Below are 72089 nucleotides of genomic sequence, written 5' to 3' on the forward strand. Positions count from 1 at the left end.
ATATAATTAACTCTAAAGTGACAGAGATGGTTGGGCAAACATACTAGGAATGGAAAGTAGGTACTGTGAGAGACTAGACACTCTTTCTAACGCTCCACCCTTGTGCAGGGTATTTCTAAACTCTTCCTGGTAAATCATAATTGGAGTTTGAAACACGGACCATTATTTACTTACGTGAGAATAGATTTTTATCTTTTGGAAGAGAGCTTGGAAATTTTAAATGGCCGTTTTTCCAGTGAAGAAGAAAACCTTAGGGGTAGACCTGGGAGTAGATGAGAGTCAGAGAAGGAGAACCCAGGCTAAAAAAGATATGAGACTGAGCCACAGTCACCAAAGGAGTTGTTTTTACATAGTAGATTCCTTCCTAAAATCAAAAAGCTTCTAATTTTAAGAAGGCATTTAATCATTTAATGGGGCTGGGGAATAGCTCAGTGGTAGAGCATGTGCTTAGCATGCACAAGGTACTGAGTTCAATCCCCAGTGCCTCAATTAAAAACAAAAAAGTGACTTGATGACATTAAAATTAGTAATAATAATCTTTTTTTAAAAGAAGACATTTGATGGCCTTTTGTATAGCAAAAATTGGCTTGGGCTCGTGTTTCAGAAAGATGTGAAGGCAAATCCCATCTTCACTCCATGCTGAGCTGTGGGAGCTCATTTCCCCTCTGAGTCAATTACTGTCAAGAGTGATAACAATTTCTTCCTTGTTGGATTTTTGTGGACGTTAAATGAAGTGATAGATGTGAAAGCATCTCTAGCACAGTGTCTACGTGGTAACGATTCAAACACTATCTGTGCCCTGACTTTTTTCTCATATTCCCTGATTCTTATTTGTAAAAACAATGGCTCTGAGGTTCTGACAGATGTCCTGACCTTTCTACCACCCTGCTCCTTTTTATGATATGATTCACTCCTGATTTTGGAACATAATTTATTTTAAAAGTAAGATATTTCGAGTACTTGAGACCCAGTTGAAGTCATTCAATCAGAAAAAGGTCATGTTAACATATAAATATTGAAAAGAATGATAATTAGGTAGGGAAAACAGCAAAACACATTAAAAAGGCATGGAACAATTTTTAAATGTTAACATCCCAATTTAGTAATGATTACACGAGATTCAATAGTTTTACTTCAAGCCAGGCTTATGGTGTAAACAAGAAGGAAAGAATTTACCTAGAAGCAATTATAAAAACATACATACACACATACACATACTATGATACGTGCACATGTGCACAAATGAGTGACTCTCTTATTTGGGGATGTGGCCATCATTAATGATCCTCATACTGCTCAGAACCATGTATGCAATAAAATTCTAACCAGTAAAAAAATAATAATACACTGCTGGAAAGAAAACAGGACACCGTAATAGGCTGTATTTCATTTAGCAGTTGGCAAAGCTCAGAGGTTCAGCAATCTGGTCTAGATGTTTATACGAAGCCCTTCTGAGAAAGAAATCGTCAGAAAACAAGTCCAAAGCACAGGCTTTGTGATCCACAGATCAGGCTTTGAATCTGTCATTTATTAGCTATGCAAGTGATTTAACCCCCCTGAGCCTCAGTTTCCTCATCTGTAAAATGGAAATAAAATTAACATGTGTCTTACCAGGTTGCTGAAATAAATAAAGCCACAGGTATAGTGTGTGGCATAAAATAATTAATTATAAATGCTAGTCCTCTGTTCCCATGTCCTTTTGTGAGGTGCTAGAAAATGCTTATTTATTGGGCATGTTGGCTAATCCTTTTAAGCATCTGTTCTTAAGGAGTAATATTCATGTTTAATGTTACATGATTTTTACATAACATTATTTGGTGTGCAAAACACTTCCACAATCATTATTTAAATTGCTCTTCACCAAGACCCTGTGAGTAAATTAGAAGATGCTAATACCAATTGGGCAAATATACAAACTAGGGCACAGGGTGCAGGTTGGAGGACATCCACAACTAGACCCAAAGTCTCCCAGTCCTTAGAATCATGGTGCTCCTTCTGGTTCTAGCCCTGACCGACCAACTGGTACCAAGTCTGTTCTACTGAAAAATAAAAACTGTGAAACTGGACAGACTGTATAAGGGCACTGTTTTCAGACACTGGACAACAGGCAATGTAAGACTGTGGTCCTGGAGAGATGCAGTGAGGCAAATATTTGCTCCAGACATCTGCCCAAGTGCATTTTCTGAATTCCACCCCAGCCAAGGGGAACCCAAAAGACAGCACGGATAAGGAGAGGCAAAGACTAGATTTGGGGCTGCTGATGTAGTTGAGCACGTATTTGAGAGGCTCATGGTAATTGAGAGGCTGAATTTGCACAGGGGTAAACCACGGAAGTATGAGTGAGAGCTCCTTATCATGTTAAGCTGTGCATAAACAGAACAAGAATATAAGCCTAGAAGAGTGGCTGCCGTAGAGCTGAGAGCTGAACAGAAAAAGTCGTGGTTGCATAGGGCAGAGGATGTTAAAGTTTTGTCCCATCCATGGACAGGTATGGACATGGCTGAGTACCTCAGGCATCCAGTTGAAACCCTAAATATGTAGAAGCAAGAAAAAATAAAGAGCAGAAATCAATACAGTTTTTCTAAAATAGAGAAATTAAGCTAAAATTCAGTTCCTTGCAAGTATTAATCAAACTGATGAACAAACCCCTAGCAAGAATGATTTTTTTTAAGTTTTTTTTTAAAAGTCAAGGGGATAGCTTTATGCTCCCTGTTCTTTTCACTACACTATCTGTCTCATTAATGGAGATCTGGAGGCAAGATCTTCTTTAACAACTTGTGACATCCCAAGATATCTTCCCATGGACTAAAAGTGCCAAAATTAGAAAAACAAAAATCCAATAAGACCATGAACTTCTGTGGCGTCACACATCTTAGAGCACTCTTCTGTATCATCCCTTGCAGACCTCATAGCATCCTGTAAAGAAGGAAGAGTGAATTTCTATCTAACAAAGAAGCTCTTGGAGGCTCAGAGATGTCAAAGCTCATGGACAAGTTCAAACATCTAATGAGACACTGAAGTAGAAGGGCCAACATTTTAACTTCAGTCTTATTTTCATACTGGAAAAAAAAAAAAAAAGCCAGAAACGTAGGTGGTACTGAGGACTTTTTCCCGCCATCTATTAGTGATCATACTTGGCCAAGAATGATTCTGTTTCTTTGAAGATAATTTGTTTATTATTAAGGGAAGAAAATTTCCATTATTTTTAGCAGTCAACATGTACCAACAAATAGAGCCCTTTGTCTCAGACAGACTGCAAGTTCTTCTCTTTGTCTTCCTAGTTTCAAAATTAAATAGAAAATAGGAGTAAACTTTAGGGGTTGCTTAACAACGAAAATGAAATGTAAACATATACGAAACTCTAAAGAAAATGAAAACTCAATCTAAATCCCTCTCTTTATTTCAGTGAGCTCATTAGTCAACAGAAATGAATGAAACTATAACAAGGTAATGTGAGTCACCAGCAAAATAACGTATCAATCATTTTTAATTAGCATACTTTTTGTAATCTAAAATAGTTTCTTTCCCATTTCAAAGGAGTCCTTTCAGCTGCTTTTTAATTTTTGTTTTGAATTCAAGTGATAAGGATCCTAATTACAGTTTGTTTTTCAGTTAGTTTTTTTTTTTCTTCCTGTTTTAAGAGTAAGGAAATGAGGAAGGAAGAATCATATTTCTGACCCAAGATAGACCCTCAATAGAAAGGAGGTTAGAACTTTCGGCTCCGGGTTTGAGAGACTCATTCCTGCAAGTCTTTAGTGTGTCTAGAAGATACCAACCCCTTGTCATTTCTAATTCCTCCTTTCTCGAGTTCTATTTCAAAGCACACGCTGGAGCCAGATTGCTTGGGTTGAAATCATTGCCAGCTGTGTGACCTTGAACAAATTTCTTAACCTGCGTGGGCTTTAGTTTCTTCACGGATAAAAGGGGCTGTTGTAAAGACTGAATGAGTGAATGTAAAGTGCTTAGAAGAGTATATGTCGCTAAAAGAATCTGCTATTGGTATTATTATTATTATCACCCAATTTCTTCCCAACCTTCTTCTCCGCATTCCCTGACATCACCTTAATTCATGGAGGCCACTGGTAAAATCATTAAGACCTTTGAAAATTGAGATTCGGCATCTGGCCACACTACTCATCCATGGTGCGATCGTCCGCAATTTACTCTACTTTCTGAACTTCAGTTTAATAACCTTTAAATTGAAGATAGATTTTGTTTCTATCATGGAGGGATGTTCTTCCACTTTGTTCAAGCTATCCTGTCCGCTGACTCCATATACCCTTACTCTATACACTCATTCAGACAGCCTTGACTCAAAAGCTAACTTCCGGTGTATAATTGTCTCAACTTCTCCCTTTTTTGAGAACGCATAGCCCTATCTCAGTATATTTCTCCCCTTTTTATCTTGGCTTCCAGCTGTTTATGAAGATAATATACTTCTTTGCTGCTAGTCTGCAAGCTGCTTGAGGGAACAGCTGAAGTGATATTATCCTCAGTCAAGTCACTATTGCTGATTAAAGCAATTTGGTTCCATAAAACACAGGCTGCATGGAAGAGGCCGTGGGAGTGCCTCGGAAATAAAGCGACCTTCAAGTAATCCTAACAATGAAGAGAGACACTATAGCGCCTTGTGTCAGGGTCACATACCCCACTTCCCAAGCACCTTGTTATGATCGGAACTGTATCTTACGGCAAGAACAACCTTCTTCAAATGTTACACCTAGTCACTGCCTTTCAAGATCCTTTCCCATTTTAGCTTCTTTGTTTTTCACCTCATATGCCCTCCTTCACCTTCAAATCCAGTGGAAGAACTTACCTAATTTCTTTCCTGGACCTTCTCATTCATCCGTTCATCCATCCAATAACCATTTATCACTCACTTGTAATGAAAAAGACAGTGTTCAGGGTGCTAAGAATATAAAACTAATAGCATACCTTTCCAGCCCTGAAAGAGGTACTAAGGCAATTTGGTGTAGAAAGATTTAATCCAATTCAATTAAAATTGACTGAGCACATGTCTGGGTCTGGGGAGTATGAAGATGAGAAAATAGGGGTCTCAAGGAGCTTACAAGCCTAGTGGCAGAAATCAGCCTTTAGAAACATCTTGTAAGTGTGACAGCTGTTGAAATGCAAGTATCAAACAGATACAGAGTCAAATGTGTGCTCTGCCATGTAAGGACTTCATGGTATGGACAAGTTTCTCAGCTGTTCTAATATCCACACTTCTTACTTGTAAAATGGGATGTAAGAGTAGCATGCAGTGTTGTTTTGAGCACAAGTAAGGTCATGTGAATAAAGTACTTACTTCTTATATGGCAACATTTATAGAACCCTCGGTAATACTGTCCTTGTAGAGTCACTGTGAGAAGCAAACGGGATACTGAAAGAAAGCGTCCAGCACACAGTAGGTGTTTAATATGTATTAGATTCTCTCTTTCCTTTTCCAGGAACTCATCTGGTCCGTGTGGGTTGCATCTTACAGCCCCCAGAGGGAACCCTTTAGGAGTTTCTTGACCTCCTGACGGTTTTCTCTCTCCCCAGGTTTCTGCACGCAGCAGTTCAATCCTGCTGCCACCTCCGACTCCCACATTATTGTTAAAAGCTTGACGGACTGATCCTTATCACAAAGGGAGACAAGATCATCATTCCAACTCTGGGCAAGGCAAGTACTGCAAAGCAATCCACTGTGGTTCCCGCCTACTGGACCCCATCCACACATCACTGCCCTAATGGGCAGACTAAGAATCCAGTCAGAGATATAGCACATTGCATCTGTGCCTGCAAAAGAAAAGTTACAGAAGGAAGCGGACACTCACCCATAGAATGGAAATCGGGAGGGGTGAGGCTCTAAATTTCTTTCAAACAAGACAAAGCCTGCCCCTTCGAGTGTACTGCATTCTTTGCTCATCACGTACCATCACTTACTCACAGAACACCTACTGAGGGTGCACTCTGGGCTTAGACCTGTGCTTTGTGATGGCGGATCAGATAGACAAGGTGCCATAGTAGCTCTCCAGGATCTCAGAATCTAGCAGAAAAGACCAACGAAGAAATATTAAAACTCACTTAAGTGTTAAGTGAGAAGACTATACAAGCTGCTGACTGGAGCTCTGTCTGGCCATGTGTGAATGAAAAATATTCCATGCCGTATCAGTAAACAAAGGATGTTGCAGCCATCTAGCCATCACATTGCAGCAGCCCTTGACGGTGCCCCCTGAGGGGACTCAGGATGGGAAAGAAGAGGAGACTGGCCCTAGATGGCTAAGGTGCATGTCAAAGGAATGATTTCAATAAGCCCAGACCTCTGCATCTTCCCACCCATAGGAAAGCACTAAATTCCTTACAATATCTGGTTTCCTTTAATTAACAGTAATCTTTTGATGTTCCAACTACCTGGTCTTTGTTGCAAAAACTCCTATATATCCTGGCTCCTCCCCTATCTTTTCAGAGCAATCCCTTTGAGATTACCTGAGAGGCTGTCTCCCGGACCGGAAGTCCTCAGAAAATCCACCAAATAAAACATAACTCTCAACTTTCAGGTTGTGCTTTTTTTTTTCAGTCGACATATGCAAGGAAAGGTTTCAGAGAAAAGGTGACATTTATCTCTTGCTTTGGTGAGTGAGTAGGAGTTGAACCTATCTTATTTAATAAACATTTATTGAGCAATTGCCATATACTGGCAACGTGCTAAGTTCTGAGCTACAGACACGAACACAACACTATGTGAACCACCAAAGGAGTTCACAGCCTAGTAGCTGATCGTGCAGTGGTTTCCAGAAGGAGAAGACTGGAAGAGTAGTTGAGAAGAGGTTGGGACCTGATTCAAAGAGCTCAATCAGCCATGCTAAGGACTTAGCATAACACTTGGACTTTAGTTCACTTTTGCTTTTTTTTTCTTTTAGAAAACAGACAATCATAAAGGTGTTTTAGAGTGGGAGAAAGATGACTACAGATCGCCATCCCCATTCTCAGGTGAGAGAAGAGTGACCTAGAGCTACTCGGTTAAGTTGCACAGCCGTATGGCAACCAGGGGAGCTGCTCAGCAATGCGGAATCCAAGGCCCAGCTCACAGCTACTGAATTGGGCTCTGCACATGAGCAAGACCCCCAGTGAGCATGCAATCCCCATGCACGATAAAGGCTGAGAAGCATTTGCCTAGGAGTTCAAGCAACATACTCATGGCCGCACAGCCAATCAATAAGCAGACACTGACTTCCTAGCCTTCCATCCCATTGCTCTTTTCAGTCCCATGCCCATTCTTGAGGAAGTCCTATGGCCATTTTGGTGGTGGCATGGGGCAGAACATTCTGGTTTCCAGTCACTCCCTGCTTGAAGAGAGAGATCAGCTCCCTCCGGCAAGGACAAATCTGAAGGGGAATTCTCTCCTGGCCAAGAATGGCAAAAATGTTTAGTGTAGTCGTACTCCACCACATCAGTGGTTGTTAATTTTAAATCATGCACCCTCCCAGCAGATATTTAATACTAAAACATTCTGTCTTTAAAACAAATAATAATCATAAAATTTTAGTTTTGATGGGATTTGAATAATCCTGATAAGCAGATATCTCTTTCAAGAAGAATAACTCCAAGCTCAAGGTGTTACATGAGGCAGGGAGGACAGTGATGGTACCTGTGGGGTGGCGGGCAGCAGTGAGAAGGGAGTGATGGAGGGACCAAGACAGGTGACAGGATGTCACTGATGAGAGACAGGATGTTTTTGGCAAAGGGAGGTGAGGCTTTCTCTGGAGTCTCAGGGTGCTTGAGAAGTGTTGGGGACAGAAGATGTAAAAAAAAAAAAAAAAAAAAGTTTTCCATGAACTATGTTTTACAACCCCTCTAACTATTTAAGAGTAAGTAAAGCTAGAAACTTCTGGTTAAGATAAGCTTCTTTACACATGCTGATACTCCAGCACTGAGCTAGGTGTTTTGTTTTACACAGAGCTTCAAACACCAAACCAAAACAGAACACGTCTAAGGCTCTTATTTAAATTTGGAGCTGGTAAGGATGCCCCTCCCCTCAGGCAACCATGCCTCCCAGGACTTGTGTCTCTGTCTGGTTCTCTCCCTTTAGATCTGGGCTGGCCCTATGACTTGTCCTTGGCAGAAACCTTCTGGAGGAGACACAACATTTCCTCAGGGTCAGACCCTACAGAGCAGTGCTAGTAGTACACAGATGATTTTTTTCTCCACACAAAACACTTCTTCACTGCCACTTTCTTGATCATACTTATGGGAATTCTATTTCACAATCGCTGTTTACATTAAAAAAAAAATCAAACCCTTTGAGAGAAAACAAAGTAGTTGTTATCACTGCCATGCCATTGATTCTCGGATATTTTTAGTAGCTAGTTATTACTAAGGTGGCTACCTTGTGATTTGCCTCTTTGTCCTCCCTCCTATCAGTTTTGCTGACATTTGAGTCTTCGATATTTTCACCAAAGAAAGCAAACGATAGAAAAGAAAGAGTGAAGAAATAACGTTACTATATGTTGTCTAGTTCCTAATATATTCCTTTCAGATCTGTTGTCTAGTGTGTTTCTTATAACATGCCTGAAACCTTATGAGCACCAGTTACTGGGTGGGATTTTTGAAACCCAGACTGCCCCAGCCCCAGAGATGACGTTACGATAGGTCCAGGGTAAAGCCAAACAATTTGTGTTTCTAACAACTTCACAGGTCATGTTAATGCTGCCAGTCCAGGAATCCCACTTTGAGAACCACTGGTATATAGACTTCAGGGGATCTGGGAACAAATTTAATTACATAGCCTTAGGAAAAGTACTTAAACTCTTTGACTCAGTTTCTTTATCAGTAATAGAAGAAAATAAACAATAACTTCCTCTGGCAATGATTGCAATGACTAAGGGAATTAATGCACGTGAAACCTCTTTGTTAACAAACGCTATAAAATATTAGTTTAAACTCCCTCTATTTTAAAGTGGGAAATTCAGGGGGAAAATTCAACTAATTTTTACATGTGAATCACATGTTAATTGAGAAAGGCAGAAAGGGCGCTGAAATTAGATCCCAATTTTCTGACTATAAATTTACCTTTTTTCCCCCATAATCCCTAAATAAACACAGAGAGCAGGAACTTAAGTAGTTCATGTGAGAATACTTGATTCTACTGCTCCATCATTTATTTACTGCTTATACTTCACCAAACGACTGAAGACTGCCACATTTTCAGTCACTAACCTACTCTCCCACGGAGACTCAGGACTGTCATAGTCAACTGCCTTACTCAATTCAACTGCCTATGCTCAACTATTTCACAGACATGAAAATAATTTGAAAAATTCAAATTCTTGATTTCCTTCCCCACTTCCATGCCTAGACATCCTTATCTCAGTAATCCCATTCTCTTTTTTTTTTTAATTGAAGTACAGTCAGTTACAGCGTGTCAATTTCCCACCCTCTTCTTAATTGCCCAAGTCAACAACTTCCTTTCCCTCATCCTCATTTATTCGCTAGTAGGCAAATGCCTGCCGCCATCATAGCTCCCTTAAAATGGTGCGGCAGCCTCCCAAATGGTGTTCGCACTTCCGATTGTTGTCATCTGAGCAGCCAGAGTTACCTTTTAAATAGGTTTGCTGGGTGATCCTCTCTTCTTTAACAATCTTCAAAACCTTCCCACTGGTGTCAGAATACAGACAGTCCATGCTCTTTCCCACTGTCAGCAGGGCTGCCTGCCTCCTCATGAACTCCTTGCCGTACCACTCTGCCCTCCTGCTCATTACATTCTCGTGCCTTTTCCCCCTTCTGTCTTAAAGCATTATATATATATATATTTTTTTTTTTTTACTATTTTTAAATGTAATATTTGGTAAGTACCAAAGAATAGATATGACAAGTGTATAAGGAATAAACACAAAGGAAACCACCACACAATTTAAGAAACAGAATCTTTGCTCTATCTTGACATTTCTCCTCATCCAAACTGCTCATCCTCACATCATTATCTCTCTCAGTAGTAAACTTTTACTAAATTTTTGTTTATAGTTCCATAGCTAAAAAAGTTTTTACCCTAGAAATATCTATATTGTTTGCTTGATTTTAAGCTTTATAAAAATGGTGTCAGATAGTAAGTAATCTTCAGCCGTTTGCTTTTTACCTTACACTTTATGTGCCTAAAGTATATCCATTTTGTTGCAGTCACTATAAATCTCTCATTTCCTCTGCAGATAATATTACATTGTGTGAGTATACTGCAACTTATTAAACAGAAGCTCATTTTCTCGCTGATGGACACTTGGGCTGTTTCTACCTTGTTTTTATGAACAATGCTGCTATAAACTTCTTTTTTGTTGTGCGTTTCTGTGGTGCATGTAGGTAAGGATCTATGCCTAGAATTGGAATTGTATTACGAAGAACGCAAATGCTTTTTACACAATGGTGTAAAATTATTTTCCGAATAGTGTGCACTCCCATAGAAGTATATGACTTTCCTTTAAACCCCGTCTGTTTCAACCTTTGATATGTTAGAATTTTTAACTTTTCCTAATTTAGTGGGTGCAAATTAGTATTTCAGTTTGGTTATAAGTTGTTTCCGGATTAATGACATTGGGCAACTTTAATGGGTGTGTGTGTCTGTGTGTGTGTGTAGTAAACAATATATAGCATGAGATTAAGCCTTAACATTTTAAGAGTACAATACAGTATTGTCAATTATACATAATTGTTATACAGCAGATCTCTAGAACTTTTTCATCTTTCATGAATGAAACCCTATACCTACTGAGCAGTATCTTCCCATTTCCCTCTGCAACCAGCCCCTGGTACCCCCCACTCTGCCATCTGCTTCTATCAACACGACTATTTTAGACACCTCATATGAGTGGAATCACGCAGTGTTTGTCCTTCTGTGACTTATTTTGTTTAGCACAGTGTACTAAGGTTCATCCATGTCATTATATATGTCAGTTTTCCTTCATTTTTAAAGCAAAATAATATTCCTCTGAATGTAAACCCCACATTTTCTTTACCAATTCATCCACTGATGGACACCTTGACTATTACAAATAATACTGCAATGAATCGAGGACTGTTAATACCTTGTCAAAATTCTGATTTCAATTCTTTCCAACAAATACCCAGAAGCAGAATTGCTGGATCATATAGTAGTTTTATTTTTAATTTTGGGAGGAACCTCTGCACAGTTTTCCATAGCAGATATATAAGTTTGCCTTCCTATGAGAAGTGTATAAATGTTCCAATTCCTCCACATCCTCACCAATGTTTTTTGTATGTTTTATTTTTTTTAATTTAATTTTTGATAACTGTCATCCTGACAGGTGTAAGGTGATATATCTCACTGTGGTTCTGATTTTCATTTCACTGGGGATAAGTGACATAGAGCATCTTTTTATATATCTGTTGACCATTTGTATGTTTTCTTTGGTGAAATGTCTATTGAAGATTCTTTAGCTGATTTTTAAACCTGGTTATTAGTTATTTTGCTATTGAGTTGCAGGAATTCCTTATATACGATGGAAATTAACCCCTTATCGGGTATATGATTTGCACATATTTTCTCCCATTCTATACGTTGCCTTTTCACTCTGTTAGTTGAATATCCAGTATTTAAATAGGATGAAAATATTCTCTTCCAATGAACACAGAGTGCTTTCCATTTATTTTTGTCTTCTTTAATTTCCAGCAGTGCTTTGTCATTTTCAGTGTACAATTTTCCACTCATTTATTCCTAAGTATTTTATTACTTTTGATTCTATTGTAAATGGGATTGTTTTCCTAATTTCCTTTTGGTATTGCTCATTTATTAGTGGATAGAATCAAACTGGCTTTCGTATGCTGATTTTGTAGCCTGCCACTCTGCTTTCATCTATTTTTTAATTAATTTATTAGTTCTAATACTTATTTTTCAGAATCTTTAGGGCTTGCTACATATAAAATGATGTCATCTGCAACAAAATAATTTCACTTCTTCCTTCTGATTTGGAAGACTTGTATTTCTTTTTTCTTACCTAGTTGCTCAGGTAAGGACTTGCAGTACTACGTCAAATAGAAGTGACAAGGGTGGGCATCCTTGCCCTGTTCCTGATTTTAGAGGAAAAGCTGTCAGTTTTTCACCTCTGAGTATAATGTTAGCTAAAGGTTTTTCACATATGAATCTTATTATGTTATTATTTCTGTTTTAATCTATATCATTTTCTCCTTTCTACTAAATTTGAACTTAGTTTGTTCTTTTTCTACTTCCTTGAGATGTAAAGTTAGGTTGTTTATTTAATATATTTCTTCTTTTTAAATGTTAGTGTTTACTACTATAAGCTTCTCTTTTGGTTTTGTCTTTGTTGCATCCCGTAAGCTTTGATATGTTGTGTTTTCATTTCACTTGTCTCAAGGTATTTTCTGTTTTCTTTCGATTTCTTCTTTGACCCACTGGTTGATCAATAGTATGTTGTTTAATTTGCACGTATTTGTGAATTCTCCAGTTTTCCTTCTGGTGCTGATTTTTAGTTTTATTCCATTATGGTCAGAAAGTATACTTGGGACGATTTCAGTCTTCAGAAGGCATTGCTAAGACTTGTTTTGTGACCTAACACGTGAACTATACTGGAGACTGCTCTCGCTGTGCTTGGGATGAATGTCTGTTCTGCTGATGCTGGGTGAATATCCCGTACGTGCCTTGTAGGTCAGTTTTGTCTGTGTATTGTTCCAGTCTTCTGCTTCCTTACTGACCTCCTGCCTCAGCGTTTTACCCATTACTGGCAGTGAGGCATTGAAATGTCCTGTTACTAATGTGTTGCTGCACATTGTCCCCTCAGTTCTGTCAATGTTTGCTTCATGTATTTGGGTGCTCTGATGTTAGGTGAATATTTATCTAGAATTGCTCTATCTTCTTGGTGAATTAGCCCTTTTATGCATTATATGGTAATGTCCTTTTTTGTCTCTTGTGCCTACTTTTGAGTTAAAGTCTGTTTTGTCCGGTATCACTATAGCCGCCCCTGCTCTCTTACGACTGCTATTATTATCACTGATGTGGAATATCATTTTGTATCTTTTCACTTTTAGCTTCTGTGTGTCCTTTAATATAAACTGAGTCTCTTGTAGACAGCGAGATAGCATAGAGTTGGATTTTTGAAAAATCCATTCACCCACTCTATGTCTTTCGATTGGGCAGTCCAATTCATTTACATTTAAAGTAATTACTAATAGGGAAGGACTTACTATTGCCCTTTTGTTAATTATTATCTGTCTGCCTTATAGCTTTTTTGTCCCTTTTTTCCCCCTTGTTGTTTCCCTTTGTGTTTTGTTAATTTTTTTTATAGTGACATGATTTTATTCTTTTCTCATTTAATTTACTGTATCTTCTATAGTTATTTTCTTTGTGGTTGCCATTGGGCTAACATAAAACATAACAATTCACTTTAAGTTGATAATAATTTAAATTGAATACAAAAACCTCTGCTTTTTTACTGCTCCTCTCCTCACACTTTGTCATCACAAACTGGCATCACATATTTCACGTTTTTATATTTTGTGTCCATTAACATGTTTTAATAGTTATAGTTAATATTGATACTTTTGGGTTTAACTTCTCGGCCTGAATTAATAGTTACAGTTAATGTTTATACCTTTGGGTTTAACTTCTCGGCCTGAATTGTGCACTGACGTTACAGCATTGCAGTATTCATATTTGTCTATGTATTTACCTCTACTAGCAAGTTTTGTACTTTCAAATACTTTTGTGTTTCAGTCTAGGGCCCTTTCATTTCAACTAGAAGGACTCCCATTAGCATTGCTTGTAAGGTGGGTCTAGTGTTGATGAATTCCTTTAGTTTTTGCTTTTTTTTTTTTTTTTGGAAAATGACTTTGTCTCTTCCTTTTTTTGAAGAAAGTTTTGCCAGGTTTACTATCCTAATTGGCAGTTATTTGTTCTTTCAGCACTTTGAATATGTCATCATTTGCAAGATTTATGCTGAGAAATCTCCTGTCTTATGGAGGCTCCACTTTACATCATGAATAGCTTCTTTGTTTTCGCTCTAAAAATTTATTTTTGTTTTTGACTTTTGACAATTTGATTGTAATGAGTCTTACTTTAGACTTCATTAGTTCATCTTAGTCAAAATCTCCTGGGCCTCCTGAACCTGGATGTCTATTTCCTTCCCCAGACTTGGGAAATTTTCAGCCACTATTTCTTCAAATAAGTCCGCTGCCTCTTCTGTTTCTACGACTCTCGTAATGCCTACTTGGGTCACTGTTTTTTCAGTCTTCTTTCCTTTTTGATCCTCTCTTGGATAATTTCAAATGATCTATCTTTGAATTTGCTGATTCTTCTTTCTGCTTGACCAAGTCCGTCATTGAACACTCTCAGCACATTTTTGAATTCAGCTATTGTTTCCCTCAGCTCCAAAATTCTATTTGGTTATTTTTTTACCTTTTCTGTCCCTTTGTTGATATTGTCATTTCATTTGTGTATCATTTTCTTGAACTCAGTGAGCATATTTTATGATGATTATTTTGAACTTTGTGTCAAGTAATTCATATATTTCTGCCTCTTTATAATTGGTTTCTAAATATTTATTGTTTCCCTTTGATTGGGCTACATTTCCTTGTTTCTCTGTGGGCCTTGCACTTTATGTTGGTATTCTTGAATTTGAAACAATAGTCACTTCACCAATCTTCACAGGATGTCTTCTTAGAGAGAAAAACCTTTACCAGTCAGCCACTGAGATATTCTAGGGGCCTCTCAAACTTTTCTTTGGATATACCTTCTCCAAACCTGTGTCAGATTCCCAGTTAGAGGGACTTGCCAGTTCCCTCTCACTTGCTCCCTCTGGTGTCTGTCTGAAGCACTTCAGGTCCTCTGGAGCTGCCCCAGACCACCTAGTTCTGGTTTTCAACCGCCCCCAGGCTTCTAGAGTTTGCTGGGCCCAGTCACCACTCTGAGTCAGGTAAGACACGAGCCAGACTGCAGGTCCTTTGGAGAAGCAGCAAGCTGCCCAGCACCCTTTTATTCTCATGGGACCCCAAACATCTAGAGTGTGCTGGGTCCTATCAGTGCTCTAAGACAGCTGAGAAAGAAACTGGTTCCACAGCCAATTCCCTGAAAATCTGAAACTTTGGACAAATGCTTCAACATTTTCCCTTCCCAGGATGATGCTTGCAGTGGGGAGTTTTCTTCCATTTGTTTCACTCTGAACTTAGGAGAAGGACTATGGAAAGTGAAGGCCATGAATTTTCCTACCAGTTTGATCCAGCAGGTTTTATGCTTGCTTGGGGCACAGGTGCCTCTTAAATGTTCTCTGGATTTCTCGCAAAAGGAACTAGTCTGGATATTGTCGTTGAATTAATGTCTCTTTTGGAAGTCTGGGGCTTTCTTCTCTGCCATCTTGCTGGGGTCCAGGCTTAAGCCTCTTTTAATATGCCTGTTCAACCTTAACATTTCCACTTGAGCAAAATGCTTGTTTATTTTTCCAATTCATTTCATGTGTTGGAACCCCCATTTCCTCATCCACTGAATGCAGAAAAAGACTTTCTGTTTTCCTCACAAGGATTCTATGTACTGAAATTTATTTTAAAACAATGGTTCCTGCCCCATCCTTGGGCAAGTGCCTAGTTATCAGAGGCAGAATTGAAGGAAGGTAGGAAGCATGAACGTGGTAAGATTCCAATGAGCTACCACTCTCAGCCCAAGTGTCCATCCAACAGGTCAGGTGGAAGCGAGGACTAATGGGACAAGAATTTATCTGTATTTTAAAACTCCTGATGTGATTTTCTTATAGCTAGGAACGTTTAAGCCTCACAGCTCTGTATGGATGAAAACTGCATTTAGGTTGAGGTTACTGGTGATACCACTGAGAATGCAGAATTAACTGCAGTGCTGGCAGAAATCAGAGTAGAAGGGTTACTGAAGATGTGTCCTAAGGACCCTAAGTATTTCTGCACAGGTGACTTCAAAAATTCAAATCAGTGAGAGTTTTTTTTTTTTTTAATGAATTTGTAGGATCAATGAATATGTATTTCCTATGTGTAGATTTTGACCATGAAATAATTAGCATCTAGCACAATTCCTGGCATGTAGTAAGTCCTCCAGAAATGTTAGCTGAATTAATGAGTATGATATTAAAATGTGGGAGCTGTTGGCTGAGATTCGCTAGGTAATAACACTGAAATTTAGCAATCTATCCATTCTTCCAACCAGCAGACATTTCCTGAACACCTTATATGTGCAAGGTATTTTGTTGGCTGCCTGTTGAAGCCAATCTGGAAGGCATGAACCCATCAGTTAATTAAGGAAGATGAGATGTGCGCCAAGTGGAAACAAGTACCATGATGGAGGCTGGACACAGAGCTGTGGGAGTCTACAGGAAAACAAGGTTGCATCTCATGGGTGGGCCAGGGAACACTTCCTATAGGAGGTGGCCTTGAAGGAAGAATTTGAAGATGAGGAAATTAGACAGACATGGAGACTCAGAAGGCATGTCAGGATGAGGGGTGAGAATTAGAGGTAAACAATGCATAGGCAACACATCGGGAAATAAAAAGACAGATTTGACCACAGACGTACCTGACTCGAGATGAACAGAATTAATGCCGTTATAAAGGTCCTTGCAAAGTGAGGGAGGATTTGGATGGAGGGAGTGTGTTAGCGCACTGACACAAGACAGGGGGCTCCTCAGATTGGGAAACCTAAGGAGAGCTTGCTGAAGACACACTTTACAAAGGTATGGCCCGGGGATAAGGCAGTGCCTTGGGGTTCTTAATACCTGGGAGCAATCACCACCCCATCTTCACTCCACGGACCTGAGAGGGCCTGAGAAGAGAAGAGAGTGATTTTCCAGAGTGTGAGAGAGAGAATATGAGAGAGAGGGAGGGAGGGGGAGAGAGAGAGAGAGAATTTGAGGTGTGTTTGTAGGAACCCAGGTGAGGAAATAAATGTCCCAGCCTCAGTCCCTTTCCTCCCCCGCCCAGGCTCCTGCTGGCTCTCTCACTTGACAGAAGCCAAAGGACATGCGTGAATACTGAGGCCACCAACCCTTAGCGGCAGACAAGCGTATGCTGACTAAAATGACCGCAGTGTAAGAATATGCCCCAGTTCTTACCAGCTCATGGGAAGTCTCTGCTTATTTCCTCCAGAATATCTCACAAAAATCCCCTCACAATAGATCCTGTATTTTTGTCTTTTGCTCTTTAAATTACTTTCAGTCATTATTATTGTTATTACCAAAGATGACCGTGCTTAAAGTGAGCATGTGCACTACTGGAGGCCTTGTGTATACCTGAGGTCGACTTCCCAGTTGTGTGAAGCCCCGCAGCACTTCCGAGTGACGTCACAGGGGACGTAATGAGACCCCGCCCCTCAGCATCGTGAGCATGAAGCATTTCAGGTCAAGGGATCATTATATGCAAATGACAACAAAGAGAATGTTCCCTGCACAGATGAGAGAAACCACACATCTCCTGGGAAGCAGCAAGAACACAGACTGAGTCAAGGTTCCGCTCATAGGTCACATGAACTTGAATGCTAACAATAAGGTTGGAGAATGTGGTTTCCACCACGACATTTACGAACTGCTTTTCTTAGGGCATTTACTTTGAATAGGGCCTTAGGCGGCTATGATCTTAGTGGCCCCAACTCCCTTTCCTCAACCTCCTTTCAATGACAGATTTTGTTAACCAGACCACAGAGGGGGGCACCTGACCCAGGCTGAGCCAATCACAGACAGTCCCATGTCACAGCCACAGTGACCTCTGGGCCTGTGCGTGCTTTATGGAAGAGCAGGCCAGGAGGAGTCTCTCTGTTCCACTCCTTGGCTGGCAGGCTGTGAGAATGTCACGTCCCATGTGCAAGAGGACCCGCGGCAGAGAGGACAGAGCCAATGTCCAGACAGGAGAGGAAGAGAGGGAACAGGCCAGGGGACCTGGACCTGCCTCTCCCCCGGAGCTTCCCAACTTAGAGTTCACTGCTCACCTGCCTCTTACCCTCAGAGTCTATGAATCACCCAAGTCTCCTTCTTGTAAATCTGTTTTGCTTCATCCATTTGGAGCTGAGTTTCTGCTATCTCCCATTGAAAGGATCCTGCCAGGCCCTGCCAGTCCTTGGCACGTGCCCTTGCTCCTCTTCTTGCTTGGAATGTCCTCGTCAGAGCCTTCATGGCTCCCTCCCTCTCTTTCCTCAGGTGTATTCAGAGGTGACCTTCTCAGGGAGGCCTCCTTTGGCCATGCTTTCTGAACTATGCTCAGCGCTTCAGCACGCCTCCCTTATCAATATCCTCTCTACCATGTCCTGCGTGGAATGGTCTTGTTCATCTCTGTCTTCAGCTGGAATGCAGGGTGGGATGTTTGACTGCTTTGACCACTGCAGATGCCCAGAGCCTAGAAAAGGCATAGACATCGCTAGGATAGATTAATAAACGTTTGTTGAATAAATGAACAAATAGATATTGAACACCTGCGGTGCGCTAGACACTGTGCTCAGAGCTTGACGTGTGGAATTTTCTGTAACTCCTTCATTCTTTGCATTTCTTGGTAAAGATGGTATCATGGAAGTGGCAAATCACAATGACATCATGAAGTTGTGAAGACCGTGACCTCCTTGAGATCAGGGCCATGTCTGCCTTTTACACCACTCATTCCCCCGCCTAATACCGTGCCTGGACTATATGTAAATATGTGTCAGTATGTCCTTTATCATATGTAAGCATACGTGTATCTGGAATATATGTAAGTCATAAATACAGGAATACGAAATACATATTATATCTTAGATTTAACTGTGCTTCCCTTGAGTCACGGCTTTGTTTAACTTCATGAAGTTGACACACAATGTGGCTGCCAAGGCTTCCCGCTGGGGCTTGGCTACTGCACAGCTTTGAGCAAAACGGGGCACTTGTTCTGAGCCACTGAATTGGACTGACTCCCCCATCTGCCGGTCTTTTTCTTGTTTCTTTTCTCCCCCATTCTTAAATCATATTATCGTGTCCTTGTAAGCCACCTTGAATCCTTCCTGGTACAAGGCGGAGAATAAGTTAATTAATTCACAGATTCATTTAATTCTCAGAGCAACCCAGTGAGGTGGGTATCAGTTCTCTCATTACATGGGAGAGGAAACTGAACCTCCGAGACATTAAGCAGCTTCTCCAAGGTCACACAACTGCTAAGTGTCAGCATCAGGACTCAGCTCCAAAACACTCTTGTCTCCAGAGAAGATGCTCCCCACCTTCCTTAGGGCCTGTCATGTCTCCGGGTGGCCTTGAGCCGAGGACTAGTGGCAAGGATATTGGACAAGGAGACAGGAGCTAGGCATCAGCTCCAGGCTTTTCTGTCTGTAGGCCTGTTGGGTGCTAAACATTTTCTAAATCTCGGGTTCCCCATTATTCATTGCAAATGGTAATGTATCTCCCTTCTGGACTGTCAGGGTTCCATCTGGACATCTTCCCTGGAGAAGGGGCCTGGCCTGAGAGAGAGTGGTCAGGGTTCCAGAACAGGGCTCCCAGCTCAGAACCAGCAAGTCATGTCCACAGGCCAGCACTCTTAACGCCCACTATCATTTGATATACACAACAAATAAAGTTGAATAGTGATCATGAGCCTGTCTGACATATTTCCAACTGTCTTCTGTGCCAGGGGCACAAAAATACAGTGTCTCATAAAGTTGGGAAGCTTTGGGCATAATGGACAGAAAATGGGCTATAGACTTAGACAAGATTTGGGTAAAGCCCCAATCCGTCCGCTGTGCTCTGTGATTTGACCTACTCAGTTAACCTTTCTGACTTTTACCTCTTCTATAAATCAAGATGTACAGAAAAACCAGTCACAATATTTATTATCCACATATTCACATTTTGAATGCATCTGAAAGTGAACCCTTTAAGGACAGCCCCATGCACATCGTTAACAAGCCTTTTTGGTCAAGTGCTCTTTCTTCTCAAATTTCTTTTGCCAAGTTCGTACTATTCTCAAGACCTCTTAGGAGCTGGCTAGGTTCTTGCAGAAACAAAGACTCTTCAAGATGTTTAACTGGAGAAAGGAGCTAGAGATACTCCTCCCCCAAACATTGTGTGGGCTTAAGACCCAGGCTCTCATCCTCCACTTCCCTCACTGATTCACTCAGTCATTCATTCATTCCACAAACTTGCTGACTGTCTGTCACCAACTCTGCCATGAAAATAATAAATAAAGCTTTGCTCCAGAGAGACTGGCATTCTAATGGGAGACAAGGCAGGCCTATAAGAAGCAGTGTTACTCTAGGCATAATGAAGGGATAGAGACGGTCTTCCGGGGCACAGAGAGGACCCTGTTGGAGGCGTGTAATGCGAGGCACCCCTTAGCACCACAGTGCCTTCACACATGGGCCTGCCTCTGGCCCTGGACTCCAGACAGCATCTGGTGTCTGCGTGGGGGGTCTCTTGATCATTCAGAAGGCTCCGCCAATGGCTTTCCTCATTCTCCTGCCATTGCCCTTGGAATGAAGCCATGTAATTCATCTGGCCTTGGTGCTTTTTCAATTTTTAATGGTCCTAATTGTCTTGTTATTTGCTTCTTTGCATAGTAAATCCTTTAAATATTTCATTTTTTCCCTGGTGATGGTGGTTGAGGAGGGCGGACTGTGTCTTCATAGAATTATTACTGTTTCTGTCCTTTGTAGTAAAGGAAAAAGGAGATAGAGGCATTGCCCCACGCCGTGGAGGCCCCACGTACACCTACTGCATACTGCACACTAGCCCCAGGACTAGATTGCTAGAATCCTAGGACTGGTCCAGCCTCTCCTTCTCAGCACGTGGACCTGAGATTGGGAGAGAGGGAAAGACTCAGTTGGGGTCTCCTGACTTCTGCTTCCCACCATGCCAGCCCATCTTCTTTTTATTTCCAGGGCTCAACACAACTGCCCTTTCCAAGCACTGTGTTTAATATAATCTGTGGTCCTTATCTTGCCCCATTCACTCTTTTCTTGTTGCTTCTCACCAAGCAGGTAGGGGACATTGGGCACTGTTATAACTGCTTTGTGTAGATTCCTTTAGATCACAGAGGTACCTGTGGGACTTGCTGGAATAATGCAGTTGCAATGGAAAGATTTAAAGGGACCACACTGAGGAGCCCAATGATAGCTCCTTGGACTCATGAATAAATTCCATCACTCAAAGGAAGGCAGTGCAACATGTGCAGAGACACCGCGGAGCCTACAGTTCCCATCCAGCCTGTCCGCCGAGCCTTAGATTCACAAGCTCAAGTGCCAGGTGAGACTCTCACCTTCTCTCTGTTCAAAGCAGCACCATCCGCCCACTTAACCAAACCAGAAGTACTCTAGATATCTGACTTACTCCAGGATTGAATTTGTTTTCAAGTGCAGGTTATACAATGTTTAATCACCTCTATTCTAATTGATAGGCATACCTACTTCAAAAAGGCGTGTGGTATGCCCATTTTACACAGAAGAAGGATAATGAGGATTGACCCCAATTGTTAACAAACAAACAAACAAACAAACAAACAAAAGGATAATATCTTCCCTGCTTACTTTACGCTGAAAGTCAGATTCAATGGGAATCATACTTTGTGCATTTTAAAAATAACTTTTCTCTATTAATTCTAAACAAACATCCGTTTATTTTTCTACTAGAAGAGAAAGGCAGGACCTAATATTTTAAGTCAAACATTGAATCTCAAAATACTGACAGCTAGCACTTTGGGAACAAATTAGAGCCCAGAATCAAAGATAAATGGAAAGCTTTTATAAGCTACATGATCTGGAAAATGGGAAGAGAGAGTCAGTTTTTGAAAAAAAGGCAAGAAAGAATTGACTGAATAATTAGAAAACAGAAATGCCGTGTTCACAGCACACCACAGAGGCCAGGAACAATGGTGGGCTCACTGGAGGGTTGCTTTTCTTTTCACACAGCCTCAGTGGACAAAGGTAAAGGGGCAGGGGCAGACTGTTAAAGGAAGCAGGGCCACGCAGCAGGAAAAACACACAGACAAAAATCACATGATTTTGCATTGCAAGTTTAGAGTCAAACAGGATTCCTGGTGCACGATCACACTAATGGTGGCAGAACGGACTTGCTGGGAAGGAAGAAAACTATTGCTCCAGTCCTGACTGAGAAATCAAATCCAAGAGAAAATCCAGAGGCCCCTTTCCTTTGGGTCAGATGCGAACCTCAGTTTCCATTCAGACTCCTTTGCGTCTCTCTCTATGGCTGTTTCTCCTGAGTAGCCTTTCCTGATGTAGCTAGCCTGGACTCAGGAGCCCTGGATCTTAACCCCAGATCTGCAACTAGTGACCTGTGTGACCTCAGGCAAATCACACACTACTCTGAGACTCTGCGCTCCTTGCTAAAGCGTTCATTGTAGCACCTTGTACTGGTCTCTTAGTACTGTTTTAAGAGTCAAGAAGGAAAAAATGGGTATAATGGTTAAAAGCATGGATTCTATCGCAAGGCTGCCTGAGCTTGAATCTCTCCTTCACCAACTATGTAGCCCTGAGCAAGTGACATAAATTCTCTGGCCTCAATTTCTTCCTCTGTAAATTGGGAACAAGCCTAGCATCTGTCTCAGTGAATTGTTACCGGGATTGACTGAGTTAATGCAGGTAAACTGCTTAGAACAATGCCTGATACATATTACAGATATAGGTGTGTTACTTATTACTCCCCACATGTGAAACACTCCTAAAGAAAACTATTAAAAGCAATGTCAAGCATGAGATGGTGAGGAGGCAAGAAAATTCCTCCGATGGATCCGTGATCTTTGATATGTGCCAGTGGCGCTGATGTAGCCACACTGAGCGCTTGGGTGTCCCCAGCTGATCAAGGAATGAATTCCAGGGAGAAGAAAAGGAAAACAGAAAGGTGGAGAATATGAGTGGAAAAAAGAAAAAATTACTTGGAAGATGTTCAGTAAGAATTGGCATCTGGCAGACTAAAATTTCTTCTAAAACTCAGCTCAGGCATCACTTTCTGAAGGAAAAAATTGTAAAGAGGGGGAAAAAAAAGAAAAAGATGAGCTCAGCTGTGACATCAGACTGCCAGGGATTACATCCTCAGCTCTGCCATTTACAGGCGGTGTAGCCTTAGCCAAGCGATCTGACCTAACTCCGAGGCTATTTACTCAAAAAGTGGGACTGATAACAAATATTTAGCTCATAGGTTTTCACCAGGAGGAAATGAAATAACTGCTTAAAGTACTTAAAACACTGTTGAGAACTTTTCACACAACTGCCGTCAGTAGATACTATTCCTGACCCTTGAAATATGCCAAGTAGTCTTCCTGGTACCACACAGGTAAACTGGTACAAGTCCCCGTACGACCAGCTGAAGAGAGCGGGGCTCAGGGTTACCCAGTGATTTGCCCGGAACTGTCAGCTAATGAGAAGCAGAGCTAGGATTCTAATCCGGCCCTTTCTGCTTCCCAAGACCCATGCTCCAGCTGCCTCTGAATGAATCACCAAGTGTAAATCACAGTCCCTCCACTGCATGGCACATCACTTCACACCCCAGAATAGAACTTTCACATGCATTAAAGAAATGCAGCATCTTACATAAGCCCAAGTTGTCATCTGAAAGCCAAATAAAAATTAAAGTAATCACAGTTTATTAAACGCTAACTGCAGACATCACATCATCAGCGTCATGGTCATCATCATCATTATTTATGTCACTGATCACCTGTTCGGTGTCTGGTGCTGCGCTTGATGTTTTCTATCTGTGCTTCTCCAACTTTAAACTGAATAAGAATCACCGTGGAGATCTTGGCCAAATGCAGATTCTGATTCATTAGGTCCAGGGATAGCCTGAGAGTCTGCAGTTATAATCAGCTCCCAAGCGATATCAGTGATGCTCTTTTGTAAATCTGATTGAGAGGAGCAATATTTTATAGGGTTTTCTTGTTCATCCCTCACATGGATGCTGTTATAAGAATTTTAGAGAAACTATCGTGCTCATTTTACTGAAAAAGAGTCAGAGGTTCAAATAGTTTCTGTGCCCTGCCTCAGGATGCAGCAAATAGGAGGCAGAGCCAGAATCCAATCTGCCATCTCCCTGAGTCCAGCGTTCTCTCATACCTTTCCTCAAATACATTGTAGAGTGTATATAATCTGCTTCATGATTTAGCACTTTCAGATTTTCACATTTATTTTAGAAAGAGAATGCTATCCATTAGCCCAGTGTTCACATGTATTTAAAAAAAAAAACTAATAGGATATCAAAAGATGATATATATCTACCCTTGCTCTCTATAAAAACAGTCTAGTAGGAAGGCAGAGAAATAAACAAGCACTTAAAATATAATATGAAGATAATCAGTGCTGGCAAGGGCACAGGAAATCGAGGACTTCAATACAGTCTCACAGGATTTTCGATTGGTACAGCCATTCCGGCGGGCAAAGTGGTTTTATATCAAAATTCAAAATACATGTATAGGTTTCTAAAGCAATTTCATTTTGGGACATTTGTCTTAGAAGAATAGACAAGCAAAGGCAGATTTATATATAAGGATGTTCACTGCAGCATTATTTAAGAATGGTGAGTAACTGAATACAACTGAATAATTGAATTCAATATCCACTGAGATGAAATTAGCTAAGTTACTTTGCACCCATACTATGGAATACTACAGATCTATTCAGAAGAATAAACTAAATCTATGTGAGTTGACATGGATAATTATCTGTACTGTATTTTTATGGGGGGAAAAAAATAGCCTGTTCCTGAACAGTATGTTTGGTAAGACTCCTTGTGTAATGAATGCTAATATAACTGATAAATCCAGGACATGTTAAGCGTGCTTTATATACACAGTGCCTGTCCGGGGGAAGGGTAAATGTGAAGGCTTCCTCTCTCTCCTTTATGTAGGTCTATGTAAGATTTCACCAAGTGCACATTCGGTGTGTGTAACTGGCAATAACTACAAGATATTTCTGGGGTAGGATGAAACACCCATTCTCAGAAATATTACGGCAGAGGGTTTTCAGAGCATCACTGAGAGTGAGAGGCAGGAACTCCTCTCTCTGCCCGACCAGCTCTGAGAAACTGCAGAGAGGTGAACTCCCCAGCAGAGCGAGAAGTTTGAGTAGGATTTTCTTAGAAGGTGAGAAGAGGAAAAAACATTCAAGATTAGAGGGAAAGTTCCGGCAAATCATGTGATATGGTGACACCAAAATGAACAGATCTGGGTCCTGTCTGCCCTCAAGGAGCTTTCAACCAATGTGAGAAAACAAAGCACATGTGAGACAAGTCACAACTTGAAGCAAGACCGTGGAGGCATTTAGAAGGGTGATGACGGCTTGAAACACCACTTTTCTGTGTAAGAGGATTTAGTTATTTCTACAGGGGTTCTCAGCTTTCCCCCAGTCCCAACATATTTGAATAATAGGACACTTTTCATCATAATGGTGGCGCAGAGGGGTAACAATTCATGAGGAAATTGGAGGCTGGGCATGTCAAGTTTCCCCTTGATAACTCCTGGCACAGAGAGGCACTCTGGAAGGGAAGGCTCGAGGGACTCTGAGTAAACAAGGTTACCTGGATGAGCTACTTGGTTTGTGGAATTATGAGCACTTATGAGTGAAAGCTTGACATCAGGTTCCCCCACAAGACTAGATTCCCCTCCAAGAGGGACCATGAATAATGCATATGGCATTCCCAAATTACCCACCAATTTTATTCTAGCAAGCAAATGTTATAACACAAAGGTGATAAAAAAAAATAGAAATGTTAACAAAATCACTCATCTTCCTCCAGCTTCAAACACTTTGTATCGATTATTATGTCTTTATCCATAAGCATATATCTTATTTAACAGTAATAATGATACATGTATACTCTGATCACTGATTTTGGTACTTAACATGATAGGTGCACATTTTCCTATGTAAACACATAGTCCATGATTAAATGACTGCATTATATTCCATTGAATTGATGTACCGTAATTTATTTACCTAGCTGTCAAACAGTTAAGCTGCAATGAGAAACATAATTTATATCTCTTATTTATATTACCCCAATTTTTTTCTTATAATAAATTACCCAGAAATAGATAATTGAGTCAAAGACTATAAATCATTTGTTCTCTCAAAAAGGCCAAATTTCCATAACCATTCATCACATGTGTATATGCAGTTTTATCACAATTTCACTAGTACTTGGTACTGTTTTTAAACAAAACATTTCCTATTTTAAAAATGTAAAATGAAGGCTTGCTCTGGTGTGATTTTCAAGGTCCTCAAGTGCAAGCGCTAGTGAATCTTCTATTCTGTGTTAGTGCAGATGTTACAAGAACTTTCTGTGTTACAGGCTTCGGTATGCTCGTGTGCTTGGACAAGATATTTATTTATACTCTGCTTCTTATCCACACAATGAGGACAATAATAGAATTTACCTGGCTGGGAGGTTGTGAGAATTAAATAAGGTAATACAGGTAAAGCACCTAGAAGGGTGCCTGGTGCATGATCATCACTCAGCTTACATTACTTATTACTACTGTGGTTGCTGTTATCAGCAGGACAAGTAATGGTATTCTGTTGACAGAAGCAAAGGAGTAGGATTTCTGTTTCCTATTATAAGAACTGATAGTTCTGATCATTTGGTCTGTAAATGTTTTCTCTAATTTATTTACATATATACCTTTTACATATGCAGTATTTCTATCTTTACATATTACTGCTTTATTTATGATTAAGACCACATAGCTACCTACTGATGTATAATTTCAAGGAGTTACCACTGTCTCCATTTCTTCAAGCAGCAAATACAACAATGGACATACCTTACAAGACTTCTGTGAGGATTTGAAATAATATACATAATTAAACAGAAAACATTTAATCCTCTTAGAGGCCAATGTAGGAATCACTTTAGGAAGAGGGCTTCCTTTGTTCAGAAATTATCACAACAAGCCCACTTGAGGTGGGCTTCAAGGCATTAAAGAAAGAAAGGAAACCATTTTTCATAAGATAAAGAAGAAAATTGTTTCTGAGAAGGAGAGAGAAGAGGTGAGTGATGGAGGAAGGGGGAAGAAAAACTGGCAAAGGCTTTGTAGTGACATCCTGGGTCACCCCGTGATACTCCACAATCTCCCTCAAGATCCTATACTCACAAAACATGTGGAGTTCATTTTAGGGGGAAGAACTGAGTTTGTCATGGGACAGTAGAGAGCACCAAGGAAACTCAGGTGCCTAGAACTTACTTAAGGTGGCAGGTGGAGGGGTGGCACAAGATTAATGGGGTTTCCCCTATTAAGGCTTTAGTCATCCCAAAGCCAAGACTTAGGGAGATATTAAGGTGCAGAGAGGCCCCAGTCAGCATCAGGATTATATAAATATAAGTTTTTGGTGCCTAAGAATTGCTCAATAGGTTGTAGCATGATTTTCAACAACATAAACATTTTCATTACGTTTTACAGTTGACTAAGCATTTTCACACACCTCATCTCATTTAATCTCATTTAATCTTCCCAACAGTTTCCTTTGGCATATTTGGGGAAATATTTTTCTCAATCTGTTGTTTTCCTTTTTATTTCAGTTATAATATTTTTATTGTGCATACATTCTAAAATTATATGCAATTGAATATGTCAGTCTTTTCTTTGTGATTTCCTTTATTGCTTCAAACCTCAGAAAGCCATCCTTCCTGCAAGAAACTGGTTTGTATGCAATTGTATCTAATATTAGTCATCTGATTTTTTTTATCTTTTTTGAAAAATTTACACTGTGCATTCATGAAAGTAAAATTTGCAGAAGACCAAGAGATTAACACTTAGTGAACTTCCCTGAAATTTTACAAGTTAGGTGATTTACATGTCATAGATATATAATATATGTGTATTTGTAATCACCACTATGGCTTTGTGAAGGTTTTATTGTACCCATTTTACAGAAAATACTGCCACCATTTACTCAGCCCTCGTCCTCTGCAAGGTCCTCTTTTAAGCACTTCACTGTTGATCTTTACAATAGCCTTATCACAAAAGTATGGCCATTATCTTCATTTCATAAAGCAAAGAGAAGTTAAGTCACTGAGCTGAGGTCACATCACAGCAGGGAACAGAGAGGAGATTTATAGCTGCCAGTTTGATGCTGGAGCTACTTGCTTAACCACCATCTAATCCAGGAGAGCCTGCAGCTCAGAAAGGTTGACTCAGTCATACAGCTATTCGGTGGGTCTCCTCATAGTACAGCCCAGGTTCTTTCAACAACTGTACTCTCCACATTAGTGCCCCCAGACTGAACAGTCAAGATGGCAATGCTGCTAGCATACAGACGTCTTGCTAATTGCACTCAACTTTTTGAGATTCTATATAAACCAATCTACAAGGCAAGAGTGGGCAATATACTCAGGAAAGCAGGCGCTTCAGTGAATGTGAATATGCTTCTCAGTGCTATTTCCACCGAGGGGTTTATGTGCCTGGTAAAAATTAAATGGCTGTGTGATAAATTGACCATGAGATACAGCAATTTTCAAGGGAATAGTGAGAGGAGGAACAAAAATGATTAAGAAAATGGGACTAACTGGGTGAGACAAGATTAAAGGAGTTAACTGTGTATGGCTGAGCTTGGTGAAGGCAGAAGGAGAAATGAAACACCAGCAAGCACCCATTTACAGGAAGGTCGATGGTAATCCCAAGGGCTGGGAGGGCGATAACTGTTCTGTATGGCTTAGGCACCATCTAAGTTAAAGAATAAATTAATAGGAAAGGAAGCAAAATCACCAACATAAAAATCACAAAACCATGAAATAGCATTTATATTATAACCACATGTGATATAAAACATATGAGCGGCCAAGGGAAAATGGGAGTTGCTGGGAAAAATGGAAGTTTGCTGCGCTCTCTCTTTAACATAGGCTCAAGTCTATCAATAGGCTGATACAGTTTCCAAAAAGCATCTGCTTTCTTACATGTGGGTCCAGATGGCCTCTCTTCCCACTCTTCCACCCTGTGCCCCCTTGCTCTCTGTCCTGACACATTGTTCTATATTCAATGTCTTGACCAAACCTCGCACATGCCTCCCTTAGGGCTTTCCCAACTGGAATAATACATCTTGTCATCATCACCATCATTGTCATCATCACCACCATCATCATCATCACCACCATCATCAGCACTGTTATCACCATCATCATCATCATTACCACCATCATCATCGTTATCACCACCATCATCATCATTAAGCATGTCCTCTTCTAAATCCTTTACCTCATTTATTTCCCACAACTCTACGTGATAGTTTTTATCATTGCTCCCTCTTTACAGATGTGGAAACTGAAGCACAGAAAGTTTAATAGCTTACTCCATCCCAGACAACTTGATTGTTTTTCCTGTATTTTCTCTTCATCACTTCAACTCTCATTCATTCTTTCAGTCCCAGCTTTAAGATCACTTCCTTAATGGAGACAGACCTGACTACCACATCCCAACTTTTTCATACTCTCAGAGTAGCCTTCACATAATTGTCACCGTACACAGACTTCTGTTTGTGTAGTATCTTTCTTTCCTTCAGGTTGAAAGCTCTGTGGGACGACACACACACGTATCTATTAGGTGAAATGCCGGACACACCGTAGTTACTTAACAAATATTTACTAAATGAATGAATATGAATGAAGGAATAATAACTAAAATAATAATAAAGGGGATGGTCTTGCTCTCTCTTTTGTGGTCAGATGTGGCTTCTATACTTAAAAAAATATGAGCAATGCATGTATGTATTCAAAGGAGATTAATGGGTATTTAGGGACGGCTGTGAGCATGGCAGCTCAAAGCTGTATCACATAAGGCACAGTTGATGATAAAAGGCTTCTTACCCTAGGGAAAATAGTTTATGGAGATATTTATAACTATTTCAGATATCTAAAGGACTCTGTGTGTTAGGTAACACGATCAACTTCCCTGGTGCATTAAATAAGCTTACCAATGCCTAATGCTTTCCCATTTGCCCCTCTCCTCAAGAAAGTAATTGAAAAGAAAACAAAAATGCTATAAAGAAACAATTAACTTTTCTGGAAAAAGTCTGTAGAATCTTGCAAGGAAAAAACAAAAAAGCTCTGGATAATTGAAAGCATAAATTTTGCCTTGACTTTGAAGGACATCAACCTGCTATAACGCAAATCCACATCCCATTAAAACAGGAACATTTCTGAATGACCAGTAAATGACTCAACTGAATTTCATCAAAAGGTAAATTCAGAACAGTTTCCAGGAGCCTTGCTGTAGGTGTCTTCTACACACTGACCATCTTTGATTACCTCATCTTTCAGTTATTTGTGGACCCAAAGGAACAGCCTGGGGATATGGGAGAATCAGCAATTGGTTCAGTGGGTAGGTGCTCTATCTAGAGAGCCATTGTGAGGAGCTACCCATTTTAGCCTGCATTTTACACAACAGTTACATTTTATTCCTTAGTCTGGTATTCAAGTCTTCAGATTCTTACTGCCAATGCTTAGGCTACACAACACACATTTAACTGAAGTCACATTAATTTGACTATTCCCCAGATATCATGTAGGTTCTCACTTCTCTTCCCACCTTTTCCCCCTACTCTAATCTAAATACTTCCTGATCCTGAGAACATACTTAATCCATATTTCCCCATAAAACCTTTCCAGATCTCTCTGAATCTTGTGATATCCTTAGACTCACCTTAGCACTAAATTAGATAATGCCATGCAACTCTATTTACCAACATATGGTATATTTTGTCTCTCTGATAACATTAATCTCTAATTAAAGCCTGTTTATTTCTTCTGTTTTCAATACCTGGAAGGTACTGAGCAAAAAGCAAATAATTATTAAATGTATCTCTATGACATTTACTAGGCTGACAAATCAAAGCATTTTAAAATACATTTTAAATACTTCACCATATTTTATTTATCAGTACTATAACTCACTCCAGAAAGGATTTGAGATAGACCATTAAAAAGTCAAACACATAAAGTTTCTGGAAAAGAAATAGACCTCAAGCTGCGAGAAAGAAGAAACACCAGGATGTGCTAGCCAGGAGGATTAATATTGGGATGAACGTTAAAACCGGTTCTGAGTTTCTTGGTAGCCAAGGAGATAAACAGATGATATGTTACATTATCTCTTACTATCTGATAAAATGTAGTAGACCTGTTCTTTATCATTTTCTTTATTCTAAATTCTAACAGAAACTTATCTCTGACCTGTAATATAAGAGGTCACTAGGTGAGACAATGAATAATGTCTTCAATATATTTTACAACAAATGCATATAGATTTTTCTTCTGACATTTGCTAAAGACCAAAAGTGTACCTAGGATTGTGGACCGCTTAAAGATATAGATATATAAATGCAGTACTTGGGTAACTTCCTTAAGTCTTTTTTTCTCAAGTGGGCTTTTGAGACAGACAATTTAGGGAGTTTTTCAGTATCTCCGTTCTTTGCCATTGGTCTCTTTAGCTTCTGACTTATGAAGCTTATAGCTACTGGGATCACTATCAGTTACACTCTCCATTCCTGTACCTTCATATTCATCTGACTTACAATTATTGGAAGTAATTAGACAAATTAATATCTATTTAGAGTTTTAGAGATCACAGAATACCTAACTATCCATATGAAATACGCTTTATGCTACTATCTATTATTGAATGAGACCCTCATAAGAACACCAAGTAAGTGTTATTACTACCTCCATATTTCATGTGTGAAAAGGATAAGAAATGAAGAGCAGATACCTGAGTACAATCTACATACATAATGTGTACATTAACATGGTGGGGGCGTGGTCAAAGATTAGATGATGCTTCCATTCTTTTCCAAGATAATCCATTTTGAAATAGCAGTGCCATCTAGTGGCTGTTTTAGACACAGAGGCATGAGGATGTTTCAAGATGGCCCCTGGACAGTGCAATCAACATTTTATGCTATCCTGACATGCAGTGCTTGAGCGGAGAGCATTTCCTGCTAGTTGACAGATTTTGACCTTTCAATATGGAAAGTTTACCATGTCTACCCAGAGTCAGTCAAAGGTATTGATCCTGATAAATGATTTGACCTCAACCAGTGGTTCTCCTTCAGTTATTTAATGCTTAAGAAAGCCAGCAATGTAATCTGAAGAGGTCAAGTGTGCTTGGGCAGGGCTGATGACATAGTATCGGAAAGAAGCTGACTGGTATGTGCATGCATCTAAGAAAAACAAAACGTGTTTCTGTACATTTCTCAAGAGAAAAGATACTGAAATATTGTCCTACAGATAAGATTGAGTCTGTGGATAGCAATCATAATTAACACCTAATGTGGTGCCTCACATTTTAAAAGTTATAAGACCATCAGACATATATTACCTCATGGCTCTCCTACAAAGGTTTACAGGCAGTGTATGTTTTTCTTTGTTGGTTCATGTCATTAGCTTTGTTTGGAATATTCTCTCCTCTTCATCTGCATACTCAAGAGCCAAACAGTGCACCACCTTCTCCTTTAAGTTTTTACTGAACCCCCGGCCCCAGCGTATCATCTCAGATCGCTAGTTTACTTTTTATCCAGGTCTCATCACACCTCAATGTCACTTCAAACAGTTCTCTTTTTTGGTCTTGTTTATATCATTTTTGCCTGTTCTATCTCCTGTACTGGACCAAAAAGATTTTGAGGATCTTAAGCCTTTGGTTATTCTGAAAGATATGCCCTATCTTGGGTCCTATTATCATGATCCCCAGACACCCGTGGGTGGCTGACCCTTATTCTGATTCTCCAGATCAGAGTTTAAGTACGTCCATAGACCAGTGTTGCCAGCCTGAGAAGGCGGAGGCTGACAGTACAGTGCTATGCTGCAGTCTGTTAGTCTCGCTGTATGTTGCACAGCCCCCAGTTTCATACAGTACACTTGGCTGATAGGAGGTGACTCCAGAACAGAACTGCTCTACTCTTATAAACATAAAGCTGACCTTGGGGTGTGGGTGGAGCATAACTGAACTTTCTATAGCCTTGATCTGACCTTCACTTGTTCAGATATTATCATTTGCAGCTATGAATCTCCCAAGTGAGGATTTTGAAGTTGTAAAACATGCACTTCTTCCTGTCTGGTGTAGTGACGCTGACTCTCCTACCATCTATACTGCACTTCCTTTTTTATAGGTTAGATAGTTCAGCCTTGATTGATCTACCCAAGTGATGTCTGGGACTGTCATCATATTAATCTAAAGCTACTATTGGTAGCAGTGGCTGTGCCCTTAGAATATTTGGTCCAGGGTAGGAATTTTATATACAGTTGTTGAATAAATGTACAAATAAGTGAATAAATAAACACACGAATTACCAAATGAATAGAAGAAGGAATGTATGCATGAAGTGCATGAAATGAAACTGTATTTTTTTTCATTGATTCTATGGAGATTTATGAGGGACTTCTTTTCTGCCAACTTTTCTCTAAGGTGCTGGGGGGATTGTGTGTTTGGACACAGGAGTCAAGGTAACAAAAGTGGTATAAAAAATCTGACTAGGATGCTGTGTTTTCCCTCCAACTTCAAGGGACACAGCTCAGCAACCCAGTGAGTCTGACATCTGTCCATATCTATATCAGGTAGTTGGAAGGTGGCCCAGGGCGACAGAGAACTGTGAAATCAAAAGCACAGAAAAACACAAAAAAGCAGCAAGCAGCCACGGTCTCACCACCAAGTTAAACACCATTGATGTTTTATATAATTGCATATAATTCCAAGACTATTAATAAGGTAGAAGCACATACATGATAATGTTACAGATCTGGTGACACGTGCCAGGCACTGGGAGTTATTTTTCTTTGCAAATATCATATTATTTAACTACTGTCTTAGATGTTGTGCTGCATCTTCCAGAGCAAATGTTCGAACTGAAGGACAGATTTTCCTACTGCTGGGAAGGCTGGCTTGCTGACAGCACTCAGCTGTGAAGATGTGCCTCCCAGACTCTCACCAGGGCCAGCCTGCTTCTAATACTGACACATATGGGGGATAAAGGGCTGCACACCCTTCACCCCAGCTCAGGACCACTGTGATAGGACAGTTGGGAGCTCCGCCTGGGGGTGTTTTCGTTGTAACCCCTCCCTTTGCTCAAGCCAGCTGCCATCTTTCCTCTGAAAGTGCTGGTCCTGAGAAGATTCCTCCGTAAAATTTTGCAAGCTCATCTCTGTCTCAGTTGGCTTCCCAGGGTAATTCCCACTGAGATGGCTATTGGAGGGTAGGTAATATTATTAGATAGTGTTTTAAATTTCCACTTTATAGACAATGAAACTGAAGCAAAAAGATGTATGCAAGTTGTTCCTGGTTCTGCTGAAAGGAAAGGGCTGAGCAGGATGCCAAAGTCAACTGACTGTTGAGATCCAGTAATGCAAGGAGCCAATTAACAAGTGAGGTATTAAGAAAATAACTGCTGTGGACATCTAAAAAAAAAGAAAAGGCAGTATTGTGGTTCTTCAGGTATGAGCTTCTCCCTCCAATCTTCTTCTACTTTCTCTCAGCCTACAGCCCCTAAGGAACAGAGATTTTGTTTTATAGCTTTAGGATTTCAGACTCTGCCACTAAGACTGTCTCGGGCAGCTTCAAACCTAGGACTTAGAGGCTAGTGGTTGGAGTTGAGAGCTCACAAGAGGTCCCAGCCTTGGAGAGTGAGATGCCCCTAGGCTGAGGAGGGGGCTTTAAGCCCTTACGGTCAAGGATTTGCATACTGTTTCTATAGAGCGTCTGAGAGCTGTGGCAGGACCACTCAGAGAGTGGTGTACAGATGCAGGAGGGAATTCACAATGGACTTGTGGTTTTAAAATCTGCAGCAAAATATCCTCATGTTTAGTGTGTAGAGCTACAAGCTTCAGAAAGAAGAAAGCAGCTTAGATTGCAAGCGTTTCTAACATGGTATGAGGAACCAATACGTCCCCCGGACTGCGGCATAAGCCTGAATTTCCTGTAGCATCCCATAGATGCCACCTACTAACGTCTGAGAATACAGTCAGCACCAGTGGTGTAGGTGGACGTTGTAGTGGGGTTAATTTTAAACAGAAAAATATAGAACTATAATATGCCCTACTCTTAAATGTTGTGGAATAAAATATAATTTCTTTAAGGATAGACATAGATAGATATACACAGCTAAAATAAATATCCTTTTAAATTAATTAGTTATCCTTTTATGATGTCTGCATATACATTCATTATATAGGTTTCAATAATTTAACAATTAGTGTAATTGACTAACCTAGCCTCAGCTCTTAACCATTTAATTTTACTTTTTCTTTTTCCAAACAATATGGCAATAAACATCCTTGGACAATGTTTTTGTTCATATCCAATATTATTTCTTTGGGATCAACTCTTAAAAAATGGAATTGCTCAGTTTTACAGAAAATACACATTTATTAGAGCTTTGATACACACTTCCTATTTGCTCCACTGAAAATTTCATGTAATTCAAGCACCCAGCAGTCCACGTTCCCACACCCTCATCAATAGTAATTTTTCCTTAGTCGACGCCAATTTTATGCACAAAATGTGATCTTTGATTGTTCTTAGGTGTCAACATTTGTGGCTTTCTTTACCCCTCTGATTTTTACAAGATGACCAGTACAGGCTCTCAAAGCAGGTGTATTTAAACAGGCCACATTTGCAGAGATACAGTGCTTCCTGTGAATTCTTTGTTTCCCCTGCCAACTACGAATGCCTTGTCTAGCATTCCTCAGGTGGAACAGACAAGTTGGATGAAAATAATAAATACAACTAGGTTAGATAATAGAACTCAGCCTCGCTGTCTTTCCAAATCAAAGCTCCCTTTCCTTGCATGATATCCTCAAAATAAAAGGCAACAGAAGACAACATCCCGGGCATTGATCTTGGCATGTGGACAGTTCAGAACAGCACAGAAAATCATGTATCAAACCCTCTAGCCTCCAAGGATAGATGTGACCTTTACAATAATTGCTGTCTTTCTCCTAGAGGTCAACATCTGTGTTTTTCACAATAATTGTGAAGATGCAATGGAAACATTTTTTTAACTCATTCATTCATTTATTTATTCATTCACGATGTTCTTATTGAGCCCTTACTTTGTGTTATAATAATCTTATTGGAAGTATCTTATTTAATAAGACAATATCTTATTTAAAAAATCAAACCTATGAGTGTAAGATATTGTCTGTCTTGTTTCACAGGGGCTGCTGTAACACAGTACCACAAACTGATGGGCTTAAACTGCAGAAACTGATGGTTCTGGAGGATCCAAGTCTGAGATCAAGGTGTCAGCAGGGCTGGTTCTGAGGGCTGTGAGGGAGAATTCAAGCCACGCTCCCAGCTTCTGAGGGTTGGCTGGGAGTCTTTGGCATTCCTTGTCTTGTAGATGTAGCACCCTGATACCTGCCTTCATCTTCAAATGGTGTTTTCCTTATTCTTTTGTCTGTGACTAAATTTCCTCCTTTTATCAGGACACCAGTCATACTGAATTTGGGATCCATCCTTCTCCCTCATGACCTCATCTTAACTGGTTACGTTTATAATGACCCTATCTATGTCCAAATACAGTTGCATTATAAGGTACTGGGGATTAGGACTTCAGTATCCGAATCTTGGGGGCACACAGTTCAACTCACAACAGTATCTCATTTACAGGCATGAGAGCGGAGACTCAGAATACATGATATGCATGAAGGACCATGTTAAGTATTGGCTATACATAGACCACTGTTTTTGTCCATGAGACAGCCAATGTAGGAAGTCACCATGCTTTCCATCACACCAGTAGATCTCGCAATTTCAAAATCAAAGACACATGACAGACCTGTGCATGATGCTGAGAATGTAGGTAAGCATTAAAACAGCAGGGTGTTTCGAAAGCCAAATTCAGATGTTTGGTATAAATTATGGAGGGCGTCATGAAAGATTTATGAGTAAGTGAGTGAAATAATCAAATGTATGTAATTGATGGTTAAATATTGACTAAGGTCTATATTTCCCAGAAAAAAAATAGTTTTATAGTCAGTGCCTGAGATTGCCTAACACTCATTATCATTATATGTTAGTTATATTAGGGTATAACTCTCTGGGTGACAAGTGTCACAGTTGAGGTTGGGGTACAATTAGGGGTGGCACCTAAGACTTCTGACTCCTGAGGAGTTTGCCTTTCTCCTGTACTTTACTGCAGCGCACCGATTCTCTGCACCAACAGGGTGTCCCTCAGTTCAGTCCTATTCTGACATCACCAGGAGTTAGCATCAGATGCCACAGATCTAAGGGCTCAGTCCCACAGTATTTCAGGTGCCAGTTGCAAGTTCTGTGCCCCCAGGTTAACCACACGTCTGTCCAACTTGGCCACATGTCTGGGATTCTCACGACCTTCACTCGGGTTAAATAATTGCTAAAATGACTCACAGAACTCAATGAAACATCTTAGTTATAATCACTGGTCTATTATAAAGGAACCAACTCAGGACCAGCTAAATCGAAGGGATGCGTAGGGCATGGAGTGGGCAAAGGTAGGCAGGGAGTTGGTATCCATCGTCATGTGATGCCCTTTCTGCTCATGCCTTCCTTCCAGCACCTCAGTGTACTCACCAACCTGGAAACTTCACTGTTCATGAGTTTTTATAACCTAATCTCCAGCCCTTTCCCATCTCTAGAGGTCTGAGTAGGGGAAGAGGCTGAGAGTTCTCACTCTATAATCATGGGTTTAGTCTTTCTGATGACCAGCCAATGTCCTGAAGCTATGAGGGCCTTGCCTTGAGTCACCTCATTGACATTGATTTAGGTTGTTCCAAAGGGGCTCCTTATACATAACAAATGACACTCCTAAAAATCAGGAAATCCCAAGGGTTTTAAGATCTCTGTACTAAGAAACAGAGACAGAGCAAATATGTTTTATTATTATATGACAGTAGTCCTAGGATGATCAAATATATGTTATTATTTTTTAAGTAAAAAGCATTTCTATTTTTCTACCTCTTTGGGTCATCTTGGGCATATCCATATCTCCAAATTGAAAAAAAAAAAAAAAGACTATGAGTTCTTTAAAAGATGTGGTACATATTGCTTATTAAATAGCTACTACATGCCAGGACATTTATAAAGTGTTAGGAATAACAAGTAACATGTTCTGATAATGGCAACTAGTAATTCCACGTTGTTTGGGTTTCCAGATACCTCTCCTGAGTCTTCAGTCTCAGGAAAAATAAAAAACAAAAAACAAGAAAACAAACAAACAAAACAGTCATTTTAGATGTGTCCAGCACTTTATAATTTACATGTCAAAACCTTTATTCCATTTGAACTCCTCCCCTGACTGATCTCCCTCTTGGGGCACAGACCTTATCTCTTTGGTTTTATGAAACCTATTGCCTCAGTCTGCTTGGTGCATCCTTAGTGGTCTCAACATTTAAAAAAAAAAAAAAGCACGTAAAAAAAGAAAAACAAAGTAGAAAACTTTTTATGTTTTCTAGGATGTAGATGACTCCCATGGACCTCACTCTGCCTGGTTCACCTGCCCTGCTGAATCTTCCAGTGGTCATCCTCCTTCTCACCCACTTCCAAAATCTAGCCATGCCCCCTGCTTTGTTCTGGACAGCTATAGTAGTAGTGTGTAACAGTAGCAACAGAGTGAACAAAATCCTGCAATGGAATTTATTATCATTAGAATCAATAAAACCATCCTTGTTCACATGATTTGCAGTCCATGGCCAAAGGCAGCCCAAAGGAAAACAAACTAACAGCAGCTGCATGGGGCAAACACATGCTGTGCTATAACTGATTGTCATTTAATTGTCATAAACCACATCAATTCTGATGGGTTACAACCTGGATCCTAGTGAGGCAAATAGCAACAGTAAGGTGTCAGAATACTTCATGATAATGGGAAGTTTGATCTTCAGGACCAGCTGGAGTACGATCAGAAGAGATGAACCAGGTCTTGAAGGAAACCAAAGCCACATCACATACGGAACACTTGGCTTATAGAAAGGACATTGGGGGAATTAGACATCTATCTTATCAGAAAGGCACATGTAGTGGGCAGAAGTGAGAGAAAGAGACAGACAATTTTCTGTTGGTCAGAAATGCCCAGAGATGATACTGGGTACTTTGTTGGATGATAAGTTCCCCATCCTGGATATACTAAGCAAAGACTGGGAGAACACTTGAAAGGAACGTTGTTGAGGAGATCCAAAATAAGATGGGCTTTTGCCCTTTATAACCTGAATCTCACTTTGATTCTTGAGATTCTGCATTTCCAATGTCCCCTCACCTACCTCCAATCCCAGCTATTTGTGCACACAATAAAACTATAAAAAAAATAAAACAAAAAGCCACCTGGAGAACAATATTTCTCTGAATTCCATGAGGACATAGATAGGTTCATCCTTTTGGCCTGGCTGTCTCCCTCTGGTCTCACTAAGCTCTATGTGTCCAGGACAGACAGTCTCAAAGAATGCTAAATGTGGCTTGCTTGGACATGCTGGGCACCAGGCAGCTCTTGCGCAACTGATATGCAAGACTTCTGCCTCCTTGCCTATCAGTCACCAGCTTCTCTATTATGGGAAAAGTATACTAGAGAAATGAAAATGGAAATACAAAGGAAAACAGAGAGGGGTACAACTTGTCCAACATGTGACTGATGGCTTGTAACATTTCAGGCTCTCTGGATGGCCAGATAAAAGCTACCAGAGAGGACTCTTTCCTGGGAAGAGCAGTAGTTCACTAAGCTGAATTCAGAAGACGTGACGCACTATTTTGAAAGAATATGATAACCACCCAAACTACTCTTGTGAAAAAAAATCCACACTATAAAATTCTTCAAAGTCAATGGTCATCTATCTGGGATAGTTGCAGGTTATCTCTGACACACAAAAACCCTGTAGATATAGAGATGACAAACCCAGGCTTCCCATGTGATTAATGGCCTGAAATAAGACTGGCTCTTCCCACAGGTCCTGGTACCACCCAGTGTCTCCGTCAGAGACAATATGCTGACCTCTTTAGTGTCTGTTGCTTCACTTACACTTCTGTCTATCCAGGGAAAGCACTGGACAGGCTAGCATTTCATGCCCTCTTTACTTTTAGCTGAGTTATCATAGACTTTTTTGATGAATGTGAAGTTTAATAGAATTCATAACCAAATGACCAAGTTCTAACTCTACACCCTGTGTGAGGGCTCTGGGATTACAGAGATGAACTGGGCAAAATGCTTTCCTTCCAGAAGGCTAATGCAGTCCAAGAGGAAGATGTGGAGAGAGAATACTCTCATACAAGGTAGCATACGGAAGCCTGAGCGGGATGACAGGGAGGTGTAGGGAGGATGACTGACTCCAGGCTGGAGCTTGAGAAAAACTGCTTCCTGCTGAAGGATGAAGTGGGTAGGGATAGGTAACTTACAGAACGTCCCTGTCCACGGAAACTGATACTGTTACTTCCTCTACTTGTCTACCGGCATCAGTTTTCCGGGTCGATCTCTTCTCTAATGTTTGCATGGATTATGTGAATGAGTGTGTGCTGTCTTGACAGATTTGACAGGTAAAGAAACTAAAACTCAGTGACTTTCAATAGCTGGCCCATAACAATACGGGGACCAGGACTTGGGTTCAGAACATAGGATAACGGATCTACGAGTCTACACCATACCCATCTGAGGGCTCTCCACTGGGTTTTACTCCATTTTCCTCTCCACAATGACTGTTCTACCCTCTGCAATCTGAAGGTCAGTGTTGTTAACTACAAAAAGGAAACAGCTCTTTGGTAAAAAATGTCACTGGAAATGTGTTATACAGATTCCAGGACCCTTGTAAGGCTTGCCAATGAACATCCCACCAATTAGCTCTTCTGTTTCTCTATTTGTGAGATGAAAATGATCAACCTGGTCTCAGTTCTCACCACTCCGTCAGTTCCATGCTCAGCTCTGGAGACCTCCAGCTTCTCAGAGCTGCTGTATCCCATGTGGGCACCTGGGTCATCGCTTGTATTTCCTTCTCCTCTTCCTTTAGAAAGAACTAGTCATTGTTCCAGAGCCCCTGACCTTTTCTTGTCAGCCCTTATTATATTTTTCCATATCTTCCATGGGCTGGGACGACATCCACCATTTTCACACTATATTCCTGGTGGATGGCCCTGTGCCTAACATGTAGTATGGATAGTTTACTGAGTAGTCCTATTTTGAGAGCAGTTATATATTTTAAGGTAAGACTGTAGCTCAAAGGCAACTTTTACATTTCTAATTCATCTAATATTAGCACATATTATCCGGGCGGGCACTCTGTACATTAGGATTCAAAACTCTTCCCTCTTTGCCTAGAACCCTCCAGCCCTGCCCTGGCTTGTCTTTTCTACCACTTCTGCTTTTATTCTCCGAGCACCCTCTTTTCTGTTTCCTTTTATGGTCCTGAGATGTACCATTTCTGTTAACTTCTGCCAATGAGAAATAGTTACTCTAGGACTTTCAGAGCACAAGTATTTTGGATGGAGATATCAAATGTGCTCAGATAACAAAAGCCAGGTTTTCTTTCTCTCTCAAAACAGGCCTCTGAATGATGCTCTCATATAAAAGGGCCAACTCAAGAAAGACAGACGTGCCTGAACTCTTCTTGTCATCCTCAAGCTCAATTGTACCAGCCCAGAATCATAAAATCTTCTCTTGGGGATAAGAGCTTGGATGTCAAGCCAAGGGTCTAATCTTGGCTCTACCACGTACAAGTTGTATGACTTATTGAATCGCTCTGGGACTCAGTTTCTTCATAATAATGCCAACCTCACTATGGTGGTTGTAGGTTATAAACAGGAATACATATAATACATATATTCAGAAAGCTTGACAGATATAAGATGCTCAAACAAATATGTGCCCTTTGATTTCTTTTTCTTTCTCTCTCTTACACACACACATTCATTCATTCGTTAACATACAATTGTTGCAGAAAATTCCTGTGATAAACAGCAGTTATACATATAGGAAAATATTAATTCCTCCAGAGGTAGCAAGGTGTGTAATTATCCTTCTCAGAGTTCTGCCTTTTTTCTCCTTCTTTAACAACAAATAATTTCATAGGAGATGTGTGGTTTGGCATGAATGCCCTTATCTTTTGGTACTTCCTTTCTTCTTCTCCACCTGCCCCACTTCAGGGTCCAAGAAGGAGCATTTACTAAGCCTCTATTGTATGCTAGGAACCATGCCCTGGAGTATATTATGAATAGGAAGACATCAGCCCTGTCCCCAAGGGACTTGGAGTCTTCATAAGAAAACAGTCACGCACAAAGAATTTCACTGTTCACTGTACCAGCATGGAGTGGGGAAAGCCTGGGGTCAGGGGCGCCAGTACAAAGCCTCTTGTGAGAGCTGAGGTAAGATATGAGACGGTCTGAGCAAAGATGATGTGCATGGATAAAGGAGATTGGGTCCTGAGACAGGTGATTGAGGATAAGGAAGATGTATACATGATTCCCTGGATGCCCACTCAGGTGTCCAGCAGGCAGACTGAGATGATAGTTTTGAACTCAGTGCTTGGGGTAAGTGAGCATTCATAAAAGATGTGCTGAATGAATGACTGAATTCACCTTAAAATACAATGTTCTTGCTTTTGAAAGCATGAACTTCGTCTTCTGTAACAAACATATGGTATGCTCACCCCTGAATGCAGTATCTAAATTCACTTTTCTGAGTATATTTATGATCAATCTGTTTGTCTGGACTATCCAGGGCATGAGTATTTAACAGAAATAAGTGGGGCATTTATCCTATCATAAAGAATATCATCAGAAGAAGCATGTTAATGTATAATGAAATAGAATAAGACAGAAGTACAGAGGTGAGAGGGACAGTACATCGTTTCATCCAATTCTGGACTTTCTGGCATACCTTCCAAAATTTGGCTCAGTCATCACCTCTATTCTGGGGTCTTCTCTTACCTCACTTTCCTTCCCTCAAATGCTTCCCAACGCACACTCACTCCGAAAAGAAATGAATATGTCTTCTTCTATGTGATTTCTGTGCTTGGCATGGCCTTAGATCCAGAAAGATCCCGGACCTGTCATGTATAACCTTGACAAAGCACTTAAGATCTTGGAGCAGTAGTATTTAATAATAATATAATGTGTGTGATACCTACTAATAATTAAATAAGTATAGTTAGACTGGATACATTTAATTTAATGGGGATATTATGAGAAATAAAGACAACACTCAGAAAGCAGGAGCTCATGACAACTGCAGAGTATTAGGGCAGAGGTGTCTGTTACTGTGCCCATCTCAGTCTTTTGTAAGTGTTTTGCTGTAAGCTTCTGTCTCACTCTGAAGTATGACCTCCTCATGGACAATCCTATTTATTCATCTCTGTGCTCAGAGTGCTTCGTAGCTGCTCTTCAGTAAATATTAGCTGAACTGGGCCAGTGGGGAAGGGCCAGAAGTCCTTGATCTGGCTGTCTTTCCCCCTAAGATCCATATTGCTGGGTGAGAAAGGATGAACCAAACCAGACAGGCAGAAGAGAGAGAGGGAAGAAGGGAGGGAGGGAGAGAGAAAGAGATAGAGAGAGAGAGAGAGAGGCAGGCAGAGAGCATGCCTCTCAACACCAGCAATGGAACCCATGAAAAAAGAGCCTGTTCAAGGACATCCGCACCCAGTCATCCAGGAACACTGTGGCTCGAGCATCCTCAGTCCTCCCCCTCCCCAGCCATCAGGCAAAGCTTGCTTATTGCCCAGTGCTGTGTGTCCTCATTCCACAATTTAATGATCCATCTCCCTGGCCTGGCCTTTCTTCCTCCAATGCTCCTTGTTCTCACTGCCTTCTCCTTTGAGCTCCCGGTCACACTTTATATGACATAATTACAGTTCAGGTTGACTTCTCAGTTCGCAGAATGCAGAAGTTACTCTTTTAATTGCAGTGAATTCTTTGAAGTTCCTGCTTATTTTTAATTATGAATGCCCGAGGCTGGCCTGCCACAGTGTAACTTTCAGCCAGGAAGAAAGAAAGCAAGCCCAAGGAGCAGAGAAGTCAGAGGAATTCCATTTTTATGCAAATTGCCTCAATGACAAAGAAATGGGGGGAGAGAGACTCATTCCTGCGTTCCTGAGAAGTGACACCGGCCTTTGAAAATGTCCAGCTCAGCATTTAGAAGAGATTTAGATAAAACTGGCTCATTAAACCATAGTTTCAGGCCCTATAAACATATCAGCTCTTCAACTCCCTTGCCTGTTTATGGCTCATTTCTGATATTTTGATTGGCAGGATGGGCCTTAAGCAACACTTTTATTTTTTAAAAAAATTCTGCCTTCAGGAAACCAGACGCTACAGCCTCGCACCTAAGACAGTATCCTTTTAGAAACAGTCCCGGCAGCTACTATTGGCGTATGCAATCTTCTCTTCCCACGTGTCCCTGCAGTGGGTGGCTGCAGGCAGGTGGTGCCTCCTCTACTCCCTGTGTGCCTGGGACAGCATTGAACACCGCAAACAGAATTTTATTATTATTAGTATTTAATTAATAATTGTTGTAAAGGGTTGGCATTAATTAAAATATTAATAAGTTAAACTAGTTCAATTATTTATTATTATAAACCAACTTTGAGTCAACACAAGCCTGCGAAGTACCTTAAGTGTACCTCTGACAAATTCCCATCACTGATATCGAGACTGGCTCAGGGCTCTTCCAAGATGGGTGAAGTCACCTTTTCAGTTGCTGCCAGCTAGGTGACCCTTCCTGCCTCTCTCGCTGCCTCCCTCTGCTGCTGCGAGGCATCCTGGAGGTAGCGAAGGTGAGGATGGGGGAAGGGTATCTCAACCTGACCCAGGGCCTGGCTGTGCAGCGGAGTATACTAAGTCATTTACTCATGTATTTCATTTAAGTTTGAAATGACCTAAATCTGAAATGACCTTATTAAAAAATATCAGTAGCCCTGGGTTTCAGAGAAGAAATCTGTGCTCAAAGAATTTAGGTAACTTGAAAAGCTTTGAGTTCCCCAGAAGCAGATGCTGAGACAAGGAATTGACAAAGAACACTTTATCAAGTCAACTATCACCATGGTCTGCGGGACCCAATCGGGCTCAACTCAGCAATGAAACTCTGGTTTCACGAGGTTGTCCCTCTGAGGGATAAGGAAGCTGGACGTCTTCCGCCAACTTCTGCCAGCCACTGCTTAAGGGCTGCTCCCAGAGATGTTAGTTTCCTGGCCCATCCAGGTGGCCAAGAGGCTGGGCAGAGTGGTCCGCTATCTCCTTTAGAGAAAATCCTCTTTCAAAGAAATGCATCTGGAAGTGGTAGAGACAAAAGTATATAAGGAAAGGAGGGACCACCAACAGCTACTACAGTCACCTCCCTAGCCCGTAAGGACCAGAGGAGGAGTTGAAATCCAGGGTTATCTGGCTGCAAACCCGGTAGTGACTCTATTGCAGTGTACGATATCGTATGCTTATACAAAGGCTGGGAATAAACGTAGCTGGAAGGATGTTTGTCAGTCTGTATTCAGGATCTATATCATGTATATAGAACAAAGCATTAAAACTGCCAAATGTTCAATACACACTCTGAAGGTCATCACCTGGTAAAGGTGGGTGCTTCCTCCCTTCAGACCACCATTCACTGCAGGAGAGAACAGATCATCTCAGTGTCCTGTCCAATACATCACATCCACCCCACCCCCAGGTCCTGCCCTCGCCTCTGAGGAGCTAGCACACCCTTGCATTGGCTGGAAGGCAGGAGAACCCCCCAACAGCTAATGCTGCCAGCTTCCTAAGAAAGCAGTACCTCCAGAAGAGGCCTTCTCTCATCCTCTGGGCCATCACACCTCCAAGAGCTGCTGAGGGAAGATCTGTCCCATATCTTCCATATTAAACAATTATCCAACTTCTAGGAGACGCTCAGGACCACTGACAGCATCTACCTGCCCTCCATTCTTCTTTACACCTGCTGTTGACAGAGCACCCCCACTCCACTGCATCACTCAGTGTCCTACAATCACATAAGTTTTCCACGGTGCATCCTAGAGCCCAGCAGCACACTCTTCCAATTCCTCAGACTGCTTTCTCAAAGTGCTCATTCCACCCACTCTTGTTACACCTGCGGCACCTTAGCTGTTGTCCCTAAAACTATCTTTAGTGTGGCTACACTGGCTTTTATTCTCCATGTCAGAAGCTCGGTATTGGCCGTTCTCTCTCTCTCCATTCTTCCAAACATTTTCCTTTTCCTCCTCCAAAAATAGAACTCCTTTGAAACTGATGTCATTGGATTATATCACTTGCCTTCCTCCCTATTGCTGGCAAGTACCTCCCTTTTCATCAATCCTGTGCATTCATTGATGATTTAGCCCCCATTTGCTGTTCTTCCCCATCTCTATTCCTTCACTATTCTTAGTGATTTTAAGATTCACTTGGGTGATCATTCAACACTAGTCCTCTCTGTTCTTCAACGTAGGCTCTAGAAATCTTCCCACCACCCAACGTGAGACACCCACTTGTACACCCATACCATTAGCCTTGTCAGTACCGATAACTGGACCCTATCCCACAATTTTTCACAGTTTCCTCCTTGTCCATCCACTTCCTCGTATATACCACTATTTCAGCCTCCTTGATCTTCCTTAAGGTCCTTTATCTTCTCTGTCTTGTTTTCTATCCATTTCATGACTTTTTTTTTTTTTTTCTCATGTCCCTCCTTACCCAGTTTAGGTCTCATGGCTCAGCACTAGAACTACTCCTTTGCAACCACAGTTACTTCCTTCCCAACCATCCTACTTTCCTGGCCGAACTGTAACCCTAGTTAAATCTAACTACCCACCGACTCTGTTCCTGAACCTGAGCAACTGAACGTCTGAGAACCCACAGCTTTATTGTCTGCTCTCACTTTAAAAATATGAAGACAAATTCCAATGGGTATCCCAGAATTCCTAGCGATCCTGATCCCCGTCTTTGACGCATCTGTCTTCACACTCTCCACATGAATACTTCACACTCTTGTCTCTCTTCAGACTCTGTTCTTCCCCTTCACTTTCATTACCTAATGCTTGACCTACAAAATAGAGACAATTAGACCTTCATACATTAAGCCATCTTGGATGCATTCATTCCACAAATGTTTAGATTACTTTCTATCAATCATTGTTCCAGGAAATGGGGACACAGTGGTGAACAAATAGATGAGGGCCTCTCTGTTGCTGATCTCCTTCTATCTCCACATCTACCACTGCCCACCCTGCATTAGTATCCAAACTCTGTACTCCTCCTGTTGGAATGGATGGTCCCTTCTCTCATCTAAAGCCAACCCTACACTTGAAGCCTGTATCCTCACCCCTCTCACCTTTTTGGGTAATTTGCTCCTGCAGTTACACCCTGTGTTCCCTAGCATCAATCTCTACTTCTCTCTACTGGACCACTTCTAGCAATTTACAAACATGCTCTAGTATCTTTTATTTAAAAAATATATCTGAAGCTAATTTAACTCCACAGATGAGAACCATGAGGATTCTGAACTTGAAATTTGGACATTCAGTATGAAGTATCTAAAGATTCCACTTTGAGTTTATTTGTTGGTTAAGCAGGGTTTCTCAGCTTCAGCACTACTGACATCTGGGTCAGATAATTATTTATTGTGACAAACCAACATGACCTCATACTACCCTCTAGTTACTGCCTCATTTTTTAAATTCTCCCTTTACAACAAAACTTCTATTAATGGTTGTCCAAACACAGAAAACAAACTCATAATTACCAAAGGGGAAAGGGTGGGGAGGCATAAATTAGGAGTTTGGGGTTAACAGATACACAATACTATATACAAAATAGATGAACAACAAGGACCTACTGTATAGTACAGGGAACTATATTCAGTATCTTATAATAACCTATAATGGAAAAGAATCTGAAAAAGAACATATATATATGTGTATATATATACACATATATATATACACACACACACACACACACACATAGATAGATAGATAGATAGATAGATAGATAGATAGATAGATAGATAGATAGACAGATAGATAGATAGCTGTATAACTGAATCACTTTGGTGTACACCTGAAACTAACACAACATTGTAGATCAACTATACTTCAATTAAAAAAAAAATCACAGTCATGGTTGGTTTTTGCTTCCTAGCTTCACATTCTTTTCTCTACCTATTCCAATCTGTCTTATTTCTCAAGACTTGTCATTTCACCAGTGATCCTCAAGCTGCCAATTCTATGGTCACTCCTTCCTCTCCATAAATTTTATATGATAAAGATTAAGAGGGTGGGCTCTAGAGACAGATCTTTGTGTTTAAGTCCCAGTGTTGCTAACTTAGCTGTGTGACCTTGAGAAAATTGCTTAATCTTTCACTATCTTGATTTCATTATTTGAGAAGTAAGCATAACAATTGTTACAATAATTAAATGTGTAAATGCACACAGCATTTGAACTGTATGCCAGACAGAGTAAGTGCTCAATTAATGTTAGTTATTTGATGATGATGGTAATTCCTGCTATTAACACTATGGTTGTAGCAATATTAGATTCCTTAGCTTGACCACTAAGCATCCTCTCAGACAATGGAGCTGCCTTCTTTGCATTCCCTAACTTTTCTTAGCTCCTATCTCTGATTTGTGAGTAGAAGCTCTAGACTCAGGACTGGGAATTCTGTTCTTTTCTATCCACATTCTCCCCTTTGGTGATCTCATACAAGCCCATGGATTTAAATAATCCTAGATGATAACAGCTTTGAAAAGGGTTTTCTCCTGAAGACTAGACTCATACACTGAATGCTTAATTGATAGCTCCACTTGAATGTCTATAATGCATTTCAGACTTGACAGGATCACCAACAACTCTTGCATGTGTTCCCAGTTACTTCCAAATCCTTAGTAAATGGCATAATGACCCACCTAGCTGGTTAAACAAAACCCAAGATGTTTTTGATACCACACTTTCCCTTTCCCCTGTGTTATGAGCATGGGTCTGTGTCTCCTCAAAATTCATATGTTGAAGTCCTAATTCCCAGGGTGATGGTATTTGGAAGTGGAGCCTTTGGGAGGTATTAGGATCAGGTGAGGTTGTGAGGGTGGAGCCTCCATGATGGAATTAAAGCCCTTACGAAAATAGGAAAAGGAGACAAGTGACTCTTTCCCTCTCTTCCTGCCATCCAAGGATAGAGCAAGGAGGCAGCCATCTGCAAACCAGGAAGAGGGCTCTCACCAGACACATCTGCTGGTGCCATGACCTTGGATTTCTCACCTCTGGGACTATGAGAAATCAATGTCTGTTGTTTAAGCCACCCAGTCTATGTTATTTTGTTACAGCAGGCAAGCCAACTGAAACACCATAATTTCAATTAATTCACTTCTTCAACCAATATTTACTAAGAACTATGAGCTAGTCATTCTTCTAGGCACTAAGGATACAGATGTTAACAGAATATAAACATTCTTACCCTCATGGAGCTTACAGACTTGTCTTTTGACTCCACCTTGCAAATGCATTTGAACCTGTTCACTGTTCTCCATCCTCTCTCACTGGGTCAATGACACTGGCCTTACTCTTCTCCTTGCTTCCACACTTGCCCCTGGTGTTTACACAGCAGCAGAGTAACCTTCTGGAAATCTTGCATATATTTCCCAAGGGCTTTCATTTGCTTGTAATGAAAGGTAATGCCCTCACCTGGATCCACCTCACTAACTTCATGAGCTCCAAGACTCTCCCTTGCTCACTGGGCTCCAGGCATACTTGCCCTTTTTCCATTCTGCTTCAGGACTGTTGCACTAGTTTAAATGCCACGTCCTCAGAGAGGTCTTCCCTGGTCATCTAATGTAAAGTAGCCCCAACTTCCTTAAGAAACACCCCGGTGTATTTTCATCAGTGTCTCTCTTAAAATCCTTTTGTACCCTTCTCAGAGCACTAGGACTTTACACCTTTTAGTTTCCCCATTTATGTATTTAACGTGCTAATGTTTTCTCCCCAGACTTTCAGTGTGTTAAGGCTACGGTTTCTATTAGTTTCACTGCATCTCAAGAAGTACTTTGCACATGGTAGAGACAAAGTAATATTTATAAAAATAAGAAAAAAAGAAAAGAAAGTAGGCAACTATAAAAATAAATTACTTTGGGCTAGGGGTCATAAATACATTATTTGGATGCAAGTTTTGTCACCAGCTACAGGGTATGGCTCTTGGGTACAATGATTTCCTGGAACTCAGTTTCCTTATTTATAAAATCAGGTAGTTTACAGACAGAGCCTCGTAATGATTGTAGTGTGAACACTGGAATGAAAAAGGCCTGTTTTTGAATCCTGACTCTGTATCCTACTGGGTATATAGCTGTGGGAAGCTACTTAAACTACCCTATCTATCCAAGGAGCTGTTATGCAAATTAGATAAACTATGGGAAAGCTTAGCATGGAGGCCAATATACGTGGGCACTCTGGAAAGTCAAGTTTTTTTTTCCTTCTTCTGCTAAGAGCTATACTAAGCAAAGATCCTTGAACTCAGCAGACCTTAGCTAAAGATGTATACAATGAGTGAAGCACATGTAAACTGAGAGTATAGAAATTCATTTTTCTTTTGTCCTCATTTCTAAAGCACAGTGAGGTACAAAGGACATTTTGGCTTTGTTCAGTCCGAAGCTTGAATGTAGGGAAGGAAGGAAGGAAGGAGGGAGGGGAGGAAGGAAGGAAGGAAGGGAGGAAGGAAGGAAGGGAGGGAGGAAGTAAGGAAAGAAAAAAAAAACCTTACCAAGCATGCACATAGAGCAGGCGCATAATATTTGTACTCGGAAGAAGGAGGTTTACACTAAACTTCGCAAAGCATGAGTTGGTCCCCTTTCCCAGCCTAGGCTGTCCCCGGGCAGCAGGTGTCCCAGCAGGGAGGTTGCGGCGGGAGCACGAGGGGTCCTTCCTCTCTTGTAGTCTCTGGGCAAGATGGCACCTGGGCAAGACCAGGGCATGTCCGGAGGCATCCGATTCCTTGGGGAGCCCCATCTACTCTCCAGCTGCTCCGAGGGCCCTTACCTGTCTCCTTAGCATCGTCTCCTCAGGGGAGAATGGGTGTCTACATCCACTGAGTCCCAACATCTGTCAGCCACACTGCTAGGTGATATAGAAGCTTCACAACCAGCCTTAGAGTAGGTAGCGGCTTTGACATTTTACATCTGTTGGGTCTCTCCTGCCTGCCAAGCCCTCTGACAGACATGCCTCATACTTCACCTCAATCTTCACAGCAATCCCAGAAGAAGACATAATTGTGCACTTGGTGCAGATGCGAAAATGAAGGTTTGGAGAGGCTGAATAACTGCGGGGAGTCCTCCGACCGGGGAGTGTTAGAGCTGAGATGGAAGAGAAGGTCTCTCTGACTCCCTGACCCCAAACATGAGCCAGGCTAATTAAGCCTGAAGAAGTTATAGACCCCAGAATAGAGTCTGTGCACGGGTGCTTCTATACACGGCCCGACCCGATTTGTTTTCCAGGTTATGTTGATGGAATACTTTATGGTTCCCTGGTATGTCGCAAGCTTTTTCTCTTTAGGGAATTCATTGTTTACTACTACTCGGAACCGCCTTCCCTTCTTTTCTTTTTTGTGTTCCCAAATGTGCATCTTGTTCTTTCTCTGGTCAAAGCCCAGAGGGACTGTGGCTGGCAGCATCTCCTGGTGTGTGAGAGACTAGGCTGTTGGGTTAGATGATCAGAGAAAAGTTGGTGGCTTAAATGAGATAATGCATGTAAAGTGCCTGATGCAGGGAAGCCTAAAAAGGGGCAGGAGTGGCTGTTATTGTTGTTGTTGTTCTTACTGCTATTATCATTACCATTTACTTCAGTTCTGCCTCCCCTTGGAAACAGTCTTGCTTCTTTCTCAGTAGAAATGAGTACTTCCACCTCTGGAATTCCAAAGAAATTTAGCAGGAATTTTCCTCTGATAGGCAGCATTTTCTCACTGATTTATAATATATTTCTTCTTTTCTCTAATTTTCTATAAAAGCTGTATTTTCCTTGAGCATGGGATCTGTCTCATCTATTTTCTCCTTCATTATATCTAGAACATGGCTGTGTGCATAGTATAACATCAGGGTATGTTTGTAGAAGGCAGAAAAGCAGGGAGGGAGGGAGGGAAGAAAGGAAGGGAGGCAGGGAAGGAAAGAAGGAAGGGAGAGAGGGAGGGAGGGAGGGAGAAGACAGATGAAAAGAACAAACCAAACAAGAGAAGGGCGGAAGGATGCAGGACACGAAAGCTAATACATTAGAGGGTTATGCCTAAATCCAATGGGCTTTAGCAAATAACAACAACAAGACTTATGATTAAAATCTCGACACTAGCAGTAAGAACGGCATACATTTGTGCCTACTCAGCTTGCACCTGACACCACTGTAAGCGCTTTCCCCATGTTATCTCAGATAGGTGTTGTTCTCTCAGTTCTGCAGATGAGGAAAGCGGCATGGGAGCTTAAGCATCATATCTGGGATCCCAGAGTGAGTCAGGAGACAGTTTGACTCCGGAGCCCAGCTCAGCACTACTATTCTCTAGGTTCTTTTGTTTTTAAGTGTTTGGAAAGCTTTTTAAAATCAGTTGTTCGTTTGAACATTCACAGTAATTGTATGAGTTTGCTGTTATTACCCCAACTTTGCTGAACGTTGGAATGTTGAGTGACTTTCCTACAGTCCCAGAGCTGGTCAGCTGTGGAAGCATGACTTGTAGTCAAGTTTCTTTTCTTTTCTTTTCTTTTTTAATTGAAGTATAGTCAGTTTACAATGTTGTGTCAGTTTCTGGTGTGCAGCATAATGCTTCACTCATGCATATACATACACATATTCCTCTTCATGTGCTTTCTCATTATGTTACTGCAAGATATTGAATACAGTTCCCTATGCTATACAGTATGAACTTGTTTATCTGTTTTATATATAGTCGTTAGTATCTACAAATCTCAAACTCCCAATTTATCCTTTCCCACTCCCTTTCCTCCCTGGTAACCATAAGTTTGTTGTCTATGTCTGTGAGTTTATTTCTGTTTTGTAAATAAGTTCATTTGTCTTCTTTTTGGATTCCACATATAAGTAATATATCATATGGTATTTTTCTTTCTCTTCCTGGCTTACTTCACTTATTATGGTGATATCCAGGTCCATCCATGTTGTTGCAAATGACATTATTTTAGTATTTTTTATGGCTGAGTAGTATTTCATTGTATAAGCATGCCACAACTTCTAAAGAGGCTCATTGAGTTCCAGTGGGTTCTCCTCACTTGCCTAAGTAGGGAAGAATCTGCTCAGTGTCTGGAGTGGGGTGGGTGCACAGGTACTAGGGAGCAATCAGCCTTTGTCTGAGTCATCAGGGCAAGTTATTTCTACCTGTATCATAACACCAGCCATGGAGCCCTGGGTATTTTTTATCTTGATTACTTTTTTTTTCTCAAGACTTCACTTTTATAGAGCAGTTTTAGTTTCACAGCAAAACTGAGTGGAAGGCATAGGTTTCTTGTATTCCCCCATTATCAACATCCCCCAAACATGCGTTGCCTCCTACTTTATCAACACCCCCTGTCAGAGTGGTGTATTTGTTACAATCAGTGAGCCTCCATTGATACATCATCCCAAATCCATAGTTTAAGTTAGGGCTCACTCTCAGCACTGCACATTCTGTGGGTTTGGACAGATTTAGAATGACGTGTATCCACCACTGCAGGATCACAGAGTAGTTTCACTGCCCTAAAAATCCTGTGTGCTCTGACTATTCATCCCTACCCTCTTCCACACACACAGCTGTTTTATTTGTACATCTCACCTACTAAATTTGAGTTCTTTGAGGCATAAAAATGTGCCTTTTTATTTCTGAACCCTCACTTTACAGCACAAGGCTTGGCTTAGAACTCCACAAATATTTTTAGTGAATGAGTAGGTTGAGTTTCTAATGAGTGCATTTCCATATTGGATTAGGACAGCCATGCACGCCATCATGGGGAAGACAGTATCTGTGCTGGACTTGGAACGAGAAAGCCAAGGAGGTTCCTGAAAAAGGAGGTTCCTGTGGCTCAAGGCTGTGAGACTTTTTAATGCTTCCCAAATAATTTCATGGGGACTTCTATTTCATTAACTCTATCTATCTATCTATCTATCTATCTATAATTATAAGTAAATAAATATAAATATAAATATATATATATATATATGTAACTTTGTATGCAGATTCGGTAAAGATTTGATGGGCAATGCATCTGTGTCCCCATCAGAATTTCTCCCAGTATACACCCATACCAATGAAGCCTTATTCTGTTGCACTGGGTTAGCCCAGGACTGAATGAGAAGCCCACGCCAGACGTCAGTGCCAGAAAAGCAGTAGCTGGGTACTGAATAGCATCAGTGAGCCTAGAGGAGGGTATGTTCAGGGTTGTCGCTGGGAGCTGCTATAAGCCAGGTGGAGAAGGAATGATAGCCAGACCAAGCTGAAAACAGGGTTTTGCATTGCTGACAAGAGTGAAGAAACAAAGTAGTAAGAGCAGATATTTGGGAAGTCATCCTCACACCGACCCCACTGTCCAGACAGAGTCGCTCCAGGCTTGGTAGGGTCTCTCCTGCCGAGTGCCACTTTGAGAATACGGATTATGCTTTCCTGTGCTGCGTCTCCAAGACTTTGCTGCCCAACTGTCAACATTGACTTTTTAGCAGTCACCAAGCTCTTGTTCCACAAAATGAAAAATATAACCTATTTTGGGCCACTCCTAGCGTTCCAGAAATTGTATTTGTACAGCTGGTGAGCATGAAGTTAACATGTGACAATCCATCAGCCCTGATACCTTGTCAGAGGTGGGCCTGAGTTATGAACCAAATACCAGGGCACATTTTCTCTCTGGTTCCTCTGTAAATCAGTTCCACACTTGGACATACATAAACTGTTTCTGCTTTGAGTTTGTCTATAAAATATGTTTGTCATGACGCAGTGGAAGAAGGATGGTCTTGGCACCAAATGCCTTGTTCAAATTCTAGAATTAACACTTACTAGGTGTCTGTCCTTAGTCAAATTACTTAACCTCTCTTAGCCTTAGTTTCCTCATATCGAAAATGGGGATATTTATGTAATAAACCAAATGTTAAGAGGATTATTACCAGGATTAAATTTATTTGTGAAAAGTACCTATTAATATTTTGGGTATTATTAAGGATCTGATAACTATGAACTGATGATGTTTTTACTATTAATTTCAAGTAACAAGCAGCAAAACATAGACAGATATGGGAAATCTCAATCTCTTGCTTTAAGTTCGAATCAAGATTTCCTTCCTCCCTCCTTTCCCCTCTTGGTCTCTCCTTCCCCACCCACCTCCTTTTCTCTCTCTCTCCCAGGCCCAGTTTTAAAGAAAACAGTGGAATTTGATTGTTATGACATTGTAGCATCTTCAAAAATCATCTGCTATCTTAGAAACTATGGAAAATGAACCAAAGCAGAAAAAAGATTCTTAACGAGAATCATTAAGAGGCTATGACTATCACCATCATCACTGGAATTTCCTAACATGGACGATGGTTCCTTTCTCTAACCCGTCTTTGGGGCTAGATGCCTTAGAATCATGAGTCATCCTCTACTTCATCCCTCTTTCCACCCTACCCATCCAAGCTTTCACTGGGTCCCGACCATTTCCCTTCCTAAATGTCTCTGGGATCGATTCCCTCATCTCTATGCCATTGACCCTGAGCACATAACAGCCTCCTGATTGTCTCCTGCTACCTGTCTTAGTCACCACTCAGTTTTTACTGTAGCCAAAGTGATCTTTGGGAAAGGAAAACAATCAGTGTCCCCCAACACCCCACACTTTAAACTTTAGAAAAAAAAAAAAAACTCTGTTGCCTTGAGAATTAAGGTTGAGATCTATAGCTGGCATGTGAAGCTTCTGTGACAGAGCCTGCACATCTTGACAGCCCTGGCTCTCACTCTGCCACGGACCACTCACCTGCACACTTGGTGCTCTGTCGTTCCTACTGTCCACCTTAGATCCCGTGTCTGCGCCAGCCTTTGCACATGCTGATTCCTCCCGCCTAGAATTCATTCATTCCGCTCTCCCATCTCATTCTATTTTTGGTGAAGACCTGCCTCCTTTGTAACTCCTCTCCTGCAGAGAATAGGGTGGTCCTTCCTCATCCTTCAGTAGCATCTTGCACATCCCTCCATCAATGAAAGGCATTTCAGTACCCGCACATATAAGTCCAAAGGACAGAGAGGGTCTTCTCTGACACTTAAACACCTGTGTGATTGTGATTTCTTTATACCTTAAATTGAAATCGCAACTGCGTCTATTCTGTAGCGCTCTTAATAGGATTACAGAAAATGTACATTAAGTTCTTAGAGTAGTGACTGATATTAGTCAAAAGTTCATCATTATGGCCTCTGATTTCCTAAATTCCAGCATAGGCAAGACCTGGAATTTGTATCCAGGTTTCTCTTCCCAACAAAAATGCACTCCGTCACCTGCCCTCAGCAAGTCTGAATGGCCCCCAAATTTAAGGCTCTGTTCCAATAACTCACGTCTTCCATGAAGACTTCCCTAATCTCAACAGGAAAATCTCTCTCCCTCCTCTGTGCTTTGAAAACACTTTTCCCCATGTTCTCTAGCATGTTTTGAGTCCCAGTTTGAAGTTATATCATGGAAATCTTATTTCCCCATGAAAGCTTACTTTCCCAAGGGCAGATCCTGATCTGGTCATCTGTGTCCACCTCCTTCCCCTAGCAACCAGTGCAGAGCCAGGCACACAGAAATTTATTTCTCATAGTTCTAGATGCTGCAGAGTTCAAGATCAAGGCCCTGGCAGATTTGGTGTCTGGTGAGAGCCTGCTTTCTGTTTCATAAACAACTATCTTTCTGCTATAACCTCACATGGAGGAAGAGGCTAGGGAACCATGAGTGAAAAACATTGCCAAGCATTACCAGTAAACAAAGGATGCTGTGGCCATCAAGTCATCAGCCGCTACTGCCACCCGCCCTGACAGCGAGCAGAGAGAACTCAGGATAGAGACAAGCAGGCAGCCTGGCCTCTGCTCCACCCACAGCGGTGCCCTCTGAGGGAACTCAGGATGGGAAAGAACAAGAGACTGGCCCTAGATAGTTAAGGTGCACATCGAAGGAATGATTTCAATCAGTCCAGACCTTTGCACTTTCCCATACATAGGTAAGTGCTAAATTCCTTAACTTGAGGTATCTGGTTTTCTTTAATTAACAATAATTTTTTAATGTTCCAACTACCTGGTCTTTGTTGCAAAAATTCATATGACCTGGCTTCTACCTTGCCACTTTGGAACAGCCTCTTAGAGCGATCTGAGATGCTGTGTCCTGGGCTCAAATCCTAATAAAATTGGCCAAATAAAACATAGCTCTCAACTTTTAGGTTGTGCTTTTTATTTCCGTGGACAGAACTTTCTGTGGTCTCTTTCATAAAGGCACTCACCCCATTTATGAGGATTCCACTTCACGACCTAAATCACCTCCTGGAGTCCCCACCTCCAAGCACACCCTCACAATGAGGGCTGGGTTTCAGCGTATGAATTTTGGGAGGACACACTCAGTCTCGAGGAACAAGCTTCCTTCTTTCACATTTCCCTTTGAATGTTGGCGATAACAAGGGTTCACAGCAGTGAAGACCAAGGAGATAAAACCGCTCTGTGAATAGATCTCCCTTATCACCAATGCCCAGGGCTTCATTCCCTCACTTTGCAGCTAGGAATAATGGGAGGTCCTGAGCCCCGAACGATTCACTGCTATGGCGTGGAAGCTGAAGAACTCTTCAAGAACTCTTCTGAAAGCAGGAAAGGGAAAAGAAAAAGAAAAACATGAAATCAAGAGGCCTGAATTCCAATTGGCAACAGCGAAAAAGAAACTCACCCCTGCATGAGACCAGATGAAGGGCCGGAGGTAAAGGAGGGCTGGGAAAAGCTGACAACACTTTCTTTCGGAAGGTGCTGGAGCTGTGAGGCATGTTGGGGTGAGTGGAGTGACAACTCCCAGAGTGGCAATGACTCAGATCTTTGAGGATGACACACTATCCCCATCAAGTTTTCTTCCGTCCTTGTCATCACCACCATCACCATCTTGCACTGACACAGCACTCTGTATTGAATAAGAAGTGCTTTCTAGTCGCTATCTTATTTGGATTGAATGGTAGCAGAAGATGCCACACCCCCCCCAAATATATCTGTTTGGTATAAGAATTATTTTCAGCTGATTATTTTGAGAAACTGCAGACACAGGAGAAGCTCTGGAAATGGAGGAGAAGCCACCCTTTTGTGAGGGAAATTTACATTAGAAAGGGAGCCTGCACCAGGAGGGAGCTATTAGCAGGGATTGCTGTTGTACTGGAAAGACTTAACCCCAGACTTGGCAAAGATTTGCTTATGACCCGTTTCCTCTTCCCACCTTCCTGTGAATTGCCTCCCCACATCTGAGGTCCCAGCCCCAGCTGCCTTCCTTAGCTCAGGATGGTCCCTAGGCCTCCTCAGTCTGACTGCCTAGAGTCTCACACCTCTGTGGGGCTCCCCTCCGTATGTACATGCATACGTAATTAAATTTGTTTTTTTCTCCTGTTAATCTTTTTGTTACGGGGTGAGGGGAATCTTAGCCAAGAGCCTAGGCAGGTCCAGGAAAAATTATTTTCCTCCCCTACAATGTCTAGCTAAAAGTTCTATGAAATAATACATGAATCCCTATAGAAAATGGGGCTCAGGAATGCCCAAAGTCTGGTGACTGATGGAGCCAAGCCTCTCCCCTGAAACCAGACCTGAAAGAATGGGTCAGATTCTGGCAGCCAGAGATGCTCTCTGGCAACCTCATTCTGATGGAGTGCCTATTTGTTTTTCCTGGTTCTATTTTTGGCCTTCCCTTCTCTTGGGAAGCCATCTACTCCAATCTCATGGCAGAATTCTTTAGAGCAATGGGCTGGGGAGTGAATCAGCCCTTGAAGGCATGGTTTAGATCTTAGCGAACTATCATGCCACTTTAATCGTTGTGGCATCTTTATGTTTCCTGATCTGCCCCCAAATGCTTAGCAAATGAGTAACCACTGCGTTAATGCGTTAATGATTTTTAAATCTCCCTTTAATTTGCCAAGTGGAAACTTTTTAAACCAACCAACTGATGGTATTACAATCTTATTTTTTCCCCTCAGCAAAGAGAACAGAGAGGGATGGAAAGGTAAATGGGGAAATTGCTAAATTGTCCAGGTTTTATTAAGCAGTCAAGATACTAATCCTAAAGATTACTCTTATACCTAGTAATATCCTCTGTGCGTGAGACTGTGGTGCAGATTTGGATAAATGCAGGGAGAAGCAAGTACATGTACATCAACAAGGCAGGCCCTGATCGCTTACAAATTCTGCAGCCCCAAGTAATCCTTTATGTAAGAAGACAGGAATGCGAGAATGGAAAAAAATTGTTTTAATTTAAACCTCCAAAATTCATCACATTCTAGAATGTATCTCCTCCTATCCGCCTAATTTTAACACCTGGCTACCGTCATGTTCAGAAATAGTGGTCCTGGGTGGAGGGTATAGCTCAGTGGTAGAGCACACGCTTAGCATGCACGAGGTCCTGGGTTCGATCCCCAGTACCTACATTAAAATAATTAAATGAATCAATAAACATAATTACCCCCCTACCATAAAAAAATAAAAGAAAATAGAGAAGACATAGTTGTCTATAAAGTGATATAAGGCAGTTGGAAGTAAACTGCGGTATTTGCTGCCTTGAACAAGTAAGGTCACACCAATTTGTCCCTCCCCCTCTCTCCCTTCCCCATTTCCTTCCTCCCATCCCTCCTGACTCCTCTCCTTATACACACCTTTTAAATTGGGCCTGTCTCAGTTTACTAGGGCTGCCATAACAAAATACCACAGCCTAGGTTACGTAAACAATCCAAATGTATTTTCTCAGAGCTTTGGAGACGAGAGGTTCAAGATCAAGGTGTCAACAGGTTTGGTTTCTTTTGAGGCCTCTGTCCTTGGCTTGTAAATGGTCACCTTCATGCTGCCTCCTCATGTGGTCTCTTTTCTGTGAGCATCCCTGGTATCTTTCTGCATGTCCTAATCTCTTCTTATAAGGATACCAGCCACGTTAGATTAGGACCCAGCCTGGCATCATTTTAACTTAATTACATCTCTATCCTGACCTCCTGGGGTTAGGGCTCCAATATGTGAATGCGGGCAGTGGGGAGGGGCACAATTCAGTCCGTAACACCTAGGAAGAGTGTTCACAATTTGCAATTTCACATAATGTCCTTTCTGATTTCATCTCTTACTCCCTCTCTTGTTTTCTCTCCTGTTTCCTAAGAGTTCTTCTCAGGAGCTTTTGCGAAGATTCGAGATCTTCCCAGAAAGTTTTCAGTCTTCCCTCTTTGTCTGATATCCATATTGTAACTCTTCGCACACTTGTTTCTGTTACCTAGTACCTGAGGTATTTAGTCAGAACAGGTTTGAGCTCATGCTTTCTAATAACCACAATCAACATTTGACTTTTACCACCACCACTGCCATTATTATCCAACCACTATTGTAAATACTACTAGTACTTCCCTCCCTCCTTTTGCTCCTCCTCGTCTTCCTCCCATAAGAACATCTCCCAGGGATGTTGTCAGAGTGCAGCAGAGTAATATGCGCAGAACATCTAAAACAACCTAAATGCCCATCGACAGATGACTGGATACAATGGAATACTACTCAGCCATAAAAAGAGTAAAATAATGCCATTTTCAGCAACACAGATGGACCTGGAGATCATCATTCTAAGTGAAGTAAGCCAAAAAGAGAAAGAAAAATACCATATGATATTGTTTATATGTGGAATCAAAAAAGAATGACACAAAAGAACTTATTTATAAAACAGAAAGAGACTCACAGACATAGAAAATAAACTTATGGTTACTGAGGGGAAGAGGGTGGGAAGGGATAAATTGGGATTTGAGATTTGCAGATACTTATATAAAATAGATAAACAATTTTCTCCTATATAGCACAGAAAACTGTATTCAATATCTTATAGTAAGCTATAATGTAAACGGATATGAAAATATATGTATGTACATGTATAGCTGAAACTTTATGCTGTACATCAGAAATTGACATGGCATTGTGAACTGACTATAATTCAATTTAAAAAAAAAAAAAGAAATGTATGCCACCAAAATAAATAAATACGTAAGTAAGTAAGTAAGTAGGTAAGTAATTAAAACTGCCTGGATACTGTAGCCAAAAATGTTAGTACCTCTCTGTCAAATGTGTGAAAGAAACAAAGATGAGAAGACAATCGATCTGTCTCCCTTTTCTCATTCCTCCTTTGGTTTGGTCTTCTCTGGCTTAGAGAAAGGTTATTTACTTAGGCTCCGAGACCCCATGGAAGGGTTTGGCCAGCTCTGAGCTGCTAAGCTATTTTCGGGAGCCCTGCCCCTTACGCTCACCCAGGCCTCTCTGGGACAATTACCCGCTGCATTCAGAGGCACAGCGGCACACTCCACGGCTGGTGAGCTTGGGCACTTGTGACCCTGGTGGCCTTGATTGACTTGGCAAGGGCTGGGTCACCCCGCCACAGACCGAGAGCTCTGGTCTTTTATTCCTCCCTCATTATCCGCCTCCTCCCTGGTGGAGCCTGGGCCCCATTAGAGCTTTTGTGCTTTAATAAACTCATCTGAATGGGAGGGAGATGCTGCTTTCCAACCTGATCATGCTCCTTGGGGAGTTTTCAAATCAGGAAGGGGGAAAAGAAAGGCTGAATGCAGTTTTCTTCTTCCCTCCCTCCCTCCCTTTTCTTTTCTTTCCCATTCTTGCTTTATTCCCTCGCTCCTTGATTCCCCTTCCATGTGTCTTCTTATTTCTTTTCATCCCACTTCCTCAGTCCTCTTTTTCTTCCTCTTTTTTTGTATTTCATTATAATAATTATCTCAAGTATAAATTAATGGAAATATCCTAAGATACGCATCATATATGGCTCCAAATTGAAGTAAAGGCGGCCTTTTCCACTTGCTCCTGTTTCTACGCACATGCGTTTGGGTAGCTGAATCCGAAGTAGCAGAGTCCTTTCGATGAGCAGAGTTCAGAGTTTCAGCCTCGATCATGTAACTTTACTTTCTTTCTTTAACTTTCCTATGTTTTGTCTGACTGCTTCTTCATCTGTCCACCTTGGTCATATGAGATCAGAACTCATATTTTCTCAATTGACCCATTATTATTATATGTTGAATGAATGGAGTTCCTACTACAGAATCACCCTTGCCTTCTGGGAATGAACGCCAGGGGCTGAGGTGTATCAGCCCATAATAAACTGTGGTATTCTCTTTGCTTTTATTTTACAGTTGTTTTTGTTGTGCATTGATATACAAGAGAAAGATTTAGTCCACAGCCTTCTGCATTTGTTTTGGCATCAGGATAGGGCTTGTCAAACAAAGATTTGGAATTTTTTTCCTTTTTTTTTTTTCCCACTCTGGAGCATTTTCCATACTACTGCTGAAATGGCTATTCCTTAAAAGGTTGAGTCAAGTCACCTGGCCCTGACATTTTTTAGAACTGTAATTAGTGGTGTACCCGGTAGTCAATGTTCAATAAGCGGTTCTTTAGGGGGAATTAAAAGACCCTGATCTGTAGCATTTGCTGATTTCCATAGTGTAAATACTCCCACCACGGCTGATTTTAAGTTTATTCACATGACGTCATTGAACTTGAGGGTGGGAAGAGGTGCACAATCGTCTTTCACAAGCCAGTGTCAGACAGACAGCTCTAGCTCACTGCTGCTTGTAGATCTTTGGCAACTTTCTCAATTTTGTCAACTGCCCAGGTTGTCTGGCCATTATGGAATCAGTTTTGGTGACATATTTTTAGCAAATCATTTCATCCAGGTGTTCAAATGTACTATTTAGTCTTGCAAAGCGCTCTTTTAGGATTCTTTTTATTTCCTTGGTATCTCTGATAGTCCCCCTTCCCCATCTCTTCCACTCAAATGCTGTGTATTTCTATTTTCTCCCTTTGTTTCAGGTTCACTGGAGTGAGTTTCTGTAATTTTGAATTGTTTATCTCCTTTTCAGAGAAACCGATTGTATAGTCAGTACATGTCAATTTTTGGGGGTACAGCATGATGTCCCAGTCATGCATATACATACATATGTTCGTTTTCATATTCTTTTTCATTAAAGGTTATTACAAGATATGGAATATAGTCCCCTATGCTATACAGAAGAAATTTGGTTTTTTTTAAATCTGTTTTTATATATAGTGGGTAACATTTGCAAATCGATTCTTAAACTTACTTGTCAGTTTTATTACTTTCCTGTTTTCTAATATAGCACTTTTCTGCTTATCTTTTTTATTTCCTTATTTTTTAAACTTATCTGAATTTGTTTTTATAAAGTACCAGGCATTGAGAGTATACAATAAATAAACAGCATTTATTATCATTATGTAAATACATTTACCAAATAAAATATCAGTTAGTGTATACTGGCTTCAGATATTATGCTAGGTATTTTTAAAATTTTTGAATTGGAATTGCTAGCTCTAGAACATACTCTGTACTTTTTTTATAATCAATCAAAACTTGCTTCCTGTCTGCATGTCTGTAATTCCCACTAGGGGTGCTGGAAAACATCATTTAGATATTTCTCTTATTTCATTAATGCCAGTGGCCATTCCTTCAACCCCTGGCTGCCTTGTACTGCTACCAAGTCTCCTGTGGTTTCTAATTCCCCTGTTCCTAATCTATGTCCTCATTCGTCAGATTCTCTCTCATCACCCCTCTGTCTCTGATTACAGGTTACCTCCCAGCCACCCTTTGAGACAGAAAATGTAATTTCCTATGGTCATGGCAGTGCCTCCTGGATGACTTGTATTAATACTAGGACACAGATGTTTTCTGGGATACAGAAACTTAATCTAAAATTTAGATTAGTCAAAGAACTTCACTGTCTGCAGAGAGTTTGAGGAAGCCGGTCAATGACTTTCAGAACATAGAGGCAGTGAAGGGATTTGCATTAAGCATTGGGAATCTGCTCAACTTGCTTTTTGAGCAACACCTGTGAAGGGGCACTTTGGGTCAGCCAGGGTTAGGCGGGTTAGTGATAGCTGGTTAACATGGTCCACTGCCCAGAGTCGCAGAGTATGGAGTCCAAGCACAAAGTGATTAAGGCAGAAGAAAAGGGAGGAATGAAAGTATTTTGGTTGAGTTCTTTTTATGGCTCACACCCTACTTAACATTAACTCAGTAGGTGCTTTGAACATCCCTACAAGATAGGTATTACTTCAAAATGGATACTCCAAAAAGTCAAATGTCTTGCCCAAAGTCACACAGCTAGAAAGCGAGGGAGGCAAGATTCAAAGTCTGATTTACTCCAGGATTTGTACACTTTCAAGGCCCCACTGCCCCTTTTGGCTCAGTAGAGTTCTAGGTAATTTGTATGTTAACTCTCATTTCCATGGAGTTTCCATACTGAGTGCTCTAAGAAGATCCTGATTCGTGTAACACTCGGAATGTTTGGGAATATCTCTGAACCTGAATCAGGGGCGTTCCGTGACTCCTGCCCAGCACATGCCAGTGATAACAGCTGTTTTGTCTACTCTGTCTCTACTATTATTATTAGCACTGTCAATAGATGTCATTCGGAAACCGCTCCACCTTTCAAACGTTTATAACTTTAGTCATTGTGAAGTAGTTTGAGAAAGCTTATTCAAGCACCATAGCCCCACCTCAAAGTACCCGCTGTTACTCTACCAAGGCTCAGAATTACTGTTCCCCGACCACTCTCACGCCCTCGAGCCCTGCCCTGGTTCTAAGCGGGCCATCACAGATGCCCTGTCCCCGATGACACACATCCCCAGAGGTACGCTCAGATGAACCCCACAGCTCCCAGTCAGAGCACCTGAAGCCTTTGTGAAAGTCTCTGGGAAGAACCTTAGTGCCTCTCCCTCAGCTTTATAACAATGAGCCAACAAACAAAGAAAGAAAAGAAAAGAAGGAAAGGAGGGAGGGAGGGAGGGAGTGGGGAGAAAGGAAGAAAGGAAAAAGAGAGGCAGGAAGGAGGGAAGGAAGGGAGTCACTTAACGGCTGTTTTGGAAGTCACTAGCTAAAATCTCCAGGGGTCTATCCTCAATCTTGGGACCTGTTGTTTTCATAATTTTTACCATCATTTCTTATAGAGTTAGATTAAATAAATGCTGTCATGTTTCTCCTGGATTTCAAAACAAAGTGGAATCTATAGTTCCTGCTTTCAGGAGGAGCGCTTTCACAGATGAAAGATGTAAAAGCTACTTCTGTTTTCTGCTCAGCCTTTAAGTCTCAACCCTTAAAAAAAAGTCTTGTGATCAATGGGTTAAGCTCTGATCTCACTTCACCCAGAAACCACATTTGCTCTCCATGATTCGGCCCTCGGCATAGCTGGTTAGACCCAGTGGTTACTTACCAAAGGGGGAGAAAGGACCTATTTGTGTTTTGTGTGTGAATAGAAAGAATTTAAACTCATAAAATTGAGCTATGATAGTTTCTTACCTTGTGGACTGTGGAGAACAGAGAAACGTGAGCTACAGAGAGAGAGAGAGAAGAAGGGGTGGGACGTGCAGGCAAGCCCAGCAGCGCTGTGTCCTAAGGGCTCCTCAGTCACTGCGCTTGGGTCTTGTCTGAGGTTCTGTCGCTTCCTAGCCGTTGGGTTCCGGGAGGCACCTAACCCAACTTTAATTAGTCTATGTTGAGTTCATTCTTCTTTCTTGCAATTCTCACTGTCTGAGCAGTTGCACTTCATTATCTGAGAGGCGCTGGGCACAGCAGGGATATGACCGGTTAACCAGAGATCCAGAATTCCTGGAACCAAATCGTAGCTCCAGCACTTGGTGGTTACTGCAGGCTGAACAGTCACTCCCAAACATACCCAGAATCGAATTGCTGGAACCTGTGAGTATTACCTCACATGGCAAAGCGGATTTTACAGATGTGATTAGGTTAAAGGTCTTGAGATGGGGACATTATTCTGGATTATCTGGGTCAACACTAAATGTGATCGTACATGACCTGACAGGAAGAGAACAGAGGGAGATTTAACAGGGAAAAGGTAGTAGGAGATGCAGGGTTGGGAGCAAGAGGTTGAAGTAATGAAGGGGCGGGGCCAGGAGCCAAGGCATGCAGGCAGCCTTCAGAAGCCAGAAAAGGCCTGGAAAACAGATTCTCCTCTTGAGCCTCTGGAAGAAACTAGCCCTGCAGAGACTGTGACCTAAGCTTATGGAAATGAATTGCAGACTCATCATCTCCAGAACTATGAGATAATACATTTCTATTGATGCAAGCCACCAAGTTTGTTGTGATTTGCTGCAGCAATAGGAAGCTAATGTGGTTGCTGTGTTTCCTTGGGCAAGTTTCCTAAACACTCTGTGTTTCAATTTTACCAACTGTACCGTGGGGAAAATGCAAGTTTTATCAGGAGGTTGTGAAAACTCAGTGAGTTGGTATTTTGTCTGCCATGGAGACAGCACTCAATAAGCATTTGAACATTCAATGCTTGCAATCAATACAGTTTTAGGCATTCAATACAGTTAGTAGTGGAGTCAGGACTTCTACACAAATCCAGTATAAAGTAAGTTGGTGAAAAACTATCAATTAACAGATTAAATATGATATGACCCAACATTTCTTAGGCTTCCTTTTAAAAATGATCACTGAATAAGGAAAATGCTATTTTCTATCACCTTGTCTGTGGTTTTAGAAAACCTAATTTCACCCTTTTTGGTCAAAGTTCAATTCCTTCTCTGCTGAAAGAGATGAAAATAGCTATCCTCAAAATCCTTCATTTCCTATTTAATTTGCATATTATTATTTCTAGCTCCCACATTCTACTTTTTGAATCACCTACTAGGTAATCTTTCTAAAGACTTTTGTATTTCTCTGTTTAACTCTGCCTCACCTTTGAGATATCAGTTAAACTTGACACCTTTTACTAAGTACCTACTGTGTATAGATACCATCCCATATGTTTACAGAAAGCAACCCAGTTATTCATGTCCGTCCGTCTGTCCATCTATCCATCCATCCATCTTTCTAACCCATCTGACCATTGATTCAGGAGGCAAACATCTGTGGACCACTAATCTGGGCTATTTGTACATGTCTTAGGCCCTCATGCAGATGATAATTTGTAGTCTCTGCCCAGAGAGGGGTTGTAGTTGAATTCTGGAGCCAGACGCATGGTCAGAACCTTCAAAGAAATGTGGCAAGGACAGCGATCAAGTTTTGCCCAGAGAGAGAAAGGAGGAGGAGTGGAGGGATAGCTACATCAGACAGGAAGCAGGGGTTGTAGGAAGACTTCACAGAAGAAATATGGGGCTGAGCATACAAGGTTTAGGGAGGAGGAGATCAGAAAGAAAAGAGCCTTAAATAAAAGCTTTAGAAACATTAAGAGGAAAAGATGATATGACTAGATTAGACATAGTATTTCATAACTTACAGCCAAAGAAAGTGTCTGCTTCTCCCGGATTGGCACTTAGTTGTCTGATGGAAATAATTTAGAACAACATACCTGAATGCTACACATCAAGGCAGGCAGCTTTCTGAGATCTGATGCATGAATTCTGACTTTTTCCCCCTCCTTTTTTTCCCCCTGAAGCATTACTGACAGTCACTGCCATAGTCCAGCACTCTTGAAGTTGACATATGCTGAGTGACAGATCCAAGATAAGAGTAAAATACATTTGAATGTGCTGATAAAGAAAAAAAAAAAGGGGGAAAGGGATGAAATTACAGAGATACAAAGGTGCAGCTTTAAAGCTTTTAGGAGGACAACTTGCTAATCAGGAAAAGAACTGTGTAGAGGTTTGATAAGTTTGAATGCAGAAACCCTTCTGGGATGGAAACTCTTTGTAGTGTGTAGTGGTTTTAGACCTCACATGGCAAAGCGGATTTTACAGATGTGAAAGTCTAATGAGATCTGTTTGAAAGAACTGACTCCCTTTGGTAGAGGGAGAATTGTCAAGAGATTTTCAGATGTCTGAGTGAACAACAATAAGCCCAACAGGGCCAAGCTCGGGTATCCGATCGGCCAAGTGACATAAAAGCTATCTTTGGAAACTCATCATCCACTACAGTCCATTCTGTTCCCATTAATTTCTGACAAACAGAAACCAACTGCAAGGAAATAACATTGACGTCAATCAAGTCGATCACACTTGGATTTACCTATAACCCCATAAAATCCTATCATTTTATGCTCATGGAAACACACTTGTATATGCATGTGAGCATACATACACACACACCCCCACACAGGTGTTTATAAAGCATAAGTAATTTAAATTCTTATCCTATCTTTGATTTCCAAAATAATAATTTCTTCTGATAAGTAGTTTATTCAACTGTTTATGTTTTTACAAGTTGTAATTACCAGCACTTGGATTATTTGCCTAATTTATATATTTCCTCTTCTTTAGGATCATTGGAACCTTAGTGTTGAGGGATGACAAATTACTAAGAATGTGTCCTTGCATTCTGGTCATGGTTAATTGATTTTGGGGTGGCTACTCAACCCTAACTGGGCCAGTGAGAGGACCTCTACTTGGAACTGGGGGAGAGGATAAGGGGACACCCAGAGGAAAAGTCCATTTAAAACATTCAAGTTGCTCATAGTGTCTCATCCTTGAATCCTGGAATCTCAGCCCTTTGATGACTGCTGATGTAGATTTACTTGAAAAATGCTCCCTCCACCACTCTGTGGAATAGTTGGCAAACTGCAATTTGCTAAACATGGTAACCAAGGTTGCCCTCCCGCTTTGAACAGTTGCAACACAGATTCCCACGGAACATGCAGGTACTCAGACTTCTTCAGAAAGACACTTCAAAAATGTTTTAATAAAAGATTAAGATCATTTTCTTTGCTCCACAACTGCCTTTGCATGTCTTTTTACCACCTTCAGAAATTATTTGCCAAATGACCCATTCCTGAGAGACAAAGCTTGCAGGTATCTAGGGGACCGATATATACTATGATAAACACCATGGTATAATAAGAAATATATTCTATCTTTGTCCTCAGATCCTTGTATAAAGCAATGAAAAGCCCTTGGAATTTCCTGAGTGATGGGAGTGTCTTTCATTATTCATAAGGAACGCCTTTGGAGCACATCTGAATACATGCTAATGAGGGGACATAGAGGGGCCTCTAGAGAGTCTCAGGATGGGGGCTGGTCATCAGAATGAATAAACATTGGAGAGTAGGAACTCTTAGCTCCCACCTCCTTGAGAGGTGGGAGGTGGGAAGGGGACAGAGACTGGGATATAAATATATATAGATAGATGTATATCTTTATATACTATATAATATATAAACATATATGTATAAATAAGGCATATAGATGTGGGCATATGAAGTATATACATATATCCTTTTGATCATATCATTTATCATATAATGACATACTGTCTCAGTTTTTGTGTATTTTTAAATCTTGAGTAAATCTTATTTTATTATTATACCTTGGAAGGTTGTTCACAATTGTCATTTTGAATGATTTCTTAACCATATCCTCTCCCCACTCTCCCACACATGCATTTTTAGTTGGTAATTAAGCTTTTTCTTTGCTCTATTTTATAGATTAAAAAAAAAAAACTAAAGCTCAAAAAATGTAGCTGACTTTTGTCAAAGTTCTGCATGTGGAAGAGCTGAAGTCCAAAACTGCATTTGCATTTCCTTTTTTCAACCAAGGCCCTTCTTCTTAGATCATCTATTTTCACCTAGATTGTCAATTATCTATATTTATAATCAACTGTGGGAGTATGACTTGAATAGACTTGCTGTAATAGATACACGGATATGTAAACTAAGAGAGGCTCAAAACAGAATCTTGTCTGGCCAGAATGAGTGAAGATTCAGTGCCGCATGCTGTACGGGACACGGGCCCGTGGTGTGCAGTCAGGGAGACGCGCATTCAATCTTAGCTCTTTCCCCTTAGGAGCTTAGGTACTAAAACTTAAGTAAGCTTCTTAACTTCTCTGAACCTTGGTTCCCTCATCAATAAAACAGTAATGATAGATACAACCTGCAGGATTTTTGCTTCTTGCTTGATACGTTTATGTCATGTAGGTGAAGCGTTTATGACATCACCAGCACAAGATAATTCCTACCATTTTTCAACCACAGTTATTATGTTATGATTTTACTGGGAAGTCATATGGAAAGCATGGCCAGGAAATAGCCTGTGGATGTACCAAAGAAGCAAGCAGAATGTGTCCTTGCATAACAATGATAACAACATCTACCATTGATTAAGTGCTAATTAAGTGTGAGCATTTTAATTCACTGCCATATTTAATCCTCATGATTATTTGATTTACTCACAACAATAAGTGAGCTATTTCCCCATTTCATAGGTTAGGAAATTGAAGAATAAAACATTAAATAACTATTCTGAGAACGGAAAAATGAAATGATCGATTTAACTGGAAAATGAGGGTGAATGTATGTTGTTGACCTTTCCAATAATATTTTCTTCTTAACTAGGGAATCTCAAGTAAGATAAGGTCTAATCCAAAGAAATAAGCTAGTAATGATGGTATTTATAGCTCTTAAAGGATTGTGGGTAAGAAATATAGACATGGGCATAGGAATATCCCTGAAATATTTATTCCTTTATTCATTCATTCAATATATTACTTGACTGCCTATTATATGCAGACTCCATGTTTTCTCTCTGATTTAGAGTATTAAGCCTTATTCTTTATGTATCCCCCTAAACTATTTATTTTAAATAATTTAAAATGTAAAGAAATGTTATAAAAGTAGTACAAGGAACATCCATATTCTTCTCACCTAGATACACCCATTGTTGACCTTTTGCCACACTTGTTTTTTCTATCTGTGTGTGTGTGGGTGGGTGGGTGGGTGTGTAAATACATACACGCATTCATACATTTCTTTTTGTCCTAATCATTTTAGAGTTAATAGCAGATACCAAGGAATTTTACCTCTAAATATTTTCGCATGTTTCCTTAGAGTAAGATGGATCTAAAAAATACCACAATACAATGATCATACTCAGAAATTTGACATCGATGCAATCCCATTAATGCACCTTCAATATTTAAATTTCTCCAATTGTCTCAATAATTTTACTTAAGAGTTTTTTTTTTCTTCTAATCCAAGATTCAATCAATAATCACATTGGATTAAGTCATCATGTCTCTGTAAATGTCAAAGTCAATCAAGTTTTTTATTTTTTAACTTTTAAAAACATTGGTTGATATTTTAGTAAAGTCCAGGTCATTTACTTTGCAGAATATCCTTCAATACGACTGCTTGATTATTTTCTCATGATAGGATTTGGGTTAAAGATTTTTTTTTTTTTTTTTTTTTTTTTTTTACTGAACACTACATAGGTGATATGTGTCCTCAGTGTATCACATTGTGATGATGCCAACTTTTTAAATCTCTTTGCATGTAAAGGAGAGCTTGGAATTCTGAAGGGGCAAATCACCAGCCCTGATTCCCTGTTGTGTCTCTATTTGCAGCACACATTTGGAGATCCTGCCGTAGCAATCAGAAGGTAACTATGATCATGGTGCCATTTTGCAGTCATTCACCTGAAATTCATTGTGTGTATCCAATTACTCATTCCTGAATGGATGGCTCCTCCATGAAATGGTGAAAAATCATTTTTCTTAAATGAAGGACTTTTACATGCAAGGCTGGAGACTATATCTGTATGGGAGTTTTGACTTATTACTCAATTATAGCATTTCCAAAGTAGGTTGTGGGGGGAGCATCTTTGAAAATTAAAAATCACTAAGTTTAGGATGAATAAGGAATTCTCACTTTCTACAGAAACTGCTCTCTTGCAAAATATATTGGTTTAATTGCATGATCATAGACCGAATTCTCGATTTTTTTTCAGTCAAGGTTGATTTATTTTAAAATAAAAGGCATAAACATAATTTCTAAATTCTCTTTCTTTTTGATGTCCAGTTTCTGGGTAAATTTGTTAACATTTTATCATGTAGCATAGATACATTCGTTGAAGACAAATTTATAATGGGTTAGTAAGGAAATGAGGATATTTGGAAATCCCTGATGTCTTAATTAGGCATTGAAGGAGTAGCAATCTAACATAACTAACAAAATGGCTTCCCTGATGCTAAGGCTGTTTACTGATGTTTGCTGATTCATTTTGACATACCTTGTTTTTCTTTTAGTTTACTTGCTCAGTTGCTTTACTAAAATACCCCTCGATCCTCCCTATA

The sequence above is a fragment of the Camelus bactrianus genome, chromosome 10, assembly GCF_048773025.1.
Source record: "Camelus bactrianus isolate YW-2024 breed Bactrian camel chromosome 10, ASM4877302v1, whole genome shotgun sequence".
Lineage (NCBI taxonomy): Eukaryota > Metazoa > Chordata > Mammalia > Artiodactyla > Camelidae > Camelus > Camelus bactrianus.